Raw genomic sequence first — 71,560 nt, forward strand, 5'->3', positions numbered from 1 at the left:
TTACAATTTGCAGGAGATAATGCTGCCTGCTTCTAGTTTACAATGTCACCTGAAAGTGAGAACAGGCATTCACACGGCACTGTTGTAGCTGGTGTTGCAAGATATTTGCCAGATGCACTAAAGATTCATATGTCTCTTCATGCTTCAACCACCATTCCAGAGGACATGCTTCCATGCTGATGATAATGATCCAAAGCAGTGCAGACTGACGCATGTTCATTTTCATCATCTGAGTTAGATGCCACCAGCAGAAGGTTCATTTTCTTTTTTGTGGTTTGGGTTCTGTAGTTTCCACATCAGAGTGTTGCTCTTTTAATATATCTAAAAGCATGCTCCACAACTCATCCCTCTCAGATTTTGGAAGGCACTTTTCAGATTCTTAAACCTTCAGTCAAGTGCTGTAGCTATTTTTAGAAATCTCACATCGGAACCTTTTTTGAATTTTGTCAAATTGGCTATGAAAGTGTCCTTAAAACAAACAGGTGCTGGGTTATCATCCGAGACTGCTATAACATGAAATGCATGGCAGAATGCAGGTAAAACAGAGCAGGAGACATACAATTCTCCCCCCAAGGAGTACAGTCACAAATTTAATTGATGCATTTTTTTTAATGAGCATCATCAGCATGGAAGCATGTCCTCTGGAATGGTGTCCGAAGCATGGAAGGGACATACAAATGTTTAGCATATCTGGCATGTAAATACCTTGCAACGCCAGCTACAAAAGTGCCATGTGACCACCTGTTCTCACTTTCAGGTGCCATTGTAATTAAGAAGCAGGCATCAGTATCTCCCATCAATGTAAACAAACTTGTTTGTCTTAGCGATTGGCAGAACAAGAAATAGGACTGAGTGGACTTGTAGGCTCTAAAGTTTTACACTGTTTTGTTTTTGAGTGCAGGTATGTAACCAAAAAAAAAAAATCTGCATTTGTAAGTTACACTTTCACGACAAAGAGATTGGACTTCAGTACTTGTAAGAGGTGGATTGAAAAATACTATTTCTTTTGTTTATAATTTTTACAGTGCAAATATTTGTAATAAAAATACTACTACAAAGTGAGCACTGTGCACTTTTTATTCTGTGTTGTAATTGAAATCAATATTGAAAATGTAGAAAAACATCCACAAATATTTATGTGTGATTAATTGTGATTAATTTTTTAATCACAATTACATTTTTTGAGTTAATCGTGTGAGTTAACTGTGATTGACTGACAGCCCTACAAAATATCAGTTTGCTCCAGCACTTCTTTTTCTGACACTTTGTCCTGAGACCTCAGCTTGGTTACCAAAAAAGAGGAAGAAGGAGTAGGTATCTTCTCAACATCCTCTGTGCAAATAAAGCTTTAGCTTCTCAGCAATGTCCTCATCTTCCTTAATTGCTCCCTTTAACCTCTGGTGATCCAAAAGACCCACGGATTCTTTCACAGTCTTTCTGCTTCTGATAGTCTTAGAGAGTCATTTTTACACCTTTAGCTATTTGTTCTTCAAACTCCATTTTCATACTTCCCAGAAAGGAGATGGGCACCACCAAGACAAGAGCACCACCCATTGAAACATCACGGAATGACAAGTTGGTCACAGATGCACACACACGCGCACACAATTTCCCTCTTACATATTGCCTGCTTTAATTTGCATTCCTGGTTATTGGCTTAACTAGGGTCAGGTTTCCAAATTTTGAAGGATTTCTGACTCAAACAGCCTCTCAGACATTGCCATTTAGTCATATTGGCTTACTCCTTACCTTCCTGATTCCCTTTTTGCTCAGTGGTGCTCAGCATATCTTCTCAGACTCTCTCTTTTTTTTTTTTAAGTAGCGTACGTGCAACTTCAATGGATTTCACGTCCTTTACTTTTTGATATGCTTGCCTCTCATTCAGGATGAAATGGCATGACTGTTCAGCAGTTTGAGCTATTGTGATCAAATGTTACGTCCAGCCTACATTCTCAGACTGGCCGCCTCCAAAGTGGAAAAGTGACTGTAAACGAGTACTGCTGTGTTTTAGAGTCTGTGAGGTGTGGCTCTTCTCTGAAAAGTTACCGGAAATATGGCATTGTGTGGGTCTGTGTTTATTGTTTCACAGCCACTTATGAATCAGATCTGCTCAAGCAAAAAAAGGAAAAAAGATTTTTCTACTACCAGACCAACCACCTCAGCCTCAGAATCAACCTTTCCTTCTTGTGCATCATTGCCAATAACAAAGTTCTGCAGGCCAAAATCTGCCCTCAGTGACACCTATACTACTGCACAATCTTCAAAGGATTTGCACAGGTATAACTGATTGAAACATAGCACACAATTCTGTTGATGTTGCAAAGGAAGGAATAGAATTCAGCTTCCGCTCGCTGAGCTATTTTGACTCAGCAGGGCGAACGGGCATAAAAACAGTAAAAACTTATTTTAATCAGTCGAGTCAGCAGATTAGTCAGAGCACATCCTGGGAACATATCTGCTGAGTAAGAAGACACCTCTTTTATATAGTAACTTTTGAAAGGACTGAGCTATAACTGAGATCTGCTCTTTGAGCCTGTACTGACACACCATACACAACTGTATCTCAGCAAACTTCTGGGCCCTACAATCTGAGGCTCACTATCTATCTGAAATACTTACATGGCTCCCATCCCAATAGTATCAGAGTGCCCCACAATCATTAAGGTATTTATCTTCATGACACCCCTGCGAGGTAGGAAAGTGCTATTATCCACATCTCACAGATTGGGAACTGCAGAACAGATAAATAGACCTGATCCAAAGCCTACCGAAGTCAATGGAGTCTTTCCATCAGCTCTAATGGGCTTTGGATCAGCCCCCAAGGATCAGATTTTTAAAGGGAATTAGGCTTCTAAAGAGGCAGTTAGTCGACTAAATCCGTCATGTAGGTGCCATGATAGTTTCAATACTGTTGCTCAGGCACTGCCTCACTCCTGGTAGAACCTTAAGAACCGTAGGTGCTTAAGGTTCTACCAGGCAACAGTTTTAAAATAGCCTAAGTCAGTGGTTCTCAACCCACAGCCTGCTTGTGGCCCAATCAGCACACAGCTGCGGCTCATGTGACTTCCTCAGGGCCATACAGGTAGTATATATATTGTGTGGATGTGGCCCACGTAACACATAGGCAACACATGAACTACTGGCTTGGGGAGGCTAGCCACTAGCCCTGCCCCTTCCACCCCCCGCCGGAGCCCAGAACCCCCCGCCACACTGTGGCCACCAACCTGGTCCTGCCCCAGATTAGCCCCCCAGCCCCAGAGCGCCAGGAGAGCGGCCGGCATGCAGCTCCAGCCCCGGAGCGTGGGAGGGAGGTTGGGTAGCGTGCGGCCGCAGTCCTCTCAGCCCCAGAGTGCTGGGAAGGCGGGTGGCCCCAGTCTCCCCAGCTCTGGAGCGCAGGCAGCATGCGGCCCCAACCGGAGCACTGGGGGGCTGGAGCAGGACATGAGACACTGCATGCAGGGAGCAGGGGGGCAGGGCCATGCCTGGCTGTTTGGGCAGGCATAGCCTCCCCCAGCCTATGTGACCCGCTGCCCATGCACAGAGCGCTACATATGTGGCCCACAATGGTTAAATAGGTTGAGAACCACTGACCTAAGTGCTACTGTTGCTGCCCCAAGGCAAATGAGCTGCTCAGTGCCATAGCTCAAGCCAAAAGCCCAAAGCAGGATTTTTAAACTAGGTGAGGGAACGCCTATTTTGCTAGAAGGGCCCAATCCTGCCTAAAATTCATCAGGCCCCACAGAGGGAGGTGGATGGAAGACAGCTGAGTGCACAGGGGAACATAAGGCAAATGTGAGAGAGGTATCAAGCATGAGCTGGAGACAGACAGAGGAAGATGACTGGCTACTAGGGCATGGGCTACCTAAGCAGCTGACCTGGTTTAGGTGCCTGACTCCAGGAGAGCATTCACAGCTGAGGATCCCAAGTAGATCAGCCAGGCACACCAGGTCAGCTGCTTAGGCACCTAAGCCTCTCCCCACACCCCATCTTCCCTCTCTTTAGCATTTCATTCTTGGCTAGGTTAGGCGGCTCCACACACTGCTATCTGGCTCCTGAGAACGCCTTTCTTAGGCATTTAACTATCCTCATGCATTCTATAGGGAGCCTAGGCAAAGCCACCTCACACAGGGCTGAAAATTCCAACTGGACTGTGGGCCACCCGAGGGGTAGGCATTACTCCGCTCAGCCAAGCAACACCTAAATCTTTTTTAAAATCTGGCCCCAAGTGACTTGCCCAAGGACACATAAGAATACAAGAATTGCCATAGTGGATCAGATGTAAGGTCCATATAATCCAGCATTCTGCCTCTGACAGTGGCTAGTACCAGATGCTTCAGAGGTAGATGTCAGGATCCTGTAGTAGGCAGATGGGAGCTAATCTGCCCTCCCCCACATACATCTCATCCTGGTCCCTAATAGTTAGAGACTGACTGAAACCCTGAAGCACAAGGTTTAATATCCCTTCAAAATTTGTACCCATTAATTATAACTCTGGATATTCTTGATATCCATATAAATGTCCAGTCCCTTTTGGAATCCTGCTAAGTTCTTGGCTTCAAATACTTCCTGTGGCAATGAGTTCCACAGTTTAATCACATGTTGTGTGAAAAAGTATTTGCTTTTATCAGTTTGAAATTTCCCACCTTTTAATTTAACAAAATGTCTCCTTGTTCTTGGGTTATGAGAAAAGGAGAACAGAAGTTCCTGATCTACCTTCTCTAAGCCCTTCATTATTTTATATACTTTTATCACATCCCCTCATATCTGTTTCCTTTCTAAAGTAACAATACTAATCATCTCTGTTCATATGAGAGATTTCCCAGGTCCTAGATCATTCTCGTTGCTCTTCTCTGAACACCCTTTAGTTCTGCAATATCCTTTTGGAGATGGTGTGACTAATACTACACACAGTATCCAGATCGGGGCACACCACTGATATATAAAGGCATTATAAAATTCTCTATACTAACCTCCATGTCATTCCTTATGTATCTTAACATCATATGTTTTTCTGACTGCATGTGCACATTGAGCAGAAGTTTTACTGAACTGTCTACAATGAGGCCCAGGTGACAGTTAGTTTAGAACCCTGTGAAGTGTATGACTGTCACACAGGAAGCCTGTGGCACAGCAGGGACTTAAAACTGCGTCACACAAGTATCAAGCTTTAGTGCCCTAACCACACTCTACCATCGTTCCTCACTCTGCCCTTCATTTCTCTTCTTAAGGTTTACCAACACCTTAAAGGGCAGCTCTACCTTGAAGTGACTGTATTAAAATGACTTCTTACTCAGGTCTGCTCGTCATTGTGGGTGAAATGTATCCCTGTGCAGTGGGCATCAGTGGAACTTAAGCAGGCATAGGCCTTGTGCTACCCCTCTATGAAGAGATGGATTTCACCTTGTGTGATTTTCAGTCATATCTGCTAACTTTAGTGAATAAAACAAGATTTTAACTGCTATTTCACTCCTGTCTACCCTGCAGAGTCCACACAGCTAAGGGATAATGACTGCTGGGATATTATTCTCACTCATACATCAACAGAAGAACTTTTAACTGAGTTCTGAATGCAAAATGTTTATTGTTTGTGATGCATGAACCAGAAGAACCAAGCCAACTGTCAGATCCTATCTTGTGTTTGCAAGACCAGCCGTTACAGAAAACACCATTTTACTAGTAAACTGAACAGATCTAATGTGAGGATTGCTGAGACACCAGCATGAAGCCTCACAATGCCATTTTTAGAGGCAATACTCACTAGAAAGGATTTTTTTTCCTTACAAAGGTGTTTTTTAGGAGAACCACTGATGGCATTATATTAATTCCTTTCCCCTATGATCCTTAACCTCCCCTTGTTTTGGATCCCTTTCTTTGTCTTGCGGTGTTTGTATTATTAGACAGTGGCATTTCAAAATGTGTTATTGATACCGCACTTGGTTTTTATTTTGTTGTGCAGTCCTGAATGGGTTGGAGATGGAGATTTGCACATGATAGAAAGTCTCACATTATTAAGTATGTTTGTAGAATTTCTCTTCTAAATCCATGTAAGATCCAGGTCTCTTCTCATTAAAACTATTAATGAGCAAGATCTGTATTGTCTCAAAGACCCTCTCTTTGCACCCCACTGCAGTAACTGTGGTCAGCTAGAATCTTCATGGGAGCCAGGAACACAGCACTCTCAGTGGGGAGTCTTCAACTGTGCTACTACCAGACTCCAGAAGCTCAAACTTAGTAAGCACCTATAGGGAGGAGCAATACAAAACCAAACCTTCACACAGGCCATACCTAATAACAAGGCTAGAGGGTAGTTTAACATTGTTCCTCCTGGAAAACAGTCTCCAAGTCTGATCCAGATTAAGGCCTGAATCCACAAAGTGACTTAGGTGGTGAGATATACCCAGATGTTCCCAGCAAGTGACTCACACCCCAAGCTGTAGATGAAGGTGAACAGACTCTCTCCATCCCCAGCCCCGGTCACTGCCAATCTGACTTGAGGAGAAATTCCTTCTCGATCCCACATATGGCAATCAGTTAAACCCTGAGCATGTGAGCAAGACCCAGCTAGCCACATACATGAGAGAGAGAGAGATGCCACCTCAGAACACCTGCCCACCCTGTCCAGTGTTCCATCTCCAGCTGTGGCTATCTCTGATGCTTCAGAGGAAGGAGGGAGAAAAAAACCCACACACCACAAAAACCCTAAGAATGCATTGGGGGGGGGGGTGGTGTGTGCAGGGAAGAAATCCCTTCCTGACCTCTGCGAGTAGCTGAAGCCATGAAGCATGAGATTTTAGGAGTATACGACATAAACCGAAATGGACCTCCAAGGCTGCTGAGACCTATCCCCCACCAGCACAAGCAATCCCATCATACAATCCCCCTCATAAATTTGTCCAGTTGTCTCTTAAAACTGTTTGCCCCCAAAGCTCCTATTGGCAGGCTTTTCCAGAACTTCACTCTTCTGATAGTTAGAAACCTTCTAGTTTCCAGCCTGAATTTTTTCATGGCCAAAGTACACCCATTTTTTCTTGTGCTATGCCAACTTAATAATGCCACCTTCACAAGAGGTGTAGAATCAATGTCAATGTAGTTAGGTCGATACAGTGTCAGTGTAAACGCTGTGTTGCTTACATCAGTGGTTCTTAACCAGGGTCTCAGGGCCCCCTGGGAGGGCATGAGCAGGTTCCAGGGGGTCCTCTAAGCACAATCAGCATTAGATTAGCTAGGGCCCAGAATGACATTATTACATTGAAAAACAAAAGCCCCACCAGGGCCTTGAGCCCCACCACCCAGGGCTGAAGCAATACAGCTTTGCGTGGGCCCCTCTGGCATGGGGCCCCAGGCAATTGCCATGTTTGCTACCTCTAATGCTGGCCCTGGCTTTTATATGCAGAAAACCAGTTATTGTGGCACTGGAGGGCTGTGGAGGTTTTTTAGCATGTTAGGGGGCCTCAGAGAAAAAGGTTGGGAACCCTTGGGTTACATAAACAGTTACTGGCTTTCAGAAACCATCCCACACTGACAATCCAATCGGTACAAGTGTGCCTGGCCAGGACACACACCACAGACACAAAGGACAAAGTGTAGACACATACAAGCGATGTAATTACTTGGGCACCTGCATGCCAACATTTACTACAGACTTGCCCTCACAGTGCCACAGCTAAATACAAGGTGGAACAGATGTTATTTAGCATAAGTAGTTAAAACATATTTCAAGGGACCATTCAAAGTGAAGTGTCCTATTAACACCCCTCCAGTCATAGGGAGGGAGAGAGGAGGAAAACAGCTGGGATTGTTAATAGGTTATAGACTGTTGTAATAAGCCATAAATCCAATGTCTCCGTTCAGTCCATTATTTTTAGTATCTAGCAAAGTTATGTATTTAAGCTTCCAGGCAGGTCATTTGAAAGCACTGTACAGGTTTCCTTTGGCGCTGAGGCCTGACAGGTCAGATACAGCGATGGCTTTGTGGGCGAGTACTTTTCACAAAGCTTTTCACTCCGTCGCGCTCTGATGTCCTGGGACCAGCCTAGCTACAACCACAGCAGGAAACACCGGGGCCATAGCCAGGGCTGCACACAAACAGCCCCTGAGGGAGGGAAACACACTCACAAACGCGGCTGGACCACCCAGGTAAGGCGCAGGGCAGCACCGGCCCAGGCGCCGCGCACAGACCCGGCAGAACAAGCCGGGCCTGACCCGCCCGGGCTCAGTCGCCTCCGCGCTGAGGGGCTTTGCCCGCCCACGTGGCCCCGGCCCCAGCGGAGCCGGGGACGGGCCGGTGCCGAGCGCGGGGCTGACGTGGACACCTGAGAACGCCCCAGCCCGCGCGACCACACGCCACACACCGCCTGCGTCGCCCCCACCCCCGCAACCCGTTCAGGGTTCGCCGGAAGTTGTCACGCTGGACAGGAAGTGGCCCCGTGTTACAAGTAACAACCGCTCCCCACCCCCTTCTTCATCCCCAGCCCTTGTCCCCTGAGCCGCAACCAAACCGCACAGACACGCTCCACACGCCACTTGATTGACATATCGTTGGCAACCAATGAGAGTTCCTTCTTACTCGCGCTCTGGACCACCTCCTCCCCATCTTTGACCAATCGGAGGGGCGGATTGCCCTCCATCCGCTATCTGATGGATGGGATCACCAGCCAATCAGCGACGGAGGCTGGATTTTCATCCCCCTCCAATTAGCTTTGAGGAATGAGGGAGGTAGCGGGAACGGGCCTGAAGGGGGGGTGTGGTGTCAATCCCCCTTGGAACGGCTGATAAGGGGGGAGGGGCGGAGAGTGCGCGCGGCAGGGCCCCTGCCCAGAGCGCGGTGCTCCCGAAGCCCGACTGGGCGCCCGCGCAGGGGGCGGGGCCGGGCTGGGCTGCAGCGTTTGTCGAGCGCTCCCCCCGCCCCCGGGAATGGCGGGTTCGGGCCCCAACCCCGGGGCGGGGAGCTGGAGCCCGGATAACGCGACGCCCCGCGGCGCTTCCCGGGTGGCTCCCCCTGCGGCTCTTCGCCTCAACCACACGTTCCCAGGCTGGGTTCGACACGGGCCTGGGAGGAGCCGCCTGGGCGCTGCGTGCGGGGCTTAGTCAGCTCCTTAAGGTGGATCCGCGCAATTGGCCAGAAAGTCATCGCACATCCCTGCAGCCCCCCCACCCCCCGCAGCTACTCTCTCCTGCCTCCCACCCACTGCGGCCCCTCACACAGCCCTGCCGGTCTGTCCCCCCTACTCCGCTCGGAGTTCCCTACGCAGCCTGATCAATGTCCCTGAGTCCTGCCCTGCTGCCCCCCCCACCACCATAATTCCAGTGTTTGGCTCCCCACACCGCCCTACCAATGTCCTAGATTAGGATGGACGAGACCTCAGGAGGTCATCTAGTGACAACCCCTTGCTCAAAGCAGGGCCAATCCCCAACTAAATCATCCCAGCCAGGGCTGTATCAAGCCTGACCTTAAAAACCTCTAAGGATGGAGATTCTACCACCTCCCTAGGTAACCCATTCCAGTGCTTCACCACCCTCCTAGTGAAACAGTGTTTGCTAATATCCAACCTAGACCTCCCCCACTGCAACTTGAGACCATTACTTATTGTTCTGCCATCTGCTACCATTGAGAACAGCCTAGCTCCATCCTCTTTGAAACCCCCCTTCAGGTAGTGGAAAGCAGCTATCAAATCCCCACTCACTCTTCTCTTCTGCAGATAGGGTGACCAGATGTCCCGATTTTGTATGGACAGTCCCGATATTTGGGGCTTTTTCTTATATAGGCTCCTATTACCTCCTACCCCCTGTCCTGATTTTTCACACTTGCTGTCTGGTCACCCTATCAGCAGAATCCCAGTTTCCTCAGCCTCTCCTCCTAAGTCATGTGCCCCAGCCCCCTAATCATTTTCATTGCCCTCCATTGGACTCTCTCCAATTTGTCCACATCCTTCCTGTAGTGGCGGGCCCAACACTGGATGCAATACTCCAAATGTGGTCTCACCAATGCCAAATAGAGGGGAATAATCAGTTCCATTGATCTGCTGTGGCAATGCTCCTACTAATTCAGCCCAATATTTCATTGGCCTTGGCAACAGGGGCACACTTCAGACTCAAATCCAATTTTTCATCCACTATAATCCCCAGGTCCTTTTCTGCAGAACTGCCACTTAGCCAGTCGGTCCCCAGCCTGTAGCGGTTCATGGGATTCTTCCATCCTACGTGCAGGACTCTGCACTTGCCCTTGTTGAACCTCATCAGATTTCTTTTGACCAATCCTCCAATTTGTTTTGGTCACTCTGGACCCTATCCCTGCCTTCCAGTGTATCTACTGCTCCTCTCAGCTTAGTGTCATCTGCAAATTTGCTGAGGATGCAATCCATTCCATCATCCTGATCATTAATGAAGATGTTAAACAAAACCAGCCCCAGGAACCTTAGCCCTGCTATTCCAGTCCTGGGCTCCCCACACAGCTCTACCAATGCCCCTCTGTCCTGCAGCTCCCCTGCTATTCCAGTCCTGGACATCCACAGCACCTGGCCAGTGTCCCTTGGCCCTGCCCTGCAGCCCCCTTGTCACCCCATGGGTGAAAATATGTCTATGCAACTGTGGATGGTTAAAGAGGGTAGGTATTTTATATCCTGGAGAGTCACATAGGTATATGGCATGGGACCACATATGAGAGCTGTGTGTTATATACTGCAGGAAAATGTAAATTTATCACATTGTGGTAAAGTGGTCAATTATTATTTGGAGTGAAGCGGGGGTGTGGAGGGCGCTGCAGAAAAGATCTATCGTTTGGAGGAGATATTCTTTCATGATCATTTATGTTATTAAATGGTTATCTTTTATTATATTCAGTGGAGGACATAGATTATTTCAGGTGGGGATTATCATTGGAAGATTAAATTATCCCACAGGGAAATAAAAGAGAATCACAGGGGTCATGAATTATTCTAAGGGAGTATGAGATTATTTTTGTTATCTTAAAGGGGTATATTAGATTATAAAATACAAAATTATGAAATTAACGTGTAGGATATATCATGCCAGAAAGGTATAAAATTATCATATAGTGTTTGTTAAATTATTACTCAGGATACGTGGCTATCACAGTGACGGGCATAAGATTACCAAATGGGAGGATGTATTGCACCAAAGGAAAATAATTTAGCATATGGGGAGATAGGAGTTTGTAACGTGAAACTTTATGTGTTGAAACTCAAGAAACTATACAGGTAAGAGATGGCACTTGAAGAAATAGGGGTGTAAAATTAGGTTCCTAAATGCATGTTTAGGCATTAACTTTAGTGCAACCTATTGGGCGCTCAGCACTTTTGCGAATCAGGCAAGTACCTAAACACGGATTTAAAGTGCCCAGTGTTAGACTCCTATTTCTGAAAATCTTGATCAAGATCCCGAAGAATAGATGGCACTAGCTAATATATTACATAGGGATATACAGTATGTATTTTAACAAGGAAGAATGAGACTGGGAACATGGTATTTAGGAAATTTTCATTTGTACATTTTTTCAGGAATAGTAAAGTAAAACCCAAAGAAACACGTGGTTTTGAAAAACTATAGTTAGGGGGAAATAAAAATATTAGAGTATCTTCAGGTCACATTAGATTACAGAGGTATCTGTTTACCACTACTGTTAATTGTGAATGAGAAAACAGGCCTTTATTGGCCAGGATGTAGAAATTAACCACCATCCCACTATCAAAAGCTGTGGGGTCCTGACTGCCAAAAAACAAAGCTACCTCCCTCACCTCTCTGGATACCAGAAACCACAAGTGCTGACCATCCATCTGTCAAAATCTCCAGCTTTCCCGGATATATTCACCATTCAGTCAAGTGTTTTCTACATAAAAACCTGTTGACAGCTTGAAAATATAGGGGCATCATAAATTGAATTTAATATAAAAATAAATTACACGAGGACTACTCTATTCTTTTTCTGTCTCCATCTGTTGTCTCTTGTTTTACACTTAGATTGTAAACTCTTTGGGGGCAGCAACCATCACTTTGTTCTGTTTGTTCAGTACCTTGCATAATAGGGTCTGGGATGGAAGGAAGATTATTACACCGACTGGGATTTGATGGAGGGGATTACCACAAGATTTAGAGGGTTAGGAAAGTTATCATCTGGGTTGGGGGGAGATTATCATATGAGTTGAGGCCCCCATGAGGATATGGGAGATTGTCAAACTGGGACACTAGGTGGAAGGTTGGGAGTAGGTTATCAAATAGATTTTGGGGATTCTTACCAGGTTTGATGAATGGTTTTGGGGAGATAATCAAATGGTAGGGTTAAAAGATTATCTCAGATTGAGGGGATATCACCAGAGGATCAACAGTCACATAGGTTCAGGGATGGTAAGAGATCATTATGAACTGGGACATTACATGGGTTCGGTGAGGTCATCACGCATATCTGAATTATCTCACTGAGATAAAATTATCATCTGGGTTGGAGGGGCATTATTACATGGGGGATTGCAAGAAAGTTGTTATATATTGATGGATAATATCAATATTTACTTTAAAGCATTTTTTAGATTTTTATTTAAAAAATTACAGCTGTGGGAAATTAGGGGGTGTAATAGTATTTAATGACAGTAGATGCTGAGATTCAAGAAGTTAAAGCTTTATAACCATTAACAACTAATAGTCAACATCACATGTCAACATATACAAATATCATAAATCAAACTCTAATTAATTCACAAGTAGCATTTGTTTTACTTTGCCTAGCTGTACATTTTGATTATCATGGAAATATTTTTTTCATTGGTTTGTGTGTGTGTGTATAAAATCGACATTTACCAAGATTTACTGATAAAAATCAAATCTTTCCAAGCCTGATTATTGCCTGCTTTGTCACAGGGATACTGATGTGTGTGTGTGAGAGTGTTACTGAGCAGATGATCGAGTAGGGGAATATCACATTGGTTGGGATTATGGATCGGGGCGATATTCCCCAAACAGATGGGGGGGGGGTATTTTCCAGGTGGGTTTAGGAAGTTATTCCTTGGGGTGGGTTTAGGGGTTATTCTCTACGCGTGTTGCGGGGTATTCCCGGGGTGGGCTGGGTATCCCCCCCTCTCTTGGAGCCTCCTTAACCCGGGGAGGCGGGGGCGGCCGCGGCCGGGGGGAGCCGGGGGAGGCGGAGCGGAGGCCGGGGAGGAGCCGGGGCCTGCAGTGGAGCCGCAGCCCGGAGGAGCCGGAGCAGCAGCCGCAGCAGCCGTGGGAGCGGCGGGGCCCGGGAAGACCCAGCGCCGCCCGGACGGGGCCCCCCGCAAGGAGCCCGGGGAGCCCCCCAGGAACGAGCCCGAGGCCCGGCGGGAGGTGGCGGAGGCGGCCGCCCAGCCCCGCTCAGGCCCAAGAGCCGCCGCGGCCTCCAGTGGCAGCCGAGCCCGGGCGAGAGGAGCCGGGGCCTGGGGAGGGGGAAGCCAGGGACAGCCCCCAGCCAGCCCGGGGTGACAGCCCCGTCCCCCCCGCGGGAGAGACCCCAGATCCCAGCCGTGGGGAGGGAGCCTCATAGGCAGCTCCCTGATCCCCAGCCCCAAATATCTGCCAAGCGGCGGACGCAGCCCACTGACCGGGGCGAGAGCCTCTGCAGCCCCCTTCCCATCCGGGGTGGAGCCACCCTCAGCTCCCCAGTACCTCGTCAGAGGGCGCAGAGGGACACCCTCCCTCATCCCTCCAGATCTAAAATAGACAAGGAGACACCCCCTCCCCCATTTTTCCCAAGCCCAGCCAGACAGTCAGTGGGGAACCTCCGGGAGAGAGACCCCTTATCTCCACTGGGGACAGAGCAAGCCCTGAAATACTTAGCCAGAAAGAAGCAAAACCCCACATAGTTGCCCAGTAATTAATTAACACCCATTCAGTATCCAACAAGAAAGCAAGGCCCAGGGAAGAGACACCCCTCACCGACTGGAAGTGCCTAGAACAGAGTTCTAGATACCAACCTGGCAAGGGGCACTCCCCCCTGAAAGAGGAAATAGCCCCACACTCCTATAAAAAGACTATCCCAAATATCCTATGTAAGGTGGGGGAGAAACACCTGCCAGCCAGCCACCAGGGAGGAGAAAAGAGACTTCCCTGAAATATTCAGTTAGTAAGAGGAACTCCCCCAGAGAAGGGGGAGATTTGCCTGCCCCAAAAGGGGACGTGAACCTATAGGGAAGAGAAAAGGAAACCCCCAGTTAGGGAGGGAAGGGGGAATTGATCTCCCATATAACCAGAGAGCCAGTGGGGAGAAGAAAACAGTATCACCCCAGAGTGACACCCCTTAAATAGTTGGCTATTAAAGAAGAGAGAAAAGAGGAGATCCCTATCCTAGGATACCACCAGCAATTTAGGGGGAAGACAACCCCAAGCAGATCATTCTACCTCTCAGGGTCCCGACTTCATCCACAACCCCCTCCCTCTCAAAATCTGAAGAAGATCTTGGAATAGCTGGCAGCAATGCTCTGAGGATGGAGTCCAGGGGAGGAGTGTGAAGGGCAGAACCCCAAAAACCAGTGCTGGAGATAACGCCCCCCTCCCTACAGAAAATCTTCCAGACAGAGTGAGTGACCACATTACATCACCCCTCTTTTCCCCTCAGTTCTCCTTCTGTCTATTCCTCTCTATCCTCGCTTCCCATCAATTTTCTCTTCTGTCTATACCTCTCTGTAGCTCTCTCCATCTTCTCCCTGTCTTCCCATTTCTGAATTCTCCCCACCCTTCTTTCTCGGTGTGCCTTTCTCCATTTTTATTTCTGGAATTAATTGTCTCCTTTTATTCATTATAAAGAACCGGCCTGATTTTTGTTCCAGTGCATTGCTTTTTGGAGACCCTAGCCGCAGGGAATTGTATCCAAGTCCCTCTGGCATTCCCCATCCACCATCAGTCATTAGTGTATTGACTTTATTGTGGACTCAGCCTTCATCATCACTGACACGAAATACATTTCTGTCATCCAGGGGGCAATACCTAGGATTATGTTGATTGAAAAGACTGTGGAGAGGGAGGGTGAATCCTAGCACTTGTGCCCTAGGGGTGTGTATTATGCATTGTTCATGAGGCTATGTGTGTGAATCTTGCTGCTAGTATCCTAGGGGTTGCAGAAACCCACTGTGCTTGGGACTGGGAGTTGTGTGAATATGAGTATTAGTACTCGTGGATGTAGATCCCACTGTATGGCTATGGGAATGAGTCCTGGCATTGGTGCCCTTTGGTATGAATCCCATTGTACCCGGGGAAAATCTCTGTGGTAGTGCTGGTGGAACCCACTTTCAAAACTACGAGGATCCATTCCATTGCTATTACCCTTCACATGTGGATCCTACTCTATTTAGGGTCTGGGTATGTGAATCCTGATGCTTGTGTCATGGGGTACAGGCCCTGCTGCCTTGTGAAAATGGGATAGTTAAATCCCACACCAAGGGCGCCTTCTGACACTAGTACAGTGCTCCCTCTCCTTCCCCAGAAAACACAATTGCCCTGGGTCATTCAATGGGAAATCAAGTCCAAAAGAGACATCACCTCAAAAGAGACTAATTCAGATTCCTTTAGCAGATGCAGCACCCCAAGGACAATCCCATATAAATCCCAGCCTGAGGTATCCCTTTCCCTGTTCAAGATACTGGCATAAATTCATTCTCCTGAGACAGTCGCAAGGAAATCCAAGGCCAAAGGATCCCTTGCTGTGACAAATACCAACTCAGACTCCAGTAGGAAAATACATAGTAACAGGGAAATCCAAGAAAGAGGATCAAGAGGGATTCCTTGGTGTAACTGGACAGTAAGCTCAGACAAAAGAGTGTGAGGTCACCCCCAGATGACTCCCCACCTTTGCCATTGCATTTTGACCTCTCTGTGATTCTTAGGGTGGCACAGTGGATTTTACAGAGGGAGACTGAAACCATAATGTTTGTGTTCTGGGGGTGCTATAAGATGCCCTCCCACTTGTTGCTCTCTAGTTTTGCAATCCATCTGCTTTGAGTAGAATACGTTGTCTAGTGCAAGGAAGGCAATAACTGAGGCGATTTGGGCTTCGTACACTCAAAGGGATTTACTGACTCTTCCTGCTCTTGGGGTTAATTTACCTTCCTCTGCCCCAGTTCTTACAATAATGACTTGACATTTTTCTAGTGCCTTTGGTTCAGTCGGATGCCACAGCACTTTACTGAATGTGTATGCCAGCCATGCAAAATTCTACTTGTCCACAGCAAGTAATATTTTGAAGGGTGTATAAAAGATTTGCATTTTCATTCTTCTCTGTCATTGTGGTAAAGGATGAGTTTTTAGATTTTGTGGCTAAACTGGTAAATATGACAGTTTTGCAAGGCGGAATGCTGTGTGGGGTCTGTGCATAATTGTTTGTTATTTATTCATTAATTGCTGACAGAGTACTCAGTGCTGTTCTAGACACACAAATTAGGACAATCTCTGCCCTGAAAAGCTTGCAGTCTGAAAGACAGATATGCAGAAGCCAGGACATGCTGGTAAATCCAGGGGAGGGAGTAACTTGAGGGGTGTATGGTTTGCTGGTTTTTGTTGTTGTTGCTACTTATTTACATGGATTGGGTCAGGAATGGTCTTAATACTTAGTCCTGCCTTTGAGTGAAGGACACTGGACTAGATAACCTCTTGAGGTCCCTTCCAGTTATATGATCCTACAGTTCTATGATTGTTAACCCAAGGCTGAAATGCTGCTGCCTCTGGGGTGGAATGCTGCAGCCATCCTGCACCAAGGATGTTACATAAAGGTGTAAGGTGGGAGGGGAAGGGAAGAATATTATTTATCTCCATAAATGTGCAAGGTGCTTTACAGACAAATAACAGGTCTATGTCCTTAGGAGTGTAACCAAGATGTTCAAACCTGGGTGCCAGTCAGGCTTCTAAATCCACCTAAATAAGTGACCTGATAGTCGTAAGTGTCCATCAGCCCACAGTGGACTTCAGTGAGAACTGCCAGGTGCTCAGCAGTTTGAAAATTAGTCTACTTATTTAATTGCCTGAATATTGACTTAGAAGCCTATCTTCAGGCACTCAGGCTTGAAAATCTCATCTTTACAATATAAGCAATATAATCCTTTGAGGTGCTGAGTGTCCTCAATTTCCAAGGAAGTCAATGAGAGTTGAGGGTACACAGTCCCTTTCCGGGTCAGGCCCTAAATAAGATTTCACATTAAATGAGAGAGATTAAAGGGGCAGGACAAGGGTTACCTAAATTAATGATAGCATATAACATTAGTCTCATCAGGTCTTGTTAGTTCCTTAGATTTTGTTTTAAAATCCATGGTTTTATGGACAGTACCTGGGATCAGGATAAGGGATCAGGCAATACCATGTTGAACTGAAATAGCAGGGGGCAATTTAAGGAGGCTGAATGTTAGTATTCAATTTGGAATCTGGTTGCGACCCCTGATTCTTGTGAAAATTATTGAATTCAGGGAGGTGGGACACTTGTAAATTCTATTTTTTTGCTTTAAGAAATGTTACTGACCTTGAATGCTAGAGGCTGTTCCTTGGTTCTCTTTTTAACTCCAGGGGCCACAGCAATGCAGGCATCTTCCATACACTATCCCCACCAATGGACCTCAGCCCTGGCCTTGTGTAGCCACCTGTAGTGGGGAGTTCAGTCTCCATGACCTGTTCAGACCTTTGGCCTCTGCTGAGAATGTCAGTAGGGAGACCTGTTAATGCCATTTGTGATGTGGGCATCTGTCCATGAAGAAATGGATTCATTTCCCCAATTCTCTGCAGTAATCATCTGGTCCCCCTAATCTAGGGCCAGATTGTAACCATTACCTTACAGGCAGAGCCCTGTGAGTTCTACAGCTGCAGAGTAGTGCTTCAGAATCTCAGCTTTCATTTTAAAATAAATTATACTTATAGCCCTGATGGTTTTGAAGATAACCTTGAAAACATCAATCAGGTGTTTGAACCTGCAGAAGCTACTCATTCAGGCTCTAAAAAGTGTGAACGGCCCATTCATCTCTATTGGATGTTAACCTGGAAATCTAAAGATAACCATTTAAATGTCAATAATCACTTAACTATTTCACTGCTGATTATTTAAGAGAAACATCTAGCTAATGTGCTCTTCCCATTCCCAGACTGCCTCCCACACCTCCCTACGTACCAATAGCCCCAGCTGTTCCCTATCCTGCTCTCAAAATCTTCAGTTTGCACTATGAAAATGTCTATGCACTGTAAGAACAAAAATCTGTGGCATATTAAAAAAGTGAAAATGTGGAGACAGTTTAAAATAAATTGCATTTAATATACAAATGAATAACACAGGGGAGACTGTACTGAATGCACTATTCATTTTCATATTTAACTCATTTTAAAACCTCCATTTTAAAATGTAAATGAAGCGAGCTCAATCCAGAGACCTTGTAGTAAAGTTCAGGGCCATCTTGTTAAGGAATTCTTGGGGCTTTACTGAAATGTGAAAGGCTTATTATCCATTCTCCCATCACAACCTGGGGCCTGATTGGGATTGATGCCCTAGAGGTGAAAGACTCAGTATCCTGTTGCTGTGACTAGTTTTCCTCTGCTGATTCTCACTCCATGTCAGCACTCTCCTCAAATCCATTCAGTGGCTTCCTATCTGTTATTGCATCAAATTTAAGTTTTGCTTCTGCACCTTTAAGGCCCTGCGCATTTTCACCCCACCCACCTCTCTGCTCTGATTTCCTCCTACTCTCCTGCACTCCTCCCGGTTCTCTCTTTACTGATATCTGCATCTCTTTTTTCCACTCTTCTTTGGGCCTTCTATCCTGCTGCCCTGTATGCCGAGCATCCTCCATCTACTCCTTAAAACCCATTTCTTCCAGGAATCTTTCCTAGCTGCAGTGCACTGAGCCCTCATCAGTGATCTTCCGCACCTGTGTTGTGACCCTGTCTTGCCTTTGCCTTTGTAAGATCATATGCTTATGGGAGCATGTTCTTTGTTTTATTTTGAGTTATATCAAATACCACATCCATTAATGCAGATGTATAATGAATAATCATTCTGATTCTGCTGAACTATCCGGTCCTACCAGCGTGGGGTAGTAGTGCTTTAGAGGTGAACAGCTCCATAATCTCTCTGACTCATCCAGTCTCCCACCCTTCCTGTTTAACTGCCCCTCCACCGGTGGCTGGGCTGTAGCTGATGATCTAGTGTTAAAAGGTACCACACTATATTCTCTGATTCTCCATGATTCCTTCCAGCTCTCCAGGATCTTAGCTTGGATTGGAACCCTAGAAGTGAAAGAGATGTTCAAGGTTCCATATCCTATTTCCTGATCGCCCTGAGCCAGCCAGTTCCTCTGATGTGGGGTTGGTTTGGAACCAGTAACCTACAAAAGAAAGAAGAGTAGGTTTGTGCTCTCTTTTGCTTCTCTGTGCACATATTGGAGTCTGAATTTTTTTGTAGGGGACCAAGTAGGGATTTTTTAATTCCCCAAAATAAAGGTTTCTTTCCTGTTTATTTTTTAACATTAGAAATTCAGGTCTTATTTACACAGTTTCATATTAAAGGTTCTGTGGATAATTGTAGAACGAGTAGGATTATAACATAACTATCAAAGCAGTGAAATCTGAACAATTGAGAAGGGATTGGGACCTTTTGCAGTCTTTCACTGAAGGAGTAAGGATGTTGAATTTTTTCACGAAACAAGTTTTCCTCCAAATTTTTATTAACTAAAAAACCCCATCACCCCACCACGACCACCACCTGCACAAAAAAACAACTAGAGATTAAATAATCTTCTTAAAAATCTCTTCCAGGTCTCTTGACCTCCAAAATACTCCCCAGAAAAGATAAACCTACTGTATAGAACACTGAATTTGGACTCAGGAGATCTGAATTCTCTTCTAAGCTCTGCCACTGGTCTGCTGGGGGATCTTGGGCAAATCACTTTGCCTTTCTGCACCTCAGTTTTCCCACCAGTAAAATGTGAGGAATGAAACTGATTCTTTATAAAACACTTTGAAATTTAAGGATGAAAAGTGCTATCTAAGAACTAGGGGGTATTATTATTCCAGATCTATCTAAGGTAATGAATATGAAGAAAAACCTTGTGAAATTAAACAAAAAGCCTTTGAGACCTTGCTTATGCATCATGAAGGAGCAAATAGAGGGCACAGACTCATTTTTTTTCCTTTGCAGGTCATCTGTAAGCTGAAAGGCCCCATAGCTTGTCAGTGTAGTTTTAAGTTGTTTTAAACTAAAGTAAACTAAAACTAAACTAGTTTTAAGTTGTTTAAATATGTTTTAAAGTGACTTAAGCAAAGACATTCTGGGTCTCCTGAAACCTCTCTCTTTAACATCTCCAGTCACCTTTTCTTGGCCAAGTGTTAAGGGTCTCTATTCCATCCTCATCTTGTTCTCTCTTGACTTTTGTGTGTCTGTCGTCTCCTGGTTCCCCTCCTAATTGCTCTGGTCATTCGTTCAGGGTCTTTTTCACTAGGCTGACCTCTTCCCTTCTTCCCTTTTCCATAAGGATACCACAGGGCTCCATCCTTGGCTCACTCCTCCTCTCTTCTGTATACACTTTTTTTCGTGATCTCATCTATTCAGTTGGCTTCACTACCACCGTTATGCCAGTAACTTGCAAATCTACCTCTCCACTCTTGACCAGTCTTCCTCCATCAAGTCATACATCTTAGCTTATCTCTTGGACATCTTCCCTTGGATGACTCAGAACCAACTCAACATGGCCAAAACGGAACTTTGAACTTCCTTCTGAAACCATCCCCATTGTCTCCCCCTCCCCCCTATCCCTTTTTTACACCACCACCACACTTCTATCACCCAGACTCACAATCTGTGTATCCCTTCTGACCACTCCCACTCTTGCCCCACAAATGGAGGTTGTGTCCGTATCCTGCTGTTTCTTCCTCTTTAATCTAAGATCAACCATTTCTCTCTATCCACACAGCTAAAATTCCTGTCCAGGCCCTCATCATCTCCCATCTTGATTGCTGCAGCCACTTCCTCACTGGCGTCCTTGAAACAACATCAGCCCCTGCATAACACAGCTGTTAAAATCATCTTCCTGGCTTGTTGCTCTCGCCACGTCATCCCCCTCTTCATATCCATCTGTTGGCTCTCCATTGTCCACTCCCATCACGTTCAAGCTTCTTTTCCTCACTTAATGCCCTTTGCAATTCTGTGTCTCTCTTCTTATCTTCCCTTGTCTTCTATTGCGTCAATGCAACATAAGATCGGCCATATTGGTTCAGATCAATGGTTCATCTAGCCCAGTATCCTGTCTTCCGACAGTGGCCAATGCCAGGTACTTCAGAGGGAATGAAGAGAACAGGCAGTCATAGAGTGAGCCATCTCCTGTTGCCCATTTCCCAGCTTCTGGCAAACAGAAGCTAGGGACACTTCAGAGCATGGTTTTGCATCCCTGCCCCTTACGGACCTATCCTCCACGAACTTATCTAGTTCTTTTTCGAACACTGTTATAGGCTTGGCCTTCACAACATCCGTTGGCAAGGAATTCCACAGATTGACTGTGCATTGTGTGAAGAAATGCTTCCTTTTGTTTGTTTTAAACCTGCTACCTATTAATTTCATTTGGTGGCTCCTAGTTCTTGTGTTATGAGGAGTAAATAACACTTCCTCATTTACTTTCTCCATACCAGTCATGATTTTATAGACCTCTATCATATCCCCCCACCCTTAGTTGTCTCTTTTCCAAGCTGAAAAGTCACAGTCTTATTAATCTTTCCTCGTATGGATGATGTTCCATACCCCTAATAATTTTTATTGCCCTTTTCTGTACCTTTTCCAAACACAGTATATCTTTTTTGAGATAGGGCAACCAGAACTGCACACAGTATTCAAGCTGTGGGTGTACCATGGATTTATATAGAAACAATATGATATTTTCTATCTTATTATCTATCCCTTTCCTAAAGATTCCCAACATTCTGTTAGCTTTTTTGACTGCCACTGCACATTGAGTGGATTTTTTCAGAAAACTATTCATAATGACTCCGAGATCTCGTTCTTGAGTGGTAACAGCTAATTTAGACCATATCATTTTATATGTATAGTTGGGATTATGTTTTCCAATGTGCATTACTTTGCATTTATCAACATTGAATTTCATTTGCCATTTTGTTGCCTGGTCATCCAGTTTTGTGAGATCCCTTTGTAACTCTTCGCAGCCTGCTTTGGACTTAACTATATTGAATAGCGTTATATCATCTGCAAATTTTGCCATCTCACTATTTACCACTTTTTCTAGATCATTTATGAATATGCTGAATAAACTGACCATTTATTCCTACTCTTTGTTTCCTACCTTTTAACCAGTTATTGATCCATGAGAGGACCTTCCCTCTTATCCCATGACAGCTTACTTTGCTTAAGAGCCTTTGGTGAGGGACCATGTCAAAGGCTTTCTGAAAATCTAACTACACTATATCCACTGGATCTACCTTGTCCACATGCTCATTGACCCCCCTCAAAAAATTCTAGTAGATTTTTGAGGCATGATTTCCCTTTACAAAAACCATGTTGATGTTTCCTCAACAAAACATGTTCATCTATGTGTCTAATAAGTCTGTTCTTTACTATAGCTCAACCAGTTTTCCGGTACTGAAGTTAGGCTTACCAGCCTGTAATGCTGGGATCGCCCATGGAGCCTTTTTTAAAAATTGGCATCACATTAGCTATCCTCCAGTCATCTAGTACAGAAGCCTATTTAAATGATAGATTAAATGACCAAATACCTTCAAATACCTCCTCAGCTCATTCTACCATGATACCTATAAGAAACTGCCAACCTGTAATGGCCAAGCAGGGGCCAGTGAGGATCATATATTTATGTATTTATATATTTAGAAATTATTCATAAAGTTCAGATTATCAGCTTGTTACCCTCATCCTCCCTTCCTGTTTCCCTTATAGAGGAGGAGGATAAAAAAGAAGAGGCTGGAGAAGTCGAGACACCCTGTCACCCCACCCCCCAAAGCAACCAGGAAGATGAGAGATGGCTTAGAGTAACAGAGAATCCCTGTCACAGTGGTCAGGAGGCTCTGTGGGGTGGGGAAGAGAGAAAAGGCTCCTTCTAGCATCTAGAGGGGACTGGAAGGGGGATTTAAGATCTTATCAGACAGCTACTATTCAGAGGATGGTATGAAAAATGTATCCCCTTAGGAGTCCAAAACTGCAGGATGCAGAATTCCCAGTAGAGATTCTAGCTTCCAGCCATAGAGAGTTGTTAGAGGGTGTAGGCTTTCCACTAGAACATTGCTTCTTGGCCTTGCTGTTGGCCATCCTCCTCATAGGTTTCATATAAACTTTTGGCTAGGAAGTCTGGCTGTTGGGTGTTATGCCTCCCAAAATCCAATGTATCAAATGTGCTTCTTGTAATTAATTGGAGTGACTTTAACTGGATCATAATAATAACAAAAATAAAAAGACAGAAAGTCCTTATTTACAAGCTACATCTAGCATCCCTTCATTCCTACATTCAGTCTCCAACTTCAGCTCCAGCACATCTGCTTCCAAACTCCTTGGGCAACCACATGCAGTGAACACATTCCACAAATGTCTCAGTAATCTTAGCAGTAGAAGTGTTTGTCATATGTCCTTCTGTCCACCTGGAATAAGCATCAACTACATAGAAGTCCATTTGCTTATTATGCACAAAATGAACATGGAATCTTTGCCAAGTCTTAGGCTATGTCTACGCTACTACTTAGGTTGGTATAACTTATGTCGCACCGGTTTGGATAGCGCTGTTGGGGGAGAGCTTTTACCCCGACATAGGTACAGCTATTTATGTGGGGTGAATTATGTTGATGGGAGAGCTCTTTCCTGTCAGCTTAGAGCGGCTACACTGGAGAGCTTACAGAGGTGCAGTTGCACCACTGTAAACTTTCTAGTATAGCCGTAGTAACCAACTTCTGTGGACGGTTTGTGACATGTGTTGGTGACTACTTTAGAGTTCACATTGACTAATCTCTTTCAGTGTTTTGTTCAAAGCCTGGCCACCAAAATCAACTTCTAGTCAGATTTTCATTTTCACTATGCCATGCATTCACTATGTAACTCAGCCGGGCTCCTGCTGTGTAAGCCTTGTATTACTGTTATTATACCCCACAGTGAACAGTCATTTTTCACTGATGAATCCATGTTCGTTACAGGAATTAGAACTAAATTTCTCTTATACCAACAGTCTTGCAGAAAGAGTATATTACATTATTTTAACCCAATAGGTCTTTTCATTTCTGTGGCTATCTTTTTTGCAGTAATGGGAAGATCTTCTGAGTGGGTGGTTCTGAACAGTGATCTACTTCTGAGGGCTTGGCTACACTTGAGAGTAACAGCGCTGGTGGTGGCTTTACAGCGCTGTAACTTACTCCCCGTCCACACTGGCAAGGCACATACAGCGCTGTATCTCCCTGGCTACAGTGCTGGCTGTACTCCACCTCGGCCTGGGGAATAACGACTATAGCGCTGCTCTTGCAGCGCTGGGGTGCCAGTGTAAACAGTGATTAATCTTACTACGCTGTAACTGACCTCCGGAACCTTCCCATAATGCTTTTTAAGTAAAGATAACACTCTTTGTTTTGTTGTGATGCCTCTCTTTGTTTTGTTGTGAACTCGGGGCTCCCGGAACTGCTTATCTAAAAAACAAACACAGCTACTGTTTGCTCCAGCAGAGGCAGGGAGGGGGGATCCCCTAGTGTTTGCTTGAGGAGAGAAGCAGCCCAGAGTGTGTGGGGGGGTCCGTTTTGGAGCAGCTGCTTATCTGGTCTGAAGGCTATTTGCATTTAGTGAATGAAAGAGGAGTGGGGGAAGGGGTCGAAACTTTTAAAATGATTGAAGGTTGGTGCTGTGTATCTTCAAGTCCTTAGAACTTGCAAGGCAGGGAGCTGACTCAGTGTCAGCTCCAAAAATCCACTCTCTCTGTCTTCCCCACGCTCCCTGTCACACTCCACCCCGCCCCCCTCTTTTGAAAAGCACGTTGCAGCCACTTGAACGCTGGGATAGCTGCCCATAATGCACCACTCCCAACACCGCTGCAAATGTGGCCACACTGCAGTGCTGGTAGCTGTCAGTGTGGCCACACTGCAGCGCTTTCCCTACACAGCTGTATGAAGACAGCTTTAACTCCCAGCGCTGTACAGCTGCAAGTGTAGCCAAACCCTAAGTCTGTCTCTAATTTCAGAGGCAATCTCGATAGCATATCAGTGTTAGCATGCACTGTACCAAAGGTTTGCACTGGATATTATACTGATATGCAGCTAAGATTAAAACCCATCTCTGCATCCTGGATGCTTCCAGGCCCAGAATACCTTCTTTTGGAATTACTTTTCCTATCAGAGGTTTGCAATTGGTTTCCAAAGTAAATTTCATTCCAAATAAGTACTCATAAAATAGAGTTACTCCAAAAATAATACCCAGTGCCTTTTCCTCAGTATAAAAGTAATTGTTCTGTTAATGGTCTTGAAGAAAATGTGGTGGATTTCTCTTGCTCATCTTTGCATATTGGCAAAATTACAGCTCCTACCTCTACTGGTGAAGCATCACTTAGTAATAGTGAGGAAAGCTCTGGATTAAAATGTACCAGCACAGTAGAACTCCTCAATGTGCATCTTCAAAAGCCTTATTTTGTCCTTTGCTCCAAACCATTTTACATTTTTTTCTGTAAAAGTGAAAACATTAGGCTTATTGTGTATATATATTTAAGATAAATCTTTTATAGTAGTTTTAACAAAGTTAAAAATGACCTCAGCTGTTAAGCATTTTTAGGTAGAGCCATGTTCTCAATACCTTTTGTTGTTTCTTGTAAGGGTTGTGTTGTCATTCCCTGCACCTGTGCTAGGCCATAAAATAAGCAACTTGGTTATTTTTCTTAACTTTAAAACCACATTTTTTGCAAAGTTTTCAGAATCCCGTCAACGTTTCTCAAGTGTTCCTCTGCATTTCTGCCATGTGTCTAAACAGCTGACAAGAAAATAAAAACCTTGGTGAACTTGATCTATCTTTTTTTATTTTTTTTAAAATCTGGCAGGTCACTGTCTACACCAGGGGTCGGCAACCTTTCAGCAGTGGTGTGCCGAGTCTTCATTTATTCACTCTAATTTAAGGTTTCACGTGCCAATAAGACATTTTAATGTTTTTAGAAGGTCTCTTTCTATGTCTATAATATAGAACTAAACTGTTGTTGTATGTAAAGTAAATAAGGTTTTCAAAATGTTTAAGAAGCTTCATTTAAAATTAAATTAAAATGCAGAGCCCCCCAGACTAGTGGCCAGGACCCGGGCAGTGTGAGTGCCACTGCAAATCAGCTTGCGTGCCGCCTTTGGCACTCGTGCCATAGGTTGCCTGCCCCGGTCTACACTGAATGGTAGCCTTTTGTGCCTATACAGCCTTTTATATGTCTCCATAGTAAGGATATTTTAGAATCTGGCTCTAACATGACCTCATGATATGTTTGAGGCAGGTCAAGCTTTGTAAACTTTACCCTTCTTGACAGTTTAGCACATAAATCCTGTGGTTTTGGAATTGGATTCTGATCTGCTTGCAACCTGGGGCTTATGGTGACTTTATAGTCCCCACAAATCCTCACACTTCATCAGTTTCAGGAACACACACAGGCAGTGCAGCCCATTCACTAAACTCAGCAGATGAAATTATTCTCTGCTCCTGCAATTCTTCTAATTGCCTTTCTGCAGGTTCTCACAAAACATAAGGCACCGGATGAGCCTTAAGAAATGTTGGTTTGGCTTTTAAAAATATATTCTGTTATGCCTTTCACTAAACCCGTGACTGGACCAAAAATAGATTTTTCTTTTTCTTTCGCCACCAGACCTAACTTGTGGTATACTTTATGTTCTTGAGCCAGTTTGTGCCAATTAGAGAAGGTCCATATCCTAATGCAACAACAGCAAACAAGTACCCCAGTAGTTTACATTTATTTGCAGACATCCTAAAACTTTGCTTGTCCCTTGATTATAGCTTTAAAGTGCTGTGTTAGTTTCTCTTAGTGTAACATTAGCAAAGTTCTCCTTAAAAAATCAGAACTACTGCATTACTTTTATCCATTTACATGAACACAGAATAAAGCATTTGAATCCCTTCTATCTTGCACTGCAAACATTTCTGAGTAGCCATCTTGTTATGGGCAGGCTCAGAGTTTGTAACAGGCCCCTCTATATTCGCTATGTTGGTGTACTTCATTCTCGTAGGTGACAATAACTTCCTTTTGCTGAATTCCTTTCTCCTCTGTGGTTTATGGCCAGCACAAGCTACATGTCCTCTGTAACCACATCTCCAGCACTTCAGCTTGTTAGAAAATATATTGTTCTGCTTGCTGGTTAGTCCTAAACAATGGAACCACCGACTCCTGGGTACAGTGACTCCTGTCAGCTTCTTGCCCTGTGGGCTGGCTTTCCTTTTTCCATGTGGCATGTAGGCAGAAGTGCACTCTCAAACGGCAGTGCTTTCTTTTGGCTGACTCAGATACCAATAGCGTGTCCACCATTCCTTCCAAGTTAAGTTTCATTTGTGAATAATACACAGCAGCCTCTCTCTTTATTCTGGATTTCTAGTTCCAGAAACAAAGCAATTTCCCAAGTGTCACAGATTATAACCTGCCATACTGGTAACTGATGGTGATTTGAGACTAGCCAGGAAATCAGATATGCTTTTTCCTTTCTGGTTTCTTAAGTGAAATGTCTCTCTCTCAGTGAGGAAGTTTGTTTGGGGCAGATAACATTTTTAAGCACTTCATTCTAGTCTCCCTCATTCATATCTCCTGGTTCTTGAAGGAAAACAAAAATCTCTCAAAACTGCAAATGTCTCTCGCAGACAGACTTAAGAAAATTGATTTTTTCCCCCCATGTTATTCCCTTCAGTGTTGTTGGTATAAAAATATTGCACAACCTTTGCACATAAACTTCAAAATCCTCGTTTCTTTCATCGGAGTAGAAGTTATTCATATTTCCATACATGGCCAGTTTTATCTTTTCTTTTTCTTCCTTTCTTTTCCTAGGCCTCCTCCTTCACTGCTGTCACTCTGATCATCTTGCTCTTTCAAAGATAAGGTGATCCTGGCATTGTCAACAGTGATTTTCTCCCAAAAGCTGACTGTACCTTTTTACTGCCTGAGCCAAAACTTTTCAAACAAGGGAGCCCTTCTGTATCTATCTTTTAGGCACCTAAGTAGAAGTGGCCTGATTTTCAGAGGTGCTGTTCAACCTTAGCTCCCACTGATTTCAGTATGAGCTGCAGTACTCAGCACCTGTAAAAATCAGGTCACTTCTAAAATATAGATTTAGCAGCCTAACTTTAGGCTCCTAGGATTGAGTATTTTGGCCACTGATTTTAAGGGGATCAAAATGAAACTAAAGTATCTAATTAGTACAGTTTGGGGTCCTTTAAAAGCTACACCCAGCCTCATTTCATTCATAGTTTCACTCCAGCTGCACCTGATTCTAAACTGACAAGTCTTCTGAGCCCTGCCTCAAAGAGTATTCCAGACCATAAAGGGGCAGTAACCACACATTTGCACAATTCTTAAAGCTACATACACCACCTCTAATACGTTTTTCAGCCCTGCCATGTGAAGTTAGCAGTGGTGCAGGGAGGGGCATGACTGACTTGAGTGGAAGAACTTTGCAAATTTGCAGGACAGGCAAAATAATAATTTCTTCTGCCAGCTAGTCAGTGGCATGTACAGTACAGGGAACCTGAGATGGGGGAGGCCAGCTTCCATTTTCAGCCTCAGGTCGAACATGCTGGTCAGTCACCGCACCCAGGATGTTTATTACTGTTCACTGAACAAGCTGCTGACTTGCCTTAAAGTATCATTTGTCCTGAGTGAATTTGTGGTTATTCAATGTCAACTGATTATGGGATTTTTCTTAGTCATTTTCTCTCTGTCTGAACCACACAAACCACTGTTTGCTTAAGTACAGATTTGGATGAGTGCTCTAGAAGTTAAAGGCTCTAGACCCCATCTCTCTGACTCTTCCTGAGCTGGGGTTATGTTGAAACTAGTCCCCAAGAGGTGAAAGAGTCTATCCCATTTTCAATCCTGCCTGATATTATGATTGTACATCTTTACATTTATGCCTATAGGTGATGTGAATAGTGTTAGTGTAGGTATTTGACTGACCGTAAAATGGATGTGTACAGTTAATTCTAGCTGGCTAGATAATGTAGTAGGGCCTACAAAAACACATTGATTTGGGTTCATCCAGTTCATTCTGTGGTAGCAGGTTTTTCTGTAGTCAAGAGAGAGAGAGAGAATAAGTAAAGTGGTAGAGGGAAGATTTGCCAGACAGTACAAAGGCCTGAGTGGGTAGTGGAAGTTGAAAGAACCATGAGTGTTGTAGTTGTTCTGGTTTACCCTGTGATGTCAGATGTTACATGCTATGCAGTTTTGAGCTGGTTCACTATTTGGATAGGAGACATCTAAGGAAAACCCAGTGTGCTTCCCAAAGTAGAGTGAGGGCACTCTTCAGTCACAGTAACTTAATTGTACAGATTGATTCTAGAGCAGGGGCAGGCAAACTACTGCCCACGGGCCACATCCAGCCCATCAGACCATTTAATCTGGTCCTCAACTCCAGCCGGGGAGCGGGGTCGGGGGCTTGCCCCACTCCGTGCAGCTCCCAGGAAGCAGCCAGCATGACTCTCCTCTGGCTCCAATGTAGTATACAGAGGCGCAGCCAGGTGGCTCTGCACGCTGTCCTGTCCGCAAGCGCCGCCCCCGGAGCTCCCATTGGCCATGGTTCCTGGCCAATGGGAGCTGCAGGGGCGGCGCCTGCGGACAGGGCAGCGCGCAGAGCCACTTGGCTGCGCCTTGGAGCTGGAGGAGGGACATGCTTCCAGAAGCTGCTTGCAGTAAGCGCCACCCAGAGCCTGCAAGCCTAAGCCTCGCCCCGTGACCCAATCCACAGCCCCGATCTCCCTCCTGCCCTCCGAACTCCTTGATCCCAGCCCAGAGCATTCTCCTGCACCCCAAACCCCTCATTCCTGGCCCCACGCCAGAGCCCACACCCCCAGCCGGAGCCCTCACACCCCTCCCCCGTATCCCAACCCCCTGCCCCAGCCCTGATCCCCCTCCTGCCCTCCGAATTGCTCCATCCCAGCCTGGAGCCCCCTCCTGCACCCCAAACCCCTCATCGCCAGCCCAACCCTGACCCCTCACCCCCCTGTATCCCAACCTGGAGCCCTCTCCTGCACCCTGAACTCCTCATTTCTGGCCCCACCCCAGAGCCCGCACCTCCAGCCGGAGCCCTCACCACCTCCCGCACCCCTACCCCCAATTTCATGAGCATTCATGGCCCGCCATACAATTTCCATACCCCAGCGTGGCCCTTAGTCCAAAAAGTTTGCCCACCCCTTTTCTAGAGTTACCATGCTGCTGGAGGTACGATCTTAAGATAAGTTGTCAAACTGAGAACCTGATCAGCCTGACTGCTCGTGGTCATTAAATATCCCATAGCACCTCTCCTAAGAGACAGAACAATAAATGCAACATTGTGGCCAAGCTTCATCTTAGGAAACTATACTCTTTCCCCCACATTTTCCATACAGTTTCTATTGGATACAGAATTCTTCTTCACTTCCCATCCTAAACTGTTATTTAGTGTGGCTGTGTACTCTTAAACAATTCTGTGTTTCACCCCAGAGGCGGCTGTGTTTAAGCAGTGCATGATCCTTGTGTACATATAAATTCAAAACTTGCGTTACTCATGGAGATAATTTAGGAGTCACTAATGCAAGCTTGAGGGTAATATTAAAGTTATATTTAAAAGAAAACTTCTCAAAAGTTAGGAAATGAAAAAGTTAAGATACTTAACCTGTGTATGCAGTGTATATATAATCCAAATCTACCCTGGCATGAGTCCTCTAATGAAGGCAGGGGTGTTGTGCTTGCATTTATTACACTATTGTACATTAACCTTATATTTACCTACATACATAATAATCCAGAATGCTCCATCTATGCACCATAAACAAATTAAAATTCCTGTGAAAACTGTAACTTTTGCATTTGCTGAATTTCGGATGTTTCAAATTTGAATCCTCAAGTAGCATAACACTGAAAAAGAGAGAGAGAATTTTTTAAGCTCTGGGTTTTTTTTATTTCATAATTCCAGGGTGCATAGTTAAAATTTTACACAAATATTAATTTCCATAATGAAATAGCAGCATGAAATCACAGCTCCATATTAGTTTTGTTATTCTATAGTCCTGTACATATTAACATGACTGAGGTTTTGTAATGCACACTTACAAAATGGAATATTTAGTTGCTATTTATTTTGTTTCTTTTCTCCCGAGTTGGCCTTGAGTCTAGTCCTTAATGAGGCCAGACTGTGGAAAGTTGCATGCTATTGAAGTTCTGCTGTTTTTAAGTTATATAGACACTAAGAAATTTTTTTGTTTGTTTACTTGTTTTTTTTAAACGGGAAAATTTATAGTTATTTCACCCTTGTATAATTCCAAAAAGGGGTGGATGGATTCTGCTCAAGCTTTTTTTAAAAAAAAAAAATTCTTTGGGATGAGACCAGTTTCAGTCTTCAGCCTGAGAGGAGGTATTTTCAATGAGATATGTGCAGCTGAAAATGGGCTTGCAATGGAAGGCCTGATGCAACCCTACCTGTCAAGATTACTGTATTACTCTAGCACAGGGGAGGGCAAACTATGGCTTACGGGCCAGATCTGTGCCTGTCTTGGCCCCGTGCTGCTCCTGGAAGCGGCCGGCACCATGTCCCTGTGGCTCCTGAGGGAGTGGTGGGGGCTTCAGGGGTGGTACCTGTAGGCAAGGGCAGCATGCGGCGGAGTCCCACCCCACCCCCAGGAGCCACTGCCGGACATGCTGGTCACTTCCGGGAGTGGATCCTGCCTTAGTTCTGCTGCGTGCCGCTACCACCCCAGAGCTGCTTGAGGTAAGTGGCACCGGGCCAGAGCTTGCACCCCAACCCCCTGACCTGAGCCCCCTAACCCCCTGCCTTGAGCCTTCTGTTGCACCCTCCTGCACCCCCTGCCACACCCCTCCTGCACCCCAACCCCTTGCCCTGAGCCCCTTCCTGCACACCAAACCCCCTCTCGCACCCCACAGTCCCTCCCGCACCCCGACCCCATGCCCCAGCCCTACATTCATGGCCCTGCATACAATTTCCCCACCCAGATGTGGCTCTCGGGCCAAAAAGTCTGCCCACCCCTGCTCTAGCTCATCACTATTGTATCTGATGGAATGGCTTATGCTAGGGAGATAAGTAAGTTGCGGTTGGGCCTTTCCTTTCCTCATTCCCTCCACTCCAGAAGCAGAATAATGTTTCCACCAGCTACAGACAGGGTGGTGGCATAGTTTCATTTTTGTGCCTGTGTGCTGGTTGTGTGATTAGAGAGGTGTTGTCTGAGTGCTGGGTGTTTGAGACAGTGTTGGTTGTTGTCTTTGAGCGCTAGATAATGTCTGATTGTTTGGGTGCATGGGTGTTTGAGCCCTGAATATTCTATGTAGTGAGTTGAGTGTGTGTATGAAAATGCAAGCCCTGTGTGTGTGTATGTGAGAGCCCTAGGTTGTGTGTGTGTTGGGAGTGAAGGCTGGGTGTAGAACCTTGTGTGCTTTTGAGTTGTGAGAACACTCTGGCATGTGAGTGCAGGGTGTTGGGTGAAAGAACCTGGGAATTGTGTCTGTGTACAAAGGTGCTGGGTGCATACATGTTTGGATCTGTGTGTGCACACTGTGTCCTCTTGGAGTATCTATATTTAGAAAGGATATCTACTGGTTACACTCACTGAGATGGGTGTCTCCCTGCTCAGCTGATCCAGTCAGTGTGGGTGATGCACTTAGTAGGAGGCGCCACCTGATGGTTTTTCCTGAGTAGGGTGTGTTCATGTTAGTCGTGTGTGTGTGTGTGTGTGTGTGTTGGGGAGGTATTAATCTGTTACTGGACTGTGTTGTTTGTGTTCGACTGTTGCCTTTATGTGTGCTGACATGCATCTGTATACAGCGATCTTTTTAAAAGTGAATTTCATACTGGTGAAAGACTTAATTCCAGTTGCAAACTAACTGTCTCAGCCCAGATTCAAAGGGACCATCTCTGGCAGGGATGAGAGGGAAATTCAGTCCTTGGTGCAGCCAGTTAGTGCCAGTTGTGATGTTGTTTTTTAATGATGACCTGATCCCCTAGAATCTGGATGGTGATATACCTGCCCATTTCACACAGGTCATCAAATATATTGTTTTATTGTAAAAATGTGGCCTCTTGAATTAAACGCTTAGGTATAATTACTGCGCACACTGGGCAAGGGTGCTTTATTTTTGTGAGGAGAAATATGGTCTTGTGACTAAGGCAAGGATCAGAGTCAAGAGACCCCAGTTCGGTTCTCTACCCTACTACAGACTCACTGTATCATAGGACTGGAAGGGACCTTGAGAGGTCATCTAGTCCAGTCCCCTTCACTCATGGCAGAACTAAATTTATCTAGATCATCCCTGACACTGTGTAACATTGGGCATGTCACTTCTCCTCTATGTACCTCAGATTTCTCAACTTGGGGATAATAATATTTAAGTACATTTCATGAGGCTTAATTCAGTAAAATGCTTTGAGATCCTTAGGAAAAAAGGGCTAAAGAAGAGCAAAGTCTTAATTATAATGATTCTGTTTTCAGTCTGGTCTCAGTCCTTCCTTGATGTTCTTGATATAATTATGTGTATATACCACTGTAGGTGTGTCTGGGAGGGGGGGATTTTTTTTATGATCCCTGCCCCAAGGAGCTTACAAACTGGGTTGGATACAATGTGATATGATGTAGGGAGAGATTACCTCTGGCCATGGGGAAGAAATTCCTCCCTCCACCCCCAATGAATATATTGCCAGTCCTGACCCATAGAGGTGATCTTATTTAGGTGTGACTTGAATACAACATGAGGGACATTCCTCCCTAGCTATGATCCCACTCCTGAGCTGAGGAGGTGACTTTATCAGGCTGGGAGATGGTGAGAGGGATGGTCCCCCGGATACCATACCAGTCTTGGCTTGCTGAGGTGATGTTATCACGGCGTGCGTGCCTGGGCAAGTGGAATGGCCCCACTCCCCGGGATAGATCCCTCTCCTCTCCTCGTTATCTTACCTGAGTCTGACTGCGATACACAGAGCAGGACTAGGTTACTATTCCAGGACAAACTGTGTAACCTTATCAGCAAGCAGGATTGTCCTCCCAGGGATACAATCCCAGGTCTGTAATGACACAACCTTCCCTAGCTGTGACCAGTGAGCAAGACACTCTTCAGCAAGGTACGCTGATGTGGGGGAGTACATCTTTTCCTCCATTATCAAGGTACAATTTGCTTGTATCTCAGCAGTCCCATTTGTTCCTCTCTCCCCAGCAGACACTCCGGCTTCCGGCATCATGGCCTCTGACCTGGAAAGCAGTCTCACTTCCATAGACTGGCTCCCCCAGCTCACTCTGCGAGCTACTATTGAGAAACTAGGGGGTTCCTCGCAGGCGGGGCCCCCAGGGGCTGCCCGGAAATGCCCCCCAGGCTCCCCCACTGACCCCAACGCCACGCTGAGTAAGGATGAGGCTGCAGTGCACCAGGATGGGAAACCACGCTACAGCTATGCCACTCTGATTACCTATGCCATCAACTCGTCGCCTGCCAAGAAGATGACACTTAGCGAGATCTACCGTTGGATCTGCGACAACTTCCCCTACTACAAGAACGCTGGCATCGGATGGAAGGTGAGGAACGCTGTGGCTGGAGCACAGTCTCCACCACCTTAAGAGAGTGCTTGTTCTTTTCTCAATACAAAATGTTCCCACTAAGCAAAGAAAAGAGCCAGGTGTAAAGGCAAAGGTCTAGTTACCAGCTGGAGAAGTGCAGAGCCAGATGACCCTTCACGAAAGTATTCTCTGCCAATCCCTTCCTGGCCCAAATACCATCCTCACTGTACCTTCTGTGGGCATACAGAGAAAGCCTTGGCCTCCAGAACTGTCCCTCCCTCTCCTTTCCTTAGCTTCTGTCCTGGCCCATCCTGCATGTACACAGACAGCTTTGGCTTTGAATGATCTGTCGCCCCATCCTGGGCATACACAGAAGTCTTCAGTTTCCTTTGCAGCCCTTATCCTTCCTACGTAGCATTTATTTACTTCTCTCCGTCCCTCTGCAGAACTCCATTCGCCACAACCTGTCTCTGAATAAATGTTTTCGAAAGGTGCCTCGACCGAGGGACGATCCTGGGAAGGTAAGAAATTGACATGTTCCCAGATGAGTCACTTAAACCACAGGGAATAAGCCAGTGTTGCCCTTTCTGCCCACGTGGTTAAAACTTTGAAATATGTAGTATACATGTTAAAGCAATGAGATGTACTGCTGTGTTCGATGACTCCAGAAACATTCGCTTAAAGGACCTGCAAAGAAATGAAAATGGCTTTCAGCCCACTTTTCTCACCTTGCTTTGTGATCTTCAATTAGACTGAAATATTTTTTCAAAGATTTTTTTCTGCCCCCTCCCCCTTTTTTTTTTAAATATTAGAAATGCAGATCTTGTATAACCTGTTCTGCCTGAAAGACGTCATGGGTGACTAAAGAACTGGTAGGATTATTACATCATGGGTACCAGGGAAATGAAATCCAAGCACCAGAGAGCAAGACTGATACTTGTTTAAAGCTGTTTTTTAACTTTGCGTTTTAAAAACAATTGTTACCACCTACTGAACTCAAATACCCCAAAACAGTTGTAAGAAAAGCTCGCTTTGCTAAAAATTCAGCATCTCTGCACCTTCAGTAAGGGCTAAAGAGGAAATGCCAAGCTGCATCTCTGAGTTCCCAAAGGAGACTACCAAGAAAATTTTTTTTTTGATATTACTAATGTAAATATATTGACAGGAACTTCATGAGTCTTTTTTCTACATTATAATGCTTCAGAAAAGGGCCCAAGCCTAGGTTCTTTTTTTCATTGCAGATCACCTTTAAGGGACTGGGTGCTCAGTTGACATCACTTAGGTATCTAGGTAATACAGAATCATTATTTTGGGGATCATAACTCATAAGGCTCAGTTAGTTATAATGCTCTGTTTCAGTAAACCCTAACTGACTGCATGCTAGTGTGCGGGTTGACCGTCACTTCTAAGGCCACCATGTCCTGCCTCCGTAATGATCAATCTAAATCACAATCAGAGGTTACTAACAGTCCTAGAGTTTAAGGCCAGAAGGGGCCTCCAGCTCAACTAGTCTGACCACCTGTGTATCAGAGGCCACTAACACCTGCGTGCTAAATCCAGCAATCGGAATGAGACCAAACCAGTGTGCACCACAGGCAGAGAATAGAAGGGACTGAGGTACACAAGAGCCCCATGGCCCTGCAGTGGCATTGAAATGAGTGAGATATACCCAGATAATCCTGGCAAGTGACCTGTACCCACATGCTGCAGAGGAAGGTGAAAAAACCCCAGTCTGACCTGAGGGAAGATTCCTTCCCAACCCCACATATATTATCAGTTAGACCATGAGCAGCCAGCCAAGCACCAAACCACAGTCTGGAACTGGGTCTTCAGAAATTTCCTAGCAAACATGCTTTTAGGTCATCTTCCCCACTCTGATCATTAAAAATAGCTTAATTGGTCTATACTCTTATTCCTAACAAAGAAATTCCATGAAAGGCAGAGGACATTGATGGGGTGTGCTGGCATGCTGGATCAGACCCTTCGTTTATGTTTTCTCTTGACCTGTCTCTCAAGGTAGCTGGCACCTGGAGCTTCAGAGGAAGGCATAAAACCCTCACAATAGCAATGTACTTCACTGTGCAGTCCTGTACTACAGGAGGAAAACATCTTCCTGATGCCCAGCTGGCATTAGCTCATGCGCTGTAGCATGGACATTGATGGCCCTGACAATTAATGTGTTAGTTGATGTTGTGCGCTGTGGGTCTCAGTAACATCCTGCAGCAGGGAGTTTCTCTCACCATTGGGTTTTCTTTCCAGGGTTCTTACTGGACAATAGATTCCTGTCCAGATATCTCCCGCAAGAGGCGGCACCCTCCAGACGATGATGTGAGTGTGATTCTTTTCTGGGAGCAGGTGGGGGAGGGCCGAACTCTGCTCTTACTCCAGAAGTGGGTCTTTCCAGGACCAGCTTGGGGTCCTGGTGGGGGAACAGGACGTGTCTGTAGGGAGGTGAACATGGAATCTGAATTCTCCTCTTGTCCCCACCATGTGGCTTCCATTGCTGTCACCCAATAGCACCATCTAGTCCTGTCTGAAGAGCGGCTTTGTCCTCTTGAATGTTCTTCCACTACAGCCAGTACCTCGCTTTCCTAGCAGAAGCTTGTACAATGTGGGAGTTGGCTTCTCATCTGCAGCGTCCCTTCTCTGTCTGTTTCTGATTTCCTCTCTTCTTGTCTCCCCCTGCTCATAGTTATCACAGGACTCCCCAGAACAGGAGGCGAGTAAGAGCCCACGGGGGGCTGTCCCAGTCAGCACAGAAGCCTCTCTGCCCCCTGAGGCTACCCCTCAGCTATCACTGCAGAGCACCACACCCATTGCCAGCTACAGTCAGGTGAGTGGCAGAGGAGGGGGCGGAGATGGGCAAAGTGGGAGACGGGGTAAGGGAGAAAGGGGGACAGGGTGGCATAGATGGAAGAGTAAATCAGTGATGGGGAGGGCCATAGGGAAGAATGGAAACAATGGGCGAAAGAGGGGCTGAAGAGGGGAGATCAGTGACCAGCAGTGAAGTAGGGAGGAAGTGGAACAGGGGAAAGGAGCAGACGGGTCAGGGATAAAGCCATTAGGGTGTGAAGTGGCTTGAGGATGGGCTGGAGCTAGTATGTTCTTGGGAGGGAGAGGAGGATGGAGTCCCCCATTCTGGTAGGAGAGTTGCGAGGATTTTGAGGGGGAGACAGATAGGTGATATGGGATTTGCTGGGTGTTCTTTTTCTGAGAGCAACCTCCTATCTTCCCCCTCAAATTCCTGAAGTTACAAAGCCAACAATCTATATAGCTATTTTTTCCATACTATTGTCTGGTCTTTAGCAGGGCACAGGGCCCGTGGATGTGGCAGCCACTGTGGCAGGAGGGCAGGGCCGTGAAGGGGCAGATGTGCCACCCCCACTCTACAGTACTAACCACGACTTCAAGTTCTCCTACTCTGAGATAAACTTCCAGGACCTGAGCTGGTCTTTCCGAAACCTCTACAAATCCATGCTGGAGAAATCGTCCTCTTCCCAGCACGGTGAGTATCAGACCTAGACGCCTCGTGTATTGTATGTGTGACCCTGTGATATCCCCTCGTGGTGCCCCTCCAGGCATCTCTCAGTAACTTCCTCTTTCTAGCAGCATGTGAAAAGAGGGTTCCCCTGTTTTCAAATGCTCTAGCTCAGGGATAGGCAACCTATGGCATGGGTGCCGACGCGAGCTGATTTTCAGTGGCACTCACACTGCCCGGGTCCTGGCCACCGGTCCGGGGGGCTCTTGCGTTTTATTTTAATTTTAAATGAAGCTTCTTAAACATTTCAAAAACATTATTTACTTTACATACAACAATAGTTTAGTTATATATTATAGACTTATAGAAAGAGACTTTCTAAAACGTTAACATGTATTACTGGCACGTGAAACCTTAAATTAGTGTGAATAAATGAAGACTCGGCACACCACTTCTGAAAGGTTGCTGACCCCTGCTCTAGCTCCTCCCCTCGCACACACAATGTATAGTCCAGAAATTCTCCTTTCTCAGGCTGTCAGCTAGGGTGACCAGACAGCAAGTGTGAAAAATTGGGATGGGGATGGGAGGTAATAGAAGCTATATAAGAAAAAGACCCAAAAATCAGGACTGTCCCTATAAAATCAGGACATCTGGTCACCCTACTGTCAGCCCTTCTCTCTCTTTCTGTAGAACTAACTGATTTTTAAACATATATGATGTTGAATCAAAAGGAACAAGAAAAATTCCTAAAGGGCTAGAGGGATCAGCTTGTGAAGAAAGGTTTGAAAAGATAAATATGTGGAGGTCTGAGGTCATGAATTACCATCTAAAGGTGCAAGTATTGTCTGGTTGTAAATCGCAGGAGACCGACAGTTATTTGGCATAAACTAGAAGTAGTGGGATGAAATTAGGCTGTGGAAGGGTCTCTTCAAAGGAAGGGGTGCAAGTTCCCATCGCTTGGGTCACTTAAAAGTAGGACTGGACAAAGCCCTAGATAATAACTGTAGGGTAAGGGATAGGGTGGAGTGGACAAGATACAGCCTACTAATCCATTCTCATCTTGAATTCCTCTGGATTCTGTGATTCAGGGAACAGCCACCAGAGGGCAGTGTCACACTTGCGACAAGAATAGGGGATGCAGAAAACCTTGAACAATTTCAGCTTGCTGTCCCTATATTTAAGCGAGACATCCTTGAAAAGATCAATCTGGTATGGGTAGGGCAATATTATTAAACCAGGACCTACCATATATCAATAATCACTCAACTTTCAGTCAGTCAGTCTTTCCACACTGCAGTCAAACTCTGCTACTCTAGCAGGATCAAACAAACCTACAAGCAGAAGGACTTCAGTGGGTCACAACTCTTCTGTGACAACAATAATAATGATTTATTATTTGTATTACCCTAACACCAACAAGCCCTAGTCATAGAGGAAGGCCCCATTGTGCTAGGTGCTGTACAAAAAGTCCAGCCCCTAAACTGTTGGGAGCCCAGCAGCTCTCCTAAGCTAAGCAGCGTCAGGTTTTGTCAGTATTTGGACACCAAAGGGAAACTCATGGTGCTGCAAGAAGTGGTGCTGGTGACTCAGCTGGCGTGCTTTCCCCTCTGAGTCAGCACTGACCTCAGCGCTAGGGGTGCTGTGCTCACAGAGTTGCTGTTGTTGGTTAAGATGTAAAACCAAAGCCTACTTTTGATGATCGATTCAGGAGCCCCATTGCAGGGAATGGATAGCTTGGGGGTTTGGCAGTGGTATACTGGGCCTTTCGTTTAGATTGCTCAAATTCAGGTCCTGTTGATACTGACTGAAAACAATTGTGGTGCATGTGACTTGTCTGCCTGTTCTCCATTCTGTTCCCATCATTGCCAAAACTAGCTAATCCCTCCCTGGCAATCTTAGCTGAGAGCCAAAGGATTGAACCAGCCAGGGAGACTAAGCTCCCCTTTCACTCAAGTTAGGGTTTTTGAAATCAGTGGAAGTTTCTGAGTGCTCAGCTCTTCTGAAAATTAGGCCCCTTATTTAGGTGGCGAGCTATGGGCGTAGCCTAACTTTTGGCAGCTAGTTTTGAAAATCTTGACTAGGAGTGTTATCTCCATTCTCCATGCCAAAGTACTGCGTGGTAAATATTTGTGCTGTCCTAAATTCCTTTCACAGCTTCAGTTGAAGGCAGTTTTTTCTCTCTTCTTCTGTGTTGTGTGGCTGTTAAACAGTTGCTGCCTTCCCCCCAGAGGCAGCTGCATTTCAGCAGTGTGAGAGTGACCCTTGTATATAACTCTGTAGAGCACTTTAGGATGAAAGCTGCTAGAGTAGTATTAGAAAACCCAGACCAAAAAAATGGAGCTTATTCCCTTGGAACAGTGACTTGAAGGTGACCTCTGAAAGCAAAACCAAGTGAGCATGTGCCCTTTTATTGCAACTTTTACAGTGTCCTAAAGAAGCCTGAGAAATTGAGATGGGGTTGGGGTTTTTTTGCTTGTTGGCCAACCAAAGCAAGATCTCACATTCAGCTTGATGGCAGGCATTGCTGTGTTGGAATGTTTGTCAGCAGCACAATACATTTGAATGCTGCATCTAATCAATTTCAAGATTTCAGGGAATGTTCTAGGCATTAATGAGCAGAACTCTGTAGATTTTGGTGAAGACTGGAAAACCAAAAGGAGAAAATGGCAGGCATGTAGAGCTTTTGGTATCTGGTTAGCAGATCCAGCAGTTTCAGCCACCTCTGTAATTGTCTAGAGATCAAAGGACAAGTTGATGACAGTTACTAATACCTTCCTCCACCTCAGCTCTTCCCTTCTTTCCAATACAGTTTTAAAATGTTGACACCTTGAATGACATGTCCCAGACAGAAAAAAAAGAAATGAGAACGGGTTGTGGGGGGGCGAGAATGAGGGCTCACACAGAATTCGGGGGGGGGGGGGGGGAACTCTAGTGTGGGGGAGAACCGAGGGCCATGGTTGAAATACAGAGCCCCTTGCATGGGAGGAGGGGATGGGGAACAGTGATACTGTGGGGAGGAGACAATAATAATATATGGAGATATACCTATCTCATAAAACTGGAAGGGACCCCAAAAGGTCATCAAGTCTAGCCCCCTACCTTCACTAGCAGGACCAAGTACTGATTTTGCCCCAGATCCCTAAGAGGCCCCCTCAAGGATTGAACTCACAACCCTGGGTTTAGCAGGCCAGTGCTCAAAGCACTGAGCTATCCCTCCTCTCTTGCACCAAAACTGGTGCTCTAGGTGAGGCATGGGGGTACACAGAGCCCCCTGGCATGGGGAATGGTGTGGAAGGGTTGCAGAGTCCTGAAATAGAGGAGATGGGAGTGTGGCACACAGGGAGTTTATGGAGGGCATAGAGGAAGGCAAGACGCCTCTGATGCAGGGGTAGGCAACCTATGGCAGCACGCGAGCTGATTTTCAGTGGCACTCACACAGCCCAGGTCCTGGCCACCGGCCCAGGTCCTGGCCACCGGTTCGGGGGGCTCTGCGTTTTAATTTAATTTTAAATGAAGCTTCTTAAACATTTTAAAAACATTATTTACTTTACATACAACAATAGTTTAGTTATATATTATAGACTTATAGAAAGAGACCTTCTAAAAACATTAAAATGTATTACTGGCACATGAAACCTTAATTTGAGTGACTAAATGAAAACTCGGCACACCACTTCCGAAAGGTTGCCGACCCCTGCTCTGATGTTAGCAATGCACTCAGCCGACAGAAACAACAAAGTGTGCAACCCTCTAGTTATTTACATTAGAGAAGTGGCAAAGTTTCTAGCCCAAGTGCTTTTGAGCTACAAATGCAATAACAAAAACCATACCACACCCACAAAAGGAAACTCGGGAGGGAAAAGGAACCAAATCTCACATGTCAACACTCACGTCATCTAAATGTCTTGTCTAACTTCAGCTTTGTGCAACACGGTCTCCTCTAGCAGAACCACACGTATGTGATATTTCAGGAGAATGAGTTCAATTTTGGTAAAACTGCATTAAATAAAAACGTGGCCATTACTTAGACCAGGGGTTCTCAGACTGGGGGTTGGGACCCCTCAGGGGGTCACAAGGTTATTACATGGAGGGTCATGAGCTGTCAACCTCCATCCCAAATCCCACTTTGCCTCCAGCATTTATAATGGTGTTAAAATATATAAAAAAGTGTTTTTTATTTATATGGGGGTGGGGGAGGTCGCACTCAGAGGCTTGCTGTGTGAAAGGGATCACCAGTACAACAGTTTGAGAGCCACTGACTTAGACTATGGAAAGGCCTGGGTCATGTGCTATCTGAGTGCGTTATTAGGGAAAGTAGGATGAGGTCACACACAGGCAGGTGTTTGAGCTTGGCAGCCACCTTACCCACATTTCTTAACTCCTGTTACCCTCTCCATGCAGGTTTCTCTTCTCTCCTTGGCGACATGCAGCCCTCCAATCACAACTACTACATGTACCAGCAGCAGCAGGGCCCCTCATCAGTGGGGGCTGCTCCCCCACTCCACACCGCAAGCCCAGAGGGCTGTCCACCCCAGGGGGGCAAGCAGCAGAGTGGCGATGGCTATGGTCCCCCACCTGTGATGTCCATGCACCCACCCCCGATGCAGCATGGAGGGTACCACCAGCACCAGCAGCACCACCCGCACACCCACCCACAGCACCAGCAGCACCAACACCAGCAGCACCAGCAGCAGCAGCAGTCCCAGGCTTCAATCAACAACGCTGGCTTTGGTGAGCTGCAGGCGATGAAGGGAGCTGCTGGGGGCAGAGGGGGCTGGGATAGTGTGGGGTTCAGTGGTGAGCTCCCTCACAGCAGCACCCATGCACTACAGAAGATGAGATATAAAGGGTGGGGAGAGGCTGAAACTTGGGTCTGAGTGAACTTGGAAACTCCATTCCCCTTCCGCCTCCAGCAGAGGGGGATCCAGCCCCACAAGGCATGGGGTGCAGAAATGAGGGGGGAGTTGAGTACTGAATGACCAGGGAAGCTGAATTCCTGTCCAGTGCAGATTTAGGGTCTTTTGGCAAGTAATGGACAGGGCCAGGTTCTGTTTATTTTGTATTACATGGGGGGAGACAGGGTCGGATTAACTTTTTGTGGGCCCGGCGCCAAACATATTTGTGGGCCACAATGTAGCTTGGTGAGGGGAGGTTGGTTCCTGAGCAAGGGGCTGGCCCAGGGAAATGGGGCATGGCATGGCAGAGGCGGTCCTGCTCTGCCCATCCCAGTGCGAGGGCACTGTTTACAAACCAGTAGTCGCCAGATGCACACTGGCCTGCCCGGCCCTGTGTTGCCAGCCTGCCCCTTCCCCTCCGGGGCGGGCCCATGCCACGCCACAAAGCCCCTCCACCCAACACCCCCTGACTCCTTATGCCCAGCTCCCCCAGACCCACTATGCCCAATGCCACCCCCCACCACAAATGCACAGCACCCTGCACAGAACCCCCACTCCCTAGTGCCCCAACATATACAGATCTCCCCCGCCCACCACTGCCCAGTGTCCTTCCCCACAGCCCCACCACCGCAACTACATAGTACCGCCCAGAGACCTCCCCCCACTGCCCAGCACTCCAATACACATAGACCTCCTCCCACTGCCCAGCACCCCAATACACACAGACCTCCTCCCACTGCCCAGCGCGTCCCTCAGCAGACCCCCCACTTCCCAGCACTCCAAACACACAAGCCTCCCACACTGCCCAGCACCCACCGACAGACCCACTCCCTCACACCCTGCCCCCTGGGCGCACTCACTGGCCCTACTGGGCCAGCCCAGAGCAGGGATCCCCCCTCCCAGCACAGTGCTAGGGAGCAGGACCGCTGAAGCTCAGGAGCACAGGGTGGTCCCGTCCCCCGGGGCCCGACCCGGCCCTGCCGGCCTGGCGCTGGTGCCTGCAGTGGAGGAGGCATTTCCTTGCAGTGGCGAGATGGGGAGGAGCCGCTGGCTTCCCCAGCCCACCGCTTCTGCAGAGTGGCAGGGAGAGGCTGAGGGCTCCTCTCTGCCCTGTCACTGGCAGGCAGTCACTGGGGCCGGAGAGGAGCACTCAGCCGTTGGCCGGCCGAGAGGAGTGAGCAGTGGCCAGAGGTGGAGAGGAGCCAGCAGCTGAGGGTGCAGCGCAAGTGGAGTGGGCTGGGCCAAGGCCCCTTTTTGTGGCTGGGACTGGCGCCACTGGCGCGATTGTAAACCTGGTACTGGTGAAGAGGAGGGGGGTTACTCCTTTGTAATGTCTTGTCTGCCTGGCTTTTCAGCATTCCCCCCTGAGTGGTGCTCCAACATTGACTCCCTGAAGGAAAGCTTCAAGATGGTGAACCGGCTGAACTGGTCTAGCATTGAACACTCCCAATTCTCAGGTCAGTGGGAGATCCCATCTCTTGCTTGGCCCAGTGGGAGACCCAGGTTCAATTCCCTGCTTTGCCACACACTTTCTGTGTGACCTTGGGCAAGTCACTCAGCCTCTCTGGGCCTCAGTTCCCATCTGTACAATGGAGATAATAGCATTGACCTGCCTCATGGATTGCGGGGAGGAGAAATCCATTCAAGGTTTTTGGGGCCCTCAGATACAGTGTGGATGGGGGCAGCTAGAAGATAGATGGATGACTTCCCAGTCCCTTCTGCTGCTTGTCCCACTCATGTGTCAGAGACAATACGCTGCGACTAGAAAAAGGGAGCTTCCCAGAGAGTGCACAGCGGAGATTAGAGGCACGCATGGGGTGGGGAAGCCCTGAGTGTAAAGAAAGGGACTTTATGAGGAGATACAGCTGTGAGAAGGGAAATGGTGAGCCCCTGAGTGTGAGGAAAGGAGGATTCCTGGGGGAGTACCCATAGGGTTAGGGATTAGACAAGGGGAGGGAGCAATGTGCATGAAGTAACTGGATTTCATTCCCCCCCATTGGCCTTGCAGAGCTGATGGAGAGCCTGCGCCAGGCTGAGCGGAAGAACTGGACCCTGGATCAGCACCACATTGCCAACCTCTGCGACTCCCTCAATCACTTTCTCACGCAGACTGGTCAGCTCCCTCACCTGGGGGGCCCTCAGCAGCCCCCCCGAATCTCTGATTCTTGCGCCCTGAATAGTGGCAAGCAGGAGCAGTCCATGAACCAAGGTACACAGCTGGGTGGGCAGGAGGGGGACCCAGGATGCCATGCAAATGGATGAGGCAGATTCCCAGTTGTGTAGAGGTGGTGGACACCTTGTCACCATGCTAAGCACCATGGCACTGAACAGCCCAGAGCTACGCTGCTCAAAAACACTCAGTCTTTGGCAGTCTGTTTCATACAGACTGTGTCCCACCCAGTGCTTAATTTGTAATGAAAGAGGTGCCGGGGCTCAGCCCTGACCAGCCTTGGCACAAATTAAGCACTGGAGAGAAGAAGACGCTCTCCCCTGCATTGAAGATAATGTGGTAGAAGAGAGAGTAGGATGACGCTCTATGAGGAGCAGACAAGGGCAGTGTAGAGAGATCATGGCCTTGCAGCAGCTTGATTTTGACCCGACTTGGGAAATGGCTAGGGAGGGGGCGATGGGACAAAATTCCCCACTTTAACCCAGTAGAATAACAACATCGTTTCGGTACCGTGGCTGAGCTGTAACGCATTGTCAAGGCCTGTCCATTGAACACCTCCTGATTCTCCCTGGCGTGTGTCAGTCAGTCTGTTCTGCGACTGAGCTGCAAAGCCCAGTCAGTGCCAAGCGAGCTGGGTGAGGGGATCACTCATGGTTCTTTTCCCTTTCCTTTGGCAGTGAACTCTTATGGTCAGCCTCAGCCTCCCCATCTCTTCTCCGGGCCATCTCCTATGTACCAGATGTCCACCCAGGACAATCCAGGGTATAATCGCCCAGGTAAGAGGTGAAATGATGACGTGTAATATGACGCCCACCGTCCAGCAGCACATGCTAGCAGGGCCCTTCCCCTCTGCTGTCAGAGAGCTGGAGTAGGGCTGAGAGAGCCTAGACTGCAGGAGGTCCACCAGCAGGGGACAGCAAACTCAGTTGCTTGACTCCTCTCACCCCCCATCTCATTCCCATTCCCACCCCTTTCCCATAGCTGGGTGCTCACTGGACATGGCTGTGAGGGAGCTCATGTTGACAGACTCCTTAGGCCTTAGTTAGATGCTGACTGAACACTGTTGAGGGCAGCTCGTGAGGAAGCTCCCATTGCTGCAGTTACCCTTAGACCACATGATCCCTGTAGCAGGATGGTTACCCCACTCCTGCCCTGAAGGGCTTAAAACACTGCCTCAGGGTGGCAACGTGTGCTGCCTGAGGGGGAATGTGTCCCGGCAGGTCACTGCTGTGGGGAAGTTCACACCACCTGAGTCCTTCCCCTTTTAATGTTCCCAAGAACCAAGTAGGACAGAGCTTGACTTCTCCTCTAACCATCTATTTCCCCTTCTCTCTCTCCTCCCCCTGCACTCAGCTCACCATCTGGTCCCCCGGCCTCCAGTCCCTCCTCAAGGCGCCAATGAGGAAATCCCTGACGATTTCGACTGGGACTTGATCACCTAGCGTGTTACAGACTCGAGAGCCCGTCCCTTGTGAGGGACCTGGGAGGGAAGGGAGGCATGGGGAGAAAGGTCGCAGGTCCAGCTGCCCATGCCTCCCTGCCTTGCCTGTATATAGATATATATTCTCTCTCTGCGCCAGAGAAGACACCGCAAGATGCTGCCGAAGATAATCCTTCCTTGCGTCCTGTTTTACCTTCTTTTTTTCTTTTGTTCATTATTATTATTATCAGTAATCGAGCACGGCCCTCCCCCACATCAGATCGGCATCCCCACATTGTGTGGTGCCCTGTGTGGGGCGGAGGGTGGAGAGATGGCTCCCTGGTGCCATGACAAGACCTTGGAAGGCTGAAACCTCAAGAGCATCTTTCTCTGCCTCACTCATTTTGCGTTTTACAATCCCTCTTTGCTGGTGAATCTGTTGTATTGGCTACCGGAGTGAGAGAGCCTAGTGGACCCTGGGAGCCTGTAATTATGTTGTTTCATAAATGTTGTAAAGGTCAGGGGCTCAAAGGGACATTGGAGGGGTGATTTTAGCTCCGTGATCATTCTCACACCAGCAAGGGACGGCAAGAGGAAGAGGGAAGACCCTGAAGATAAAGAAAGCAGAATCTCTGCGGGGGGTGAGATACAGCTGGGATTTGGGGTGAGCTGGGAGAGGGAGGCTCTGAGTGCAGAAAAAGGAGAATTTCAAGCACAGATGCATTTGGGATTCAGAGAACACTGCCATTTGTGAGGAGATCAGAGGGAACCTGACCTGTTTTCTATGCTGACTTTTGCAGTCTCTGGGAATGTGAAGCCCACCTGTCAAGTAGGGGAAGCTCAGCAGGTGTGTTTTGCACCAGCATTGGAGGGATCAGGTACAGCACATCAAATAGCATTCCCCGGGGCTTTTAACATCACCATTCCCCCTTTCCCCCAACTGTCCCTATAGATATGCAGTGAGGCTTTTATTTGCATCTCCAAAGAAGACACCTGCAAATTAGGAAGCACTCCTCCTATCCCCTCAGTTCTTGTTCAGTTAGTTATTCCCCCCATTAATTTCTTTGGAGACTGTCCTTGCCTGTGGTGTAAGGATGCAAGCAAAGGGACTCTTGTCTGCATAAATACCCGGTCGGTGGTTCCTATTTGGGGAGTGAACCAAGGATGGAAAGAAGAAGCCACTGCTCAGAACTGAGGGAGATTTGGGGACTTGTAGGTTAGAGATTGGAATCGCCCCCCCGTCGCTCCCTTTCCCCCAGCCCCAGTTGAAGAGGTGTGAGGCTTCACAGTTGTTACGTTTCAGAAGCATAGATGACAGGACAGGAGGTGTGGGTCAGATATTTAAACTGCACAGCCAAAGGGAGGAATGGGGAAGATGGGAAGGAGAGCTGTTGAAGCAGAAATGAGAGTTGAGCTGCCCTTTCCCCAGCTGTGTCCCCTGGCTGTCCCCCTGTTTCTAGCGTGGCTCTGTTCTGTCAAACCTCTTGTTTCCTCTTTCTGTTTTGTAGCCCCCTAGCCCCTGTTTATTGGTGAGGGGAACCAAGTTGGAAGCAAACCATCATGGGGACTCAACATGCCAAGGGTGGGGGAGATAATTTAGCATCGCTATATAATTTGCTGTTGAGATAAACCAATTGGATCTTTGTCGGGACAGTCTTGGATTTGACGGGGGGTGGGGGGTACTGTTTTTTGTTGTTGTTTTTTTTTTAAGTGGGGGTGGTCATCTCTGAGCATTCTCAAGGGGAGTGGGGAATCCCAGAGCCGACTTCAGCATGGAGTTAGCCAGCAGTTCTCTCTGCTGCCGAGGATGGGAATGATAAGACTAGGTAGTCATGTTCGGTTGGGTTTCTGTGGCATGGAGCTGCAGAGATCACCTCCCTCCAGGTGCCACTCAGTGCTTTGCAGGGGATGTTCCCAAGAGCCGGGCCCGTGGAAGTTGTTCAGGAGGCCGCTTGGCCTTTCAGAGAACCCTGAAAACAAACCAAGATGGCTCCTTTGCGTAGTCAAGTGCTCCTCACTTGCATATTCATTTGCCTTGTTTGCATATTCAGTTGCGCCTCATTTGCATATGTAAATATATGCCGGTCAGTGTGCAAATTAGCCTCGCCCCCCACCCCTGAAATACCGTGCATCATTTGTGGGCAAGATGGCATCGGATTGGACACATGGAGTCAAAGGGCTTCGCACTGGAACTGCACTGCAAGCTGGTGACATAGCCTGTCAGGAGTGAAGGGATGCAGTCAACGGAGATCAGCCTGCAAGTGAGAGGAGTCCCTTGCACACCCTTGCACTGTGGTGTGGCCCATGATGCTTTGTGTCAAAGAGAGAGGAGAGGGGGTGTGGCCTCACGAGTTTATTTTTGTGCATGCTTTCTTAATAAAAACAAAAAGTGAATGTTTATGGTTTAACCCTTTTGGTGCTGGTGTTGAGTTATTTTTCAGTGGCGGCTGGTCAGGTGAAATTCATCTGCCCTTTTGTTGCCTAGTCACCCGGTTTTATGAGATCCCTTTGTAACCCTTTGCAGTCAGCTTTGGAATTAACTGTCTTGTGTGATTTTTGTATCGCCTGCAAACCTTGCAATCATACTGTTTATTCTTTTTTCTAGATCATTTATCAATATGTTGACGAGAACTGGTCCCACCAGAGACGCTGGGGGGACCCCACTATTACCTCTCTCCACTGTGAAAACTGATCATTTATTCCTTACACTGTTTCCTGTCTTTTAACCAGTTACTGATCCACGAGAGGACCTTCCCTCTTATCTCATGACTACTTACTTTGCTTAAGAGACTTTGGTGTGGGACTTTATCAAAGGCTCTCTGAAAGCCCAAGTAAATTATAGGCACTGATCACCCTTGTCCATGTGCTTGTTGACCCCTTCCAAGAATTCTAGTAGATCGATGAGGCAGGATTTCTCTTTTCCCCCACATATCATGTTCATCTCTGTGTTTGGTAATTCTGTGCTTTACTATAGTTTCAACCAGTTTGCCTGGTACTGAAGTTAGGCTTACCAGCCTGTAGTGTTCAGGATCACCTCTTATGCCAGTTCTTTAAAAGGACTTCACATTAGATTTCCTCCAGTCATCTGGTACAGAGGCTGATTTAAGCAATAGGTTACATACCACAGTTAGTAGTTAAACGGTGATGCCCAAAACTGAACACAGTACTCCACTTGAGACCTTACTAGGGCTGAGTAGAATGGGACAGTTACCTCCTGTGTCTTAAATACAGCACTCATGTTAATACACGCTAGAACATTAGCCTTCACATTGTTGGCTCATATGCAATTTGTGATCCACTATAACTCCAGATCCTTTTCTACAGTACTACCATGTAGCCAGTTATTCCCATTTTTGTAGGTGTGCATTTGATTTTTCTTTCTTAAATGAAGTACTTTGCATTTGGCTTCTTGAATTTCATTTTGTTGAATTCAGACCAATTCTACAATTTGTTATGGTCATTTTGGATTCTAATCCTGTCCTCTAACATCTTTGCAACCCATCCCAGCTTGATGTCATCTGCAAAATTCATAAGTACACTCTCTATTATCCGAGCCATTAATGAAAATATTGAATAGCACCAGACCCAGGACTGACCCCAGTTGGTACCCATGAGATGCTCTCCCTCTCCTTCACCATTTTGACAGCAAACCATTGATAACTCCTTGAGTGAGTTCAGTGTTTCAACCACTTGTGCATCTGTCTTATAGTAACTTAATCTAGACCACATTTCCCTAGTTTGCTTATGAGAATGTCACAACACGTGTCAAAACCTTACTAAAGTCAAGATATATCACGTCTACTGCTATCCCTCCCTTGCCCCCCATTCACTAGGCTAATAACAGTGTCAAAGAAGGTAACTAGGTTGGTTTGGCATGATTTGTTCTTGGCAAATCCATGTTGGCTGTTGCTTACCACCCTATTATCCACTAGGTGCTCACAAATTTATTGTTTAATAATCTGTTCCAGTATCTTTCCAGATATTGAAGTTAGGCTAACTGGTCTATAATCTCCTGAGTCCTTTTTGTCCCTCTTTTTAAATATAAGTATTATGTTTGCCCTTCTCCAGCTCTCTGGGACCTCACCTGCCCTCCATGAGTTCTCAAAGATAATTGCTAGCAGTTCAGAGATTGCTTCAACTAGTTCCTTAAATATCCTGATTTGAATTTTGTGAGGCCCTTCTGACTTGAATACAGCTAATTTACCTAAATAATTTGTAATGTGTTCTTTCCCTTGTGTTCCTTGCTCCTTGTTATTAATATTAATTGTCTTAAACATTGTCTTATGCTTAACATTATTAGTGAAGACTGAAGTAAAATAGGCATTGAACACCTCTGACTTCTTGATGTCTCAGTTATAAGCTCTCCTTCTCCACTAAGGCTTGCTTGCATGCAGCTGCAGCGCAGCAGCAGCACACAACCCCTGCCCTCTGCAGCGCTGCAAAGCGCCAGTGTCAGTACCCAGCGCCAGCCCAGCGCTGAGGCAGCCCCCCAGCTGTCCGTTTCCCCACACTGGAGGGGGGGGAGGACAGCGCTGGGCTTTTTTTTCCCCGCTGCGCGGCGACCTACACTTAGCGCTTCAAAGTGTTGCCAGCGCGCGCTGCCGGCAGCGCTTGAAAAGTGTAGCCATAGCCTCAGTAGTGGATTTATACTTTCCTTCACCTTTCCCTTGCTCCTAATACATTTGTAGTACCGTTTCCTATTGCCTTTTATGTCCCTTGCTGGGTGTAATTAATTTTGTGCCTTAGCTTTTTTGATTCGGTTCCTACATGCTTGTGCTATTCTTTTGCATTCATCCGTATCTATTTATCCACATTTCCACTCTTTGTAGGATTCTTTTTTGGTTTTAAGGTCATTAAAGAGCTCCTGATGGAGCAATATTGGCCTCTTACTATTCTTCCTGTATTTCCTTCCATCAGGATAATTTGCAGTTGTACCTTTAATATTGTCTCTAAGAACTTGGCAACTCTGCTGAACTCCTTTTTCCCTTAGATTTTTTTTTTCCCAGGGGACCCTACCTACTAGTTCTCTGAGTTAGTTAAAGGCTGCTTTTTGGAAGTCCATTGGTTCACTTCTTCCTTTCCTTTGAATCATGAAATCTTGCATATCATGATCACTTTCACCCAGTTTGCCTTCTACCTTCAGATTTGCAACAATTTCCTCCCTGTTAGTCAGAATCAAGGCTAAAGTAGCTGCCCCACTTGTTACTTGTTCCACTTTCTGAAACAAAAAGCTGTCCCAATACATTCCAAGACTTATGGGAATTTTGTGGTTTGCTGTGTCACTTTCCCAACAAATATCAGGGTAGTTAAAATCCCCCATTGCTACAAACTTTCATGTTTTGGATATTTCTGTTATGGGTTCTAAAAGTGCCTCATCCACCCCACTTCCTGCTCTGTGGTGTATAGTAGACCCCTACCATGATGTCAGCATTGTTTGATGCAGCATTTATTTACTCTCAGAGACGTGGGAGTCAGGGTAGTGTCCATGTGTATAGATAGCGCTCCCTTGCTTTAAAACTTTTCCATATGCATCTTTTACTTTGCACATCTAGTCGAATTCTAGATTTGGAATACTCTAAGCATCGGGGAAGTTTATATCTGATCAGAACGGTGGCTTTGGCCCATCTCTATTTTGCACTGAAGGAAACAACAGGCTGTTTGTGTACGTGAGTATAGCACTGTGTGTTTCTGTGTGGCCTATTCCTTCCACATCTCTCAGTCCTTTCTCGTGTCTACTAGAAGCATACAGTTTGAATTCAGGCACACCATCTTCCAAGCCATCTCACTTCTGAAATTTTACAGAAGGGGTGACTCAGCTCCAGCCTGCTCAGGGTTACCTGCTGGATGGCAGTCGCTGCGCTGATTACTTGGGTATCCAGCATCTTTAGATGCAGTGGGGACATCTCCATGATTGGTGGGACCTACCTCAATTGCCTCATCACTGTATCTCAGGCTGTAATATCAAGGGGACCTTCTAAAGCCATAAAGGAGGGTCCTATTTCTAACGAACCCATGTCTACAGCATGAGGTTTGTTTTTCAGAAAATTGCCCCTTAAGCCCCAGTTACTGATTCTGTGCAGTGATGTATTAGCTGCGATGTAGAAACTCTCCTTGAGCTGCCATGAAAATAAGAGAAGTGGCACTTTGGGGACAGGAATAGTAGGGAGGAAGGCCATGGTTAACTGAAACTGAAAGACCCTAGGAATACTGGCCTGAAAGGCAGCTTCCAATGCTGATGAGCAGGTAGGGGATGTCTGCTACAATGCACTGTTGTGAGGAAAACTAGAATTCCCAGAGGACACTCCTGCTGGGCACTGCTGTGAAAAAAGTTCAGGGTCCCAGCTGAAGCAGAGTTAAGGGTGGGGAAAGGTATAATGACAAATTCCAAGGAGAAATGTCGAAGTAACTTCTCCCTGTAATTTAGCAGGTACAGATGATACATGCTCAATAAATGTAGTACATAGATATTCTGCAACCACATTCTTATTTACTAATGTCAAAGGAGTAACTACATAATCCCACCACACATCTTCTCACAAGTGCACTTCTCTCTCTCAAATAGGGGGCTCTCTGCCTCCCTTGTATGTCTCATCAGAAGATTCCTGTTTTTGGCATGTCTAACTCTCCTCTCTTCAGGAGGCTATTAAATGGGAGGTTGGCCTACTCGGAACTGCCCCAGTCCCCATAGGCATCCCATACAGATTATTGTCAAACTCATTGTTCAGGCTCTGCTGTCCTAAAGCAAAAAGTCACTGCCATGGAAACTGCAAATGTCCCCTGCCCTCCCCTCCGCCCTGGCAGTGCTGTCTAGAAGCCCCATTTTAGAGGGTGTTGCTGCTGATATCCCTGTCTGCTGAAGTCTTGGTCCTGTCCCGTGAGTAGGAAGTGGAGCGTGTAATTTCCTCGCTGAAGGCGCCCTCCAAGATGCCCTGCACTGATTGGCGTGCCTTCTGCCTGAAGTCCCGCCCCACAAATACATAGAGCAAAGGATTGATGCAGCTGTTCGCATAGGCCAGTGCTGTAGAGAGGTGGTCCCACAGTGTCACTGCCTCCCTAAATCCAGTGCCTGGCATAGCTAGGAGAGACAGTGCCCCAACTGCATGGAATGGAGCCCAACAGACAAAGAAGGCAACCACCACAACCAGGATCACTCGCAGGGTCTTACCACGGGGTTTGGTAAATTGGGCTCTATGCATCTTGATGACTATAAGGATGTAGCAAACTGCCATTATGCTAAAGGGAAGGAGGAAGCCAAAGACAATCCTGGTAATACTGATGGTCAGTAGGGTAGCTGGCCGACTGATGTTGAAGTAATCATTCAAGTTCCCGAATAAGATAGTATCATTGTAAAAGGTGCCAGGATTATCAGTGCTGGAGAAACCACCAGAATATTCATCTTGGGATATGCCAGAGCTCATGGCTGAATCATTCCCATAATACATATAATCCCCATAATCCCTATTATCTCCAAACTGATAACTACAAACAGTTTTGTCAAATTCAGCTTTGACAGTCTCACGGTAGAGGAATGCAGGACAACACATAATGAAGGCCAAGAGCCAGATACAACCGCACATCAGTGATGCAAGTCTCACGTTACGGTGGTTCTGACACCAAACTGGCTTCATCACCATCAGGCACCGGTCAATGCTGATGGCAGTGAGGAGGAAGACGCTGGCAAACATGTTGAGGATGATGGCTGATGGGATAACCTTGCAGAGGAAGTGGCCATATGGCCAGTACTCATGGAGGATCAGGTGAATGATGGAGAATGGCAGAGACATGCAGCACAGGAAGTCGGCGATGGCAAGGTGCAGGAACCACACGGTGTTCACGGTCCGCTTCATTTTCAGGCCAGCCACCCAGATCACCAAGCCATTGCCCAGGAGGCCCAGGATAAAGGTGAGAATGAAGATAATTAAGGAACCAATGATTTCTGGTGCATACTGTAGTGTGGCACCATCATCTGGCTTGTATGTGCTGTTACTCCGCAGGGGTAGAGACATAGTCTTTAGATACTGGTGGGAAAAAAATAGAAGATCATTTGCTATGAACACCATTAACACACCCCACTGCCAGCTGTATGTGCCCAACCCCAAGATTACACTTTCTGTATGTATCCAAACATCCTTGTGTGGGTTGTCAGCAGTCGAGATTGAACCTAGAAGCTATAAATATGAAAGCACAAGTCCCCACTACTGCCTGAGCAGGAAGACCTGGCTGTACTAGTGCAAAGACTGTTGCAAAATCCTACATCTCTATGTGGTCTAGCCACTAGAAGTGGTCATAGTACCACGGTGTATGGGTGGGTGCACTTAGCTTCCCCTGTGTCCAAAATCGCCTTTAATGCCAGCACTATCCTTAGTAGAGATTATCCTTTATTTACACTCTCCATTACCCTAATTCCAGCTGTCCCTCCTCATCTCCTTGTAACTCTCTATAAAATATATATAATTCTCTCTTTTATTGGAAAAACTCAGTCTTAGTTCCTCTTTCCTTTAAAATAGAAGTGGTTTCCTCTCTCTTGAGTGGTGAGGTTTATGCCTTGAAAGCAATTTTTGTATTCCCACGAGCCTCTGATTTGCAACTGTTTCCATGATGTAACAACTAGAACCGTGGAGTCAGCAATTCCATACAGAAGAGAACGTTGTCAGCAAAAGTCTTGTGTAAATCTTCCTTCTCCCCTGCTTTCCTAGCCAATGCAGCTTAATCCTGAGCATTTCCCAGCCCCGACTATTCCAAGGAAGGAGAGAGACAGAATGAAGAGTAAGAAATAGATGGCTAGAAAAAGAGAGGTAAATAAAGAGAGTTATTGAGAGAAGAGAAGAAATTGGAATATGGAATAATAACAGGACTTAATAGATCTCAGAGACCTCTACATACACCAGAAAGTGTCATTAGATGGCACTTAGTCCTGCCATGATTGCAGCAGTCTGGACTAGATGACCTCTCGAGGTCCCTTCCAATCCTATGTTTCTGTGATTATCTCCAGATGAAGAAAGAGGCACGGAGAGATTAAAGTACAGTTTTACTCTTAAAAGTGGCAATGTAAAAACAACACCTCTCCCTCAACTCTTGGATGTGTTCAGAACCAGATTTACTCACTTGAATTGACTAAAATAGTTTTGACTGCTTTTCACTCGTGTTCCTCTAGCAGAGCCAAGATAGCTCAGTGAGAGGGAGCTTCATTCTATTTCTTCCTGTGCATTAACAGAATTGTTCACAAGTTCCAGGCAGTTAGACGGATGCCAGACCCATAAAGAGAATCAGGTTGCAGAAGTATCACTGAGGGCATGATCGGAAGATAGTGAAGTTGCACAAGGTCTAATTCAGCATACAACATCTCATTAATGCTGGTAAAGCATGAGAAGGAGGGAACCCAGCGTGATTCTGTTGTTATTATTATTATAATCATCATCATTATAAATTTCTGTTACACTAGCAACTAGGCTCCAATCAGGCACTGAACACACACCATAAAAATTAAACAGGCCCTGCCCCAAAGAGTTTACAGTCTGTAACATACAATGGGACAAAAGATGGATAAAACACCAAGGAGGGGAGGACAAGGTAAACAATGAAATAATGATTAACATAAACAGCAGTCTTACCACATCAGCTGCCTACTCATTGTCAAGAGATCTTTAGGCATCACAGCAGAGGTGAGTTTTAAGAAGGGATGCTGTGGATTGTGATGGGGGAGCTGCTCCCAGGATAAGGGGCAGCATAGCTGAAAGCATGAAGATGCTTGAGGAAAATGCCTAATAAAGGCTTGGTAAGGAAGGGCTAAGCTGCCTTCAAAGTAAAGTAAAGACTGGCAGTTTGTGTTTGATACAGTGAAGAAGGGAGAGCCAGTGGAGGGAAACAAAGGGGTGGTGGGTGATGTGCTCAGAGAGACTGCTCAGGAAGAGTAGCATTTTGAACTGATTTGAGATGTGCATTCCAAGATCCCAGAACAAGGCCAGGTCTACACTACAGACCTATATCTGTATAACTGCATCGCTCAGGGGTGTGAAAAATCCACAGGCCTGAGTGACTTATTTATATAGACCTAGTCCCCCGAATGGACTGCGCTACATCGATAGGAAAGCTTCTCCCACCAACATATCTGCTGCCTCGTGGGGAGATGGATTAACTACGCAGGGGGAGAAGCTCTCCCATTGGCATAGGAGCATCCTCAATAAGCACTGCAGTGGCTCAGCTGCACTGGTGCTACTGCGGCCCTGTGGCACTGTACGTGAAGAGAAGCCCCAAGTTTGTTGGACTGGGAGTTAGAGCAAAAGGACAGTGTTTTACTTGTCACCTGAGTGGATTTGATACATACATATATAAGTCCTTGAGAGAGACGGTCAATGTGGGACTCACAATGCCACTTTTCAGAGCAGAAATGCACTTTAAATGACATCCCCAGGTCCCTCATGGAGTCAGTGACACAGATGAACTAGAACCCAGGTCTCACTATTCCTCATCAAGTTGTAACAAATCCCAGTTCTGCAGGCAGGAGTCAAAGTTACTGTATAAACCACACACTCCTTGGAGGGCTGAGGCTAAACGCCTGCTCCTTCAACTCCAAATCACAGACCATTATTATTCCAGCTAAAGATCACCCCTGTCCTGCTTATTGTACTAGCAGGTCTCTTATCCTTCCTGAGGGGGTGCTGCTATGGAGTAACCTCCTTCGCTGATACACACACAGAGCCAAGACAGAATGCTGCCCTGGCCACTGAACCAAGCTGCCTCTCAGAATATATACAGTGGATAGTCAAAAGAAGATGCTTTATTCAAACTGAAATCAATCCTGCTCCAAGACAGGGAGCTGGATGAATCCCAATGTTTTCTAGATCCCTAAAAGAGAGCGGCATAGGGAGAGAGAGATGCTTTAAGAAGGCATGAAGGAAGTAACAAACGACTACAAAGACAGGGAGAGAGAGATGCTTTAAGAGTGACAGATGGAGGGAAAGAGCAATATGGAGAAATTGCAGAACAGAAAGACAGAATGCTGTCTGTCTTCTGTACATACCCCGGTACCGCAGATTCCTCAATTCACTGGCGAGCAAGAACCACTCTGATCATAGCTCTTGTCTTAAGCACTGGCTCTGGAGTCACCAAAGAACAACTTATATGGTCAGTTTAGGAACTGACTTTTTTTAACCCTGTTATCTTAATTTTTTTTTGCACCCAAGCGGAAGGAGAAGAATGAGTCACTTCTGTAATCAAATAACATGAGCTGTGAAACATCTGGCTTGCTGCTGCTGAGATAATGCAACAGTGGCATGTGGACAAGTATGGTGCTTACAACAAGAAGGAATGGAAGAGTAAGCAGACCTAGAAGTTATTAGGGAGCATAGATATGCGTATAGGAAATCAAAGTTTTCATAAGAAAATTTGACTCACTGCATGAGATCAAAGCAGTAGATTTTGTCTCTTATCTCTTGCCATGATAACACAGATCATTGCTCCATCTAGTTCAGTATCCCATAGCTTGTTAGACCATATCACATTACTGGTCTATTTTGTCCAGTATCCCACTTCCTGTTGTAGCAGATCAGAACATTGATCCATCTGGTTGTGTATCCTGTCTCATGCATACTGCATCCATCTAATCTTATATTCTAACTCCTGTTAACCTGGTCCATCTAATTTGGAATATCATGTCCAATAAAGGCCAGTGCCAGATGTCTCAAAAAGAAGACATAGAACCCTATAATGCACCTCACTGCAAGGAAATTTCTTCCCAACCACAAGCTGATGATCAGATTTCACCCTGAAGCATGAGCCTCGGCCATTTTTACCGTAGGTAGCATCACTGAAAATACTACAGCTTTCTGATTCATGTAGGTGTCAAATCTTGTTACTTTTACTCTGCTTTTTACCTCAATAATATCATGCAGTGAGACATTACACAGAATAATTGGCCAAGCACAGTGGGGCCTTACTTTCAACTCAACAGTATTTCTGTTTGTCTGTGCAAAACTTTACATTCACCTCAGTGCAAATTCTGTCTGTCTGTCTGTAACTCAATGGCATATGAGGTTCTAATGACAATAGCCAGCGCATGAAAAATACCTTTAGTACCTTCCAGTGACTTTCACTCAAGCCAGACCGGATCCTTGATTTGCAGCCAAGGGAATTGAAGCACACATCTTAGCGCATATCTTGGGAAAGATGAGGGGGTCTCCCCATATCACCACACTGCACCCTCATTTCCCCTTTTGTGGATATAAATGTGTTGTTTCCTAACAGCTCCCTCCCCATCACCATAAATTAATTACATAAAAGAGGAAAGAAAAGTATAATGAGCTTTACAAAGCTCTGTACCCTTTCCCCAGCAGAAGTGGAAGGAAATGAATTCGCATCTCTTTTCAGTGATGTTCTTTTCTGTTCTGAAGCAATCAGAGGAAATGGATATGAACTTATTTCCTTATATGTGAGGGGGCCAGTCATGAAGAAACAGGAGGGCTGCAGGGCAGGACTGAGGGGCATTGGCAGAACTGTGGTGGGGAGCCCAGGACTGCTGTCAGACAGCTGGGGTAGGGCTGAGGGAGCCTAGACTGAGGTCTAGGTTCCACAGCGGGACACTGCCACGGCACTGGTGAGAGCAAGTTCAGTTGTCCAATTCCTCTCACCCCCACATCTCATTCCCATTCACACCCCTTTCCCATAGCTGGGTGCTCACTGGGCACTGCTGTGAGGGAGCTCATGTTGACAGACTCCTTAGGCCTTAGTTAGATGCTGACTGAACACTGTTGAGGGCAGCTCGTGGGGAAGCTCCCATTGCTGCAGTTACTCTTAGACCACATGATCCCTATAGCAGGGTGGTTACCCCACTCCTGCCCTGAAGGGCTTAAAACAGCCCTGAGAGAGGGCTGTGGCAGGGAAAGCAGCTACTAGGCTGACTGGGGAAGTGGCCGCAGCTGGGCCATGCCCCAATCAGACCTCAGCTGGCCCTATATAAGAAGCTGGGAGCCAGGTGCTCAACAGTCTCTCTCCGTGTTCATAGAGAGAGAAGGGCCTGGCTGCAGGGAGGTTAACCAGGTATCTGGAGCGGAGCAGGGCTGGGGAAAGGCCAAGGGACCTGGGGAGCTCCAGCCTAGGAAAGCCCCATGCTGAGGCCTGGTAAGGCCTATTAGGTACTGGGTTGCAGGGGCAACCCACAGGTAGCCAGAGGCAGCAGGTCCAAACCCCTTTGCCTGTGATGAGTGGCTTATACTGCAGTCTGCCCCAGTGAATGGGGGCTAGTTGGTGACTGGCAGTAGCCCATGACTGAGGCAAGGCAGGAATAGTGGGTGGGGGTTCCCCTGGGAGGGGCAAACTCAGCCTGTGGGGGTACTGCCAGGGGGCAGCACCCAGTTAAAGGGGCACTGGGGTCCTGGGAGGGACACAGGGGCCAAGCAGCAGCGGGACACCGGCTGACAGAGGGTGCTCTGGAGGCTGGATGCACTAATTCCCTGAGAGACCAGCAGGAGGTGCTGCAGGGGTGAGTCCTGCACTGTCACAACCGCCTACTCCCAATCTGGACACTGATAGGATATTGCCCTGGGGTGGCAACGTGTGCTGCCTGAGGGGGAATGTGTCAGGTCACTGCTGTGGGGAAATTCACACCACCTGAGTCCTTCCCCTTTTATTGTTCCCAAGAACCAAGTAGGACAGAGCTTGACTTCTCCTCTAACCATCTATTTCCCCTTCTCTCCCTCTTCCCCCTCCACTCAGCTCACCATCTGGTCCCCCGGCTCCAGTCCCTCCTCCAGGCACCAGTGAGGAAATCCTTGATGATTTTGACTGGGACTTGATCACCTAGCATGTTACAGACTCGAGAGCCCGTCCCTTGTGAGGGACCTGGGAGGGAAGGGGGCCATGGGGCGAAAGGTCGCAGGTCCAGCTGCCCATGCCTCCCTGCCTTGCCTGTATATAGATATATATTCTCTTTCTGCACCAGAGAAAACACCGCAAGATGCTGCTGAAGATAATCCTTCCTTGCGTCCTGTTTTTCCTTCTTTATTTTCTTTTGTTCATTATTATTATTATCAGTAATCGAGCATGGTCCTCCCCCACTGGCCTCGGACACATCAGATCGGCATCCCCACATTGCATGGTGCCCTGTGTGGGGAGGAGGGTGGAGAGATGGCTCCCTGGTGCCATAACAAGACCTCAGAAGGCCGAAACCTCAAGAGCATCTTTCTCTGCCTCCCTCATTTTGCATTTTACTATCCTTCCCTGTCGATGAATCTGTTGTATTGGCTGCCAGAGTGAGAAAGCCTAGTGGACCCTGGGAGCCTGTAATTATGTTGTTTCGTAAATGTTGTAAAGGTCAGGGGCTCAAAGGGACATTGGAGGGGTGATTTTAGCTCCGTGATCATTCTCACACCAGCAAGGGACGGCAAGAGGAGGAGGGAAGACCCTGAAGATAAAGAAAGCAGAATCTCTGCCGGGGATGAGATACAGCTGGGATTTGGGCTGAGCTGGGAGAGGGAGGCCCTGAGTGCAGAAAAAGGAGAATTTCAAGCACAGATGCATTTGGGATTCAGAGAACACTGCCATTTGTGAGGAGATCAGAGGGAACCTGACCTGTTTTCTATGCTGACTTTTGCAGTCTCTGGGAATGTGAAACCCACCTGTCAAGTAGGGGAAGCTCAGCAGGTGTGTTTTGCACCAGCATTGTGGGGATTGGGTACAGCACATCAAATAGCATTCCCCGGGGCTTTTAATGTCACCATTTGCCCCCCTCCCCCCATCATCTTCCCTAAAAATATGCAGTGAGGCTTTTATTTGCATCTTCAAAGAAGACATATGCAAATTAGGAAGCACTCCTCCTATCCCCTCAGTTCTTGTTCAGTTAATTATTCCCCCCATTAATTTCTTTGGAGACTGTCCTTGCCTGTGGTGTAAGGATGCAAGGAAAGGGAGTCTTGTCTGCATTAATACCCGGTTGGTGGTTCCCATTTGGGGAGTGAACCAAGGATGGAAAGAAGAAGCCACTGCTCAGAACTGAGGGAGATTTGGGGACTTGTAGGTTAGAGATTGGAGTCCCCCCTGCCCCAGTTGAAGAGGTGTGAGGCTTCACAGTTATGTTTCAGAAGCACTGATGACAGGATAGGAAGAGTGGGTCAGATATTTAAACTGCACAGCCAAAGGGAGGAATGGGGAGGATGGGTCAGACCCCCTCATAGGTCAGCTGGAGAGAGAGGGTGAAGAGTTGGTACATCCCAAAATCCAGACTCTGTGTGAGCATTTGCAAAGCAGGAAGAAAAGCTGTTGAAGCAGGAATGAGTGTTGAGCTGCCCTTTCCCCAGCTGTGTCCCCTGCCTGTCCCCGTTTCTAGTGTGGCTCTGTTCTGTCAAACCTCTTGTTTCCTCTTTCTGTTTTGTAGCCCCCTAGCCCCTGTTTATTGGTGAGGGGAACCAAATTGGAAGCAAACCATCATGAGGACTCAACATTGCCAAGGGTGGGGGAGATAATTTAGCATCACTATATAATTTACTGTTGAGATTAACCAATTGGGTCTTTGTCGGGAAGATGGACTGTCTTGGATTTGATGGGGAGTGGGGGGTACTGTTTTTTGTTGTTTTAAGTGGGGGTGTTCATCCTTGAGCATTACCAAGAGGAGTGGGGAATCCCAGAGCCGACTTCAGCATGGAGTTAGCCAGCAGTTCATTCTGCTGCCCAGGATGGGAATGATAAGACAAGGAAGCCATGTTCGGTTGGGTTTCTGTGGCACAGAGCTGCAGAGATCACCTCCCTCCAGGTGCCACTCAGTACTGTGCAGGGGCTGGTCCCAAGAGCTGGGCCCGTGAAAGTTGCTCAGAAGGCTGCTTGGCCTTTCAGAGAACCCTGATAATAAACCAAGATGGCTCCTTTGTGTAGTCAAGTGCTCCTCTCTTGTGTATTTATTTACCTTGTTTGCATATTCAGTTGTGCCTTATTTGCATATGTAAATATATGCCAGTCAGTGTGCAAACTAGCCTCGCCCCCCCACCCCTGAAATACCGTGCATCATTTGTGGGCAAGATGGCATCGGATTGGACACATGGAGTAAAAGGGCTTTGCACTGGAACTGCTCTGCAAGCTGGTGACATAGCCTGTCAGGAGTGAAGGGATGCAGTCAACGGAGATCAGCCTGCAAGCGAGAGGAGTCCCTTGCACTGTGGTGTGGCCCACGATGCTTTGTATCAAAGAGAGAGGAGAGGGGGTGTGGCCTCACGAGTTTATTTTTGTGCATGCTTTCATAATAAAAACAAAAAGTGAATGTTTATGGTTTAACCCTTTTGGTGCTGGTGTTGAGTTATTTTTCAGTGGCTGCTGGTCAGGTGAAACACACGATTTATCAACTTTATTGTTAGAGTTTGGCTTCTACCTGCATATCCTGGAGAGAGAGGAGGAGCTGCCTGCACCAAAGTCAGATATGAAATCAAGACCTTCTGTAGGGAAGACAGCCCTAGCAGCTAGTGAAAGAGCAGCACTGTTGAACCTTTACACTTCATTTAGGTCAGTCAATTTCAGCCTGTTCATTCTCGCCATTGCATAATGCACAGAAGAAAGACAGCATGGAACTACCCCAAATGTAATGGGAAATGTTTGTGTTTTTAATTATCTGCCTGTCACTGCAGTGCATTACTTTGCATTTATTAACACTGAATTTCATCTGCCCTTTTGTTGCCCAGTCACCCAGTTTTATGAGATTCCTTTGCAGTCAGCTTTGGAATTAACTGGCTTGAGTGATTTTTGTATCGCCTGCAAACCTTGCCATCATACTGTTTACTCCTTTTTCTAGATCATTTATCAATATGTTGACGAGAACTGGTCCCACCAGAGATGCTGGGGGGACCCCACTATTACCTCTCTCCACTGTGAAAACTGATCATTTATTCCTTACACTGTTTCCTGTCTTTTAACCAGTTACTGATCCATGAGAGGACCTTCCCTCTTATCCCAGGACTACTTACTTTGCTTAAGAGACTTTGGTGTGGGACTTTATCAAAGGCTTTCTGAGAGCCCAAGTAAACTATAGGCACTGATCACCCTTGTCCATGTGCTTGTTGACCCCTTCCAAGAATTCTAGTAGATCGATGAGGCAGGATTTCTCTTTTCCCCCACATATCACGTTCATCTCTGTGTTTGGTAATTCTGTGCTTTACTATAGTTTCAACCAGTTTGCCTGGTACTGAAGTTAGGCTTACCGGCCTGTAGTGTTCAGGATCACCTCTTATGCCAGTTCTTTAAAAGGACTTCACATTAGATTTCCTCCAGTCATCTGGTACAGAGGCTGATTGAAGCAATAGGTTACATACCACAGTTAGTAGTTAAACTGTGGTGCCCAAAACTGAACACAGTACTCCACCTGAGACCTTACTAGGGCTGAGTAGAATGGGACAGTTACCTCCTGTGTCTTAAATACAGCACTCATGTTAATACACGCTAGAACATTAGCCTTCACATTGTTGGCTCATATGCAATTTGTGATCCACTATAACTCCAGATCCTTTTCTACAGTACTACCATGTAGCCAGTTATTCCCACGCCGTTAATACACACTAGGTAAGACCAGGAAGCCATGATTTCCAAATTCTAGATTTGGAATACTCTAAGCATTTGTTGCAGCATTTATTTACACTTGGAGACATGGGAGTCAGGGTAGTGTCCATGTGTATAGATAGTGCTCCCTTGCTTTAAAACTTTTCCATATGCATCTTTTACTTTGCACATCTAGTCGAATTCTAGATTTGGAATACTCTAAGCATCGGGGAAGTTTATATCTGATCAGAATGGTGGCTTTGGCCCATCTCTATTTTGCACTGAAGGAAACAACAGGCTGTATTTATAGCACTGTGTGTTTCTGTGTGGCCACTTCCTTCCACATCTCTCAGTCCTTTCTCCTGTCTACTAGAAGCATACAGTTTGAATTCAGGCACACCACCTTCCAAACCATCTCACTTCTGAAATTTTACAGAAGGGGTGACTCAGCTCCAGCCTGCTCAGGGTTACCTGCTGGATGGAAGTCGCTGCGCTGATTACTTGGGTATCCAGAAGCTTTAGATGCAGTGGGGACATCTCCATTGTAAAAGTAGAATGAATTATATTGTAAAAATAAGAATGAATTAAAGAAATGTTGTATGTACCATTAAGCAGAAATAAGAAATGTTAAAATACAGGTGCCAGGAAAAAAAAACAATAGGCATAAACAATGGTGCTAATGGCGAAACATTAACAGAAGATTGGTAATAGTTAGTAAGGAAATAAGATATGCATGCCTAGCCCAGGTAAACTTATCTGAGGGCTTGGCTACACTTACAAATTTGCAGCGCTGCAGCAGGGTGTGAAAACACACCCTCTGCAGCGCTGCAAATTGCGGTGCTACAAAGCGCCAGTGTAGTCAAAGCCCCAGCGCTGGGAGCCGCGCTCCCAGCGCTGTCCGTTATTCCCCACAGGGAAGTGGAGTACGGACAGCGCTGGGAGAGTTTTCTCCCAGCACTGGCGCTTTGACTACACTTAGCGCTTCAAAGCGCTGCCGCGGCAGTGCTTTGAAATGCAAGTGTAGCCAAAGCCTGATTCTGCTTCCTTTGTTATCTTAAGTTCTCACCCTTTTATCTGTATAAATAAGTTTGTGTCTTGCATGGTGCTCACATTATCTGGGTGTTCTTAGCAGAGCACTGTGCTAATAAAACAGAGTGATGTGACAAACTGTGAGTCCTGAGTCTAACTTTAGGTACGTCTACACTACTATTCCGAATTTGCATAAACCAGTTTTGTAAAACAGATTTTATAAAATCGAGTGTGCGCGGCCACACTAAACACATTAAATCGGTGGTGTGCGTCCATGGTCCGAGGCTAGCGTCGATTTCTGGAGCGTTGCACTGTGGGTATCTATCCCGTAGCTATCCCATAGTTCCTGCAGCCTCCCCCGCCCCTTGGCATTTCCGGGTTGAGATCCCAGTGCATGATGGGGCAAAAATCATTGTTGCGGGTGGTTCTGGGTACAGCCTCACCCCTCCCTCCCTGAGCAGCAGACAACCGTTTCGCGCCTTTTTTTGCTTGGTGAACTGTGCAGACGCCATAGCACAGCAAGCATGGACCCTGCTCAGCTCCATACTGCAATCGTGAATGTTTTAAACACCTCGCGCACTCTCGTGCAGTCTATGGTGAACCAGGACCTTCAATCCGAGGCGAGGAGGAGGCGGATACGGCAGCGCGGCGATGACAGTGATGAGGACGTGGACACAGAATTCTCTCAAACCGCGGGCCCCTGCGCTTTGGAGATCCTGATGGTAATGGGGCAGATTCTATCCATTGAATGCCGATTTTGGGCCCGGGAAACAAGCACTGACTGGTGGGACCGCATTGTGTTGCAGGTGTGGGACGATTCCCAGTGGCTGCGAAACTTTCGCATGCGTAAGGGCACTTTCATGGAACTTTGTGACTTGCTTGCCCCTGCCCTGAAACACCATGAGAGCAGCCCTCACAGTAGAGAAGCGAGTGGTGATAGCCCTGTGGAAGCTTGCAACGCCAGACAGCTACCGGTCAGTCGGGAATCAATTTGGAGTTGGAAAATCTACTGTGGGGGCTGCTGTGATGCAAGTAGCCAAAGCAATCACTAAGCTGCTGCTACGAAAGGTTGTGACTCTGGGAAACGTGCAGGCCATAGTGGATGGCTTTGCTGCACTGGGATTCCCTAACTGTGGGGGGGCCCATATCCCTATCTTGGCACCGCAGCGCCAGGGCACCCAGTACGTAAACCGGAAGGGGTACTTTTCAATGGTGCTGCAAGCACTGGTAGATCACAAGGGACGTTTCACAAACATCCACGTGGGATGGCCAGGGAGGGTTCATGACGCTCGCGTCTTCAGAAGCACTACTATGTTTAAACGGCTGCAGCAAGGGAATTACTTCCCAGACCAGAAAATAACAGTTGGGGATGTTGAAATGCCTGTCGTTATCCTGGGGGACCCAGCCTACCCCTTGATGCCATGGCTCATGAAGCCATACACAGGCAGCCTGGACAGTGGTCAGGATCTGTGCAATTACAGGCTGAGCAAGTGCAGAATGGTGGTGGAATGTGCATTTGGCCGTTTAAAGGTGCGCTGGCGGACATTACTGACTCGCTCAGACCTCAGCCAAACCAATGTCCCCTATGTTATTACTGCTTGCTGTATTCTCCACAATCTCTGTGAGAGTAAGGGGGAGACCTTTATGGCGGGGTGGGAGGCTGAGGCAAATCACCTGGCCGCTGATTACGCGCAGCCAGACACCAGGGAGATTAGAAGAGCACACCAGGAAGCGGTGCGCATCAAAGAAGCTTTGAAAACGAGCTTCATCAATGGCCAGGGTACAGTGTGACTGCTGTGTTTGTTGATGAACACCCAACCCCTTGATTGACTCAGTCCTGTAAGCAACTCCCCTCCCCTTCGAGTACAGCTTACTTATGAAAATAAAGTCACTCTCATTTAAAATGCATGAATTCTTTATTGATTCATTATAAAAAGAGGGAGAGAAGTAAGGGTGTGGTTTGGGAGGAGGATAGGAGGGATGGAGAAGGCCATTAAAAAAAAATTCACAGTAACAACATCCTTCTGGTTGGGCTGTCCACGGGGGTGGAGTGGGCGGGTGCACGGAGCCTCCCCCCACGCATTCTTACACGTCTGGGTGAGGAGGATGTGGAACATGGTGAGGGTTGAGGGTGGTTATACAGGGGCTGCAGCGGCACTCTGTGATCCTGCTGCCGTTCCTGAAGCTCCACAAGACGCCGGAGCATGTCAGTTTGATCACGCAGCAGCCCCAGAGTTGCATCCCACCACCGCTGATCTTCCTGCCGCCACCGCTGATTTTCCTGCCGGTCTTCCTGCCACCACCTCTCATCTCAGTTGTCCCTCCTGTCCTCACGTTCATCCCTCCTGTCCTCACGTTCACTGGCCTCTTTCCTGTAATTTGAAACCACGTCCTTCCACTCATTCAGATGAGCTCTTTCATTGCGTGTAACTTCCATAATATCCGAGAACATCTCATCTCGCGTCTTCTTTTTCCTCCGCCTTATCTGTGCTAGCCTTTGGGATGGAGGAGGGATGGTTGAAAAATTTGCAGCTGCATGAGGGAGATAAATATTTAGAAAGATACATTTTACAGAACAATGGTTATACTCTTTCACAGTGAACAGCACTATTCACCTAGCACATGTGATTTCCCTACAAGGTCGCATTTTTCATCTTAATAGTGAGTGCTTGCAGCTCTGGAGTTACAGATCTCACAGACACAGGTCCAGGCATCAGAATTCAGCTTGCATGCGGCCATGGTAAGCCACTGTCTTTCGGCTTCTGTAGTGATTTACCCCTCCCCCCCAACGCATGGCTAATACCACGCTAGCTCCCTGCTAATCAACAACCTTCCCACCCCCCACACCCACTGCGTGTCTGGTAGCTTGGGGAAGATCGCCGGTGAACAAACACAGAAAAGATCATCGGCATTTCACTCCTCCCCTCCCCCTGCTTCGCTACGTGCAGGAAAGTTTTTTTTTTAAACTGCTGCAGTCCACGAACCCAGTAGAAAAATGGCCACCCCCCTTACTTAAATTCCTGATTTTTAACCAGGTTATCCTGAATGATATCACTTTGCTGAGGATAACAGAACAAGATAAAGAGCGGATGCTTCTTGAATGCCAGCAGTCACCGGGACCATACGCTGCTATGCTTTGCCACGCAATGATACCTGATTACTTGCTACATGCATGGCGTGGTAAAGTGTCCTACCATGGTGGGCGGAACAAGGCTGCCTTGCCCAGAAACCTTCTGCAAAGGCTTCTGGAGTACCTACAGGAGCGCTTCATCGAGATGTCCCTGGAGGATTTCCTCTCAATCCCCGGACATGTTAACAAACTTTTCTAAGTAACTATACTGTCTGTGAATGCATCCCAAGTCCTCAGGGCAAATCAATCATTAAAAAAGGCTTGCTTAAAAAACAATGTTTGCTATTTGCAAAGGTACACTCACCAGAGCTCCCTTCCATGGCGTCATTGTCTGGGATAGTGGCTTGTGAGGGCTGGGAGGACGGTAATTCCATCAGGGTGATAAAAAGCTCCTGGCTGCTGGGGCTCACGGAGTGCTGTGTGCTCTCTGCTAGGTCTTCCTCCTCTTCTTCATCTTCATCTTCCCCATCTGCATAATCCTCAGCCATGGCAGAGATTACAACCCCCACCTCGGAATCCACGATCAGGGGTGGGGTACTTGTGGCGCAGCCCCCTAAAATTGCATGCAGCTCAGCATAGAAGCGGCATGTTTTTCGACCTGCCCCGGACCTTCCGTTTGCTTCTTTGGTTTTCTGGTAGGCTTGTCTGAGCTCCTTAACTTTCACTCTGCACTGCACTGAGTCCCTGCTGTGGCCTTTATCCATCATAGCCTTAGAAATTCTTTCAAATACTTTTTCATTTCGTCTTTTGGAACGCAGTTCTGTTAGCACTGAATCCTCTCCCCAGATAGCGATCAGATCCAGTACCTCCCGTGCAGTCCATGCTGGGGCTCTTTTACGATTCTCAGGAGACTGCATTGTTACCTGTGCTGATGAGCTGTGCGTGGTCACCTGTGCTGATGAGATCTCCACGCTGGGGAAGCAGGAAATGAATTTCAAAAGTTTGTGGGGCTTTTCCTGTCTACCTGGCCAGTGCATCCGAGTTCAGAATGCTGTCCAGAGCGGTCACTGGTGCACTGTGGGATACCGCCCGGAGGCCAATACCGTCGATCAGCGGCCACACTAACCCTAATCCGATATGGTAATACCGATACTAGCGTTACTCCTATCGCTAGGGAGGAGTACAGAAACCGATTTAAAGAGCCATTAAAATCGATATATGGTGCCTCCTAGTGTGGACGGTTGTGGCGTTAAATCGGTTTTACGCTCCTAAAACCGATTTAAACGCCTAGTGTAGACCAGGCTTTTGACACCATAATTGGTGGAATCTACCTCAATTGCCTCATCACTGTATCTCAAGCTGTAATATCAAGGGGACCTTCTAAAGCCATAAAGGAGGGTCCTATTTCTAATGAACCCATGTCTACAGCAGGAGGTTTGTTTTTCAGAAAATTGCCCCTTAAGCCCCAGTTACTGATTCTGTGCAGTGATATATTAGCTGCAATGTAGAAACTCTCCTTGAGCTGCCATGAAAATAAGAGAAGTGGCCCTTTGGGGACAGGAATAGTAGGGAGGAAGGCCATGGTTAACTGAAACTGAAAGATCCTAGGAATACTGGCCTGAAAGACAGCTTCCAATGCTGATGAGCAGGTAGGGGATGTCTGCTACAATGCACTGTTGTGAGGAAAACTAGAATTCCCAGAGGACACTCCTGCTGGGCACTGCTGTGAAAAAAGTTCAGGGTCCCAGCTGAAGCAGAGTTAAGGGTGGGGAAAGGTATAATGACAAATTCCAAGGAGAAATGTCGAAGTAACTTCTCCCTGTAATTTAGCAGGTACAGATGATGTGATACATGCTCAATAAATGTAGAACATAGATATTCTGCAACCACATTCTTATTTAGTAATGTCAAAGGAGTAACTACATAATCCACCACACATCGTCAAACTCATTGTTCTGGCTCTGCTGACCTAAAGCAAAAAGTCACTGTCATGGAAGGTGCAAACTTCCCTCCTTGCTCTGGCAGTGCTGTCTGGAAGTCCCATTTTAGAGGGTGTTGCTGCTGATATCTCTGTCTGCTGCAGTCTTGGTCCTGTCCCGTGAGTAGGAAGTGGAGCGTGTAATTTCCTCACTGAAGATGCCCTCCAAGATGCCCTGCACTGATTGGCGTGCCTTCTGCCTGAAGTCCCGCCCCACAAATACATAGAGCAAAGGGTTGATGCAGTTGTTTGCATAGGCCAGTGCTGTAGAGAGGTGGTCCCACAGTGTCACTGCCTCCCTAAATCCAGTGCCTGGCATAGCTAGGAGAGACAGTGCCCCAACTGCATGGAATGGAGCCCAACAGACAAAGAAGGCAACCACCACAACCAGGATCACTCGCAGGGTCTTACCACGGGGTTTGGTAAATTGGGCTCTATGCATCTTGATGACTATAAGGATGTAGCAAACTGCCATTATGCTAAAGGGAAGGAGGAAGCCAAAGACAATCCTGGTAATACTGATGGACAGACTGATGTTGAAGTAATCATTCAAGTTCCCGAATAAGATAGTATCATTGTAAAAGGTGCCAGGATTATCAGTGCTGGAGAAACCACCAGAATATTCATCTTGGGACATGCCAGAGCTCATGGCTGAATCATTCCCATAATCCACATAATCCCTATCATCTCCAAATTGATAACTACAAACAGTTTTGCCATTTTCATCTTCGACGGTCTCACGGTAGAGGAATGCAGGACAACACATAATGAAGGCCAAGAGCCAGATACAACTGCACATTACTGTTGCAAGCCTCACGTTACGGTGGTTTTGACACCAAACTGGCTTCATCACCATCAGGCACCGGTCAATGCTGATGGCAGTGAGGAGGAAGACGCTGGCAAACATGTTGAGGATGATGGCTGATGGGATAACCTTGCAGAGGAAGTGGCCATATGGCCAGTACTCATGGAGGATCAGGTGAATGATGGAGAATGGCAGAGACATGCAGCACAGGAAGTCGGCGATGGCAAGGTGCAGGAACCACACAGTGTTCACGGTCCGCTTCATTTTCAGGCCAGCCACCCAGATCACCAAGCCATTGCCCAGGAGGCCCAGGATAAAGGTGAGAATGAAGATAATTAAGGAACCAATGATTTCTGGTGCATACTGTAGTGTGGCACCATCATCTGGCTTGTATGTGCTGTTACTCCTCAGGGGTAGAGACATAGTCTTTAGATACTGGTGGGAAAAAAATAGAAGATCATTTGCTATGAACACCATTAACACACCCCACTGCCAGCTGTATGTGCCCAAC

At 46.7% G+C, this 71,560-nt stretch overlaps 2 protein-coding genes across 7 annotated transcripts in view; one reads left to right on the plus strand and one right to left on the minus strand.

Annotated features, from left to right (window-relative positions):
* The first annotated feature begins 13,186 nt into the window (after nt 1-13,186).
* Nucleotides 13,187-49,067, plus strand: FOXJ2 (forkhead box J2). Of its 4 annotated transcripts, XM_039540172.1 has the most exons (12): nt 13,188-14,560; nt 19,204-19,352; nt 34,359-34,714; nt 35,143-35,217; nt 36,956-37,024; nt 37,389-37,529; nt 38,003-38,201; nt 42,576-42,905; nt 44,425-44,526; nt 45,078-45,278; nt 45,917-46,015; nt 46,593-49,067. In XM_039540172.1, the coding sequence occupies exons 3-12, from the start codon at nt 34,382-34,384 to the stop codon at nt 46,679-46,681; spliced, it is 1,638 nt and encodes a 545-aa protein (XP_039396106.1). In that variant the 5' UTR covers nt 13,188-14,560; nt 19,204-19,352; nt 34,359-34,381; the 3' UTR covers nt 46,682-49,067. The 4 variants fall into 4 exon arrangements, with proteins under 4 accessions (XP_039396116.1, XP_039396106.1, XP_039396090.1 ...); XM_039540182.1 differs by lacking the exon at nt 19,204-19,352 and having other exon boundaries at nt 13,187-14,560; nt 38,006-38,201; XM_039540156.1 differs by lacking the exon at nt 19,204-19,352.
* A 3,989-nt stretch (nt 49,068-53,056) lies between these two features.
* The window catches only part of LOC120406035 (C3a anaphylatoxin chemotactic receptor-like), a 21,972-nt gene continuing 3,468 nt past the window's right edge, over nt 53,057-71,560 (minus strand). The window contains exons 1-2 of one of the 3 annotated variants that reach the window (XM_039540194.1): nt 57,680-57,796; nt 53,057-54,677 (exon numbers count right to left, since the gene is read on the minus strand). In XM_039540194.1, coding sequence (XP_039396128.1) covers nt 53,481-54,665 — 1,185 coding nt within the window. In that variant the 5' untranslated portion in view covers nt 54,666-54,677; nt 57,680-57,796 and the 3' untranslated portion in view covers nt 53,057-53,480. Of the gene's footprint in view, nt 54,678-57,679; nt 57,797-69,579; nt 71,485-71,560 lie in introns of those variants that run through there. The other 2 variants (XM_039540202.1, XM_039540209.1) reach the window with 2 other exon arrangements.

The sequence above is a fragment of the Mauremys reevesii genome, linkage group 1 (genome assembly GCF_016161935.1).
Source record: "Mauremys reevesii isolate NIE-2019 linkage group 1, ASM1616193v1, whole genome shotgun sequence".
Lineage (NCBI taxonomy): Eukaryota > Metazoa > Chordata > Testudines > Geoemydidae > Mauremys > Mauremys reevesii.

Bases quoted from the DNA above. Each gene is read 5' to 3' on its own strand.
- FOXJ2 (XM_039540172.1), top strand. From the start codon at position 34,382: ATGGCCTCTGACCTGGAAAGCAGTCTCACTTCCATAGACTGGCTCCCC. The intron at 35,218-36,955 runs GTAAGAAATTGA...TTTTCTTTCCAG, and splicing joins CGAGGGACGATCCTGGGAAG to GGTTCTTACTGGACAATAGA. The intron at 37,530-38,002 runs GTGAGTGGCAGA...TCTGGTCTTTAG, and splicing joins CCATTGCCAGCTACAGTCAG to CAGGGCACAGGGCCCGTGGA.